We start from the raw sequence: 70,371 nt of genomic DNA, 5'->3' as shown, positions 1-70,371 counted from the left end.
ATGGAACCAAAAAAGAGCCCGCATCGCCAAGTCAATGCTAAGCCAAAAGAACAAAGCTGGAGGCATCACGCTACCTGACTTCAAACTATACTACAAGGCTACAGTAACCAAAACAGCGTGGTACTGGTATCACAACAGAGACACAGATCAATGGAACAGAACAGAGCCCTCAGAAATAATGCCGCATATCTACAACTATCTGATCTTTGACAAATCTGACAAAAACAAGAAATAGCGAAAGGATTCCCTATTTAATAAATGGTGCTGGGAAAACTGGCTAGCCATATGCGGAAAGCTGAAACTGGATCCCTTCCTTACACCTTATACAAAAATCAATTCAAGATGGATTAAAGACTTACATGTTCGACCTAAAACCATAAAAACCCTAGAAGAAAGCCTAGGCAATACCATTCATGACATAGGCATGGGCTAGGACTTCATGTCTAAAACACCAAAAGCAATGGCAACAAAAGCCAAAATCGACAAATGGGATCTCATTAAACTAAAGAGCTTCTGCACAGCAAAAGAAACTACCATCAGAGTGAACAGGCAGCCTACAGAATGGGAGAAAATTTTTGCAACCTACTCATCTGACAAAGGGCTAATATCCAGAATCTACAATGAACTCAAACAAATTTACAAGAAAAAAACAAACAACCCCATCAAAAAGTGGGCAAAGGACATGAACAGACACTTCTCAAAAGAAGACATTTATGCAGCCAAAAAACACATGCAAAAATGCTCCTCATCACTGGCCACAGAGAAATGCAAATCAAAACCACAATGAGATACCATCTCACGCCAGTTAGAATGACTATCATTAAAAAGTCAGGAAACAACAGGTGCTGGAGAGGATGTGGAGAAATACGAACACTTTTACACTGTGGGTGGGACTGTAAACTAGTTCAACCATTATGGAAGTCAGTGTGTCCATTCCTCAGGGATCTAGAACTAGAAATACCATTTGACCCAGCCATCCCATTATTGGGTATATACCCAAAGGACTATAAATCATGCTGCTATAAAGACACATGCACATGTATGTTTATTGCAGCACTATTCACAATAGCAAAGACTTGGAACCAACCCAAATGTCCAACAACGATAGACTGGATTAAGAAAATGTGGCACATATACACCATGGAATAGTATGCAGCCATAAAAAATGATGAGTTCATGTCTTTTGTAGGGACATGGATGAAACTGGAAAACATCATTCTCAGTAAAGTATCACAAGGACAAAAAACCAAACACCACATGTTCTCACTCATAGGTGGGAATTGAACAATGAGAACTCGTGGACACAGGAAGGGGAACATCACACACTGGGGACTGTTGTGGGGTGGGGGGAGGGGGGAGGAATAGCATTAGGAGATACACCTAATGCTAAAGGACGAGTTAATGGGTGCAGCACACCAACATGGCACATGTATACATATGTAGCAAACCTGCACGTTGTGCACATGTACCCTAAAACTTAAAGTATTATAATAATAAAATAAAATTTAAAAATTAAAAATAAATAAAATAAAAAAATAAAAAAGAATGTATTGAAAAAGGCCAAACAAAGCCTAACAAGTTGGGAGTAAATATCAAAAATATGGTTAAACAAAAATTGAAAGAGTAGAGTATACACCAGTTAGAAAACAGTCTTTTGTGTACACAGATTAAGCAAATTGTCAGTGCCTACATGGGGAAAAATATCTTCCCAAATGGAAATTGTCTTGTTAGTAACTCATTCTCTTGGCTTAAAACTTAGATCTCTGAGAAAATGTAAACCCATCCTGGAAGAGATAACCCAGCAAGATTTTCCCTTTAGTTACATCTCAATGCACATCCACTTATTTGGTTCTTTACAAAATGTCCGTCTTGATAGTAGAACGAGAGAATGTGGAGAGTATGAGATCACTGTAGACAAGGAAGAGAAGGCTGGATTGAGCTCAAACTGTGCTGCTTTTACAACTTGGACAAGGGCCTACCCTGGAAAAAGTGAAGAGATAGAAACTGGTGCATTACAGTTCAGCCATGAACATCAATCTTTGTTAAAGCAGAAAGCTTTGGCAAAGAATAAAATAATATTAAGCTAATGAGGGATGTTGAGAGAGATTCAGACATATGCTAGGCCTACTGACTTTATAGCAGGAGGTACAAAGGCTCACCTATAGATGCCCCAAAACCCAAGAGGAAGGGAAATAAATCCCTAGCTATAAAAAGAGAGGGAAGTAACGGCAGGATTTGTAACCAGATTACAAATGTTATATAGGGGAATGTTTCCTGCATTATTCAATATTTTATCTTTCTTCTAGTAAGATAAAATATAAGCCTATATGTGAAAAAATTTCAGGTTAAATACCCAGTCATTTAATGTTCCCCAAAATGTAAGCAAGTAGTTTTTCCAGAAGGACACCCTAGCCTCAATTTGTAACAACATCCTTAGTTTATCACATGGATAGTTTTCACAGCTGGAAGACATTAGGGTTGTCCAAGTCAACAGTTTTCCATAAGCCAGAAAGAAAAGAATTTTCAGTGTTTGTTAAGACATACGAAAATTGGAGTCTTAAATCTTGCTTAGAATTAAAGGGACTTAACATGAGAGGAAATGAGTAGGAAAAAATGTTAAAGTGTTATAAAAGGGTAATCACTGCTGGACCATGTTGGAAACAGAACCAAACAGAAAACTACTATAGGTTCATAGGTAACATGCAGCAAAAAGATGTTGGAAAGGCTAATGAATTTTATATTAGACCTAAAAGTTTCATTTTGTTTGTAGAGGATATTTGCCATTAGATCTTTCACTTCATTGCTGCCTGCTCTTCTGCTCACATGCTTACATTCAACAGTGCCTGAGGAATTACTGTATCCAGGGAAAATCCTCTACTAGATTGTGGGAGTCAGCCAGGTTTTATGTCAGCACTCTTTATTTTCTTCTCAGGGTTCTTTTTGTTCCTTTTCATTCCACTCCATTTTCACTTCCTTCCACCCTACCAGATCTAAGATTTGTTCCTGTGAAGCTGTACATTTTAAATGCATTTGTTCTTTCAAGAGTAACTCATCAGTACCTTTAAGGAGAACCCCAGTGACACGTACTTGGGAGAGTAAATAATCCAGACCTGGATCTTACCATTAAAAAGTTTATAATCAATGGAAATCACATTTCCTTGCATCAGTCTCTAAAATGCTAAACATGAATATGTCTATTTCTGGGGGAAATCTTTAAATAAACCATAAGCAGTCATGTTCAGTCCATGGACAATTCTGTTTACCAATATTATATTAAGACCTGAGATTAGTAGGTTGATGCAAAAGTAATTGCAGTTTTTGCTATTACTTTTATGGCAAAACCCACAATTACTATTGTATCAACCTGATACCATCTTAACTGTCCATGTTTCTTTATTCATTTTTGAAGTAGAAGTTGGAGCTGCTGCTTGTAAACTTTCTGAACAACCTTCAAACATAGAGACACTGAAACAGAACTCTTTAAAAACAAAAACCTTTAAATGGATATAATGGAGCTGGGTATTAATATGGCTGTCTGTACTAATGAATGAGTAAATACTTGATGGAAACCTGGTATTATGGTATGATTTTAATGTTTCATTTCAGTCACTGTAAAAAAAAAGGAAAACCTGGCCGGGCATGGTGGCTCAAGCCTGTAATCCCAGCACTTTGAGAGGCCGAGGCGGGTGGATCACCAGAGATCAGGAGTTCAGGACCAGCCTGGCTAACATGGTGAAACCCCGTTTCTAAAAATACAAAAAATTAGCCAGGCGTGGTAGCACGCACCTGTAATGCCAGCTACTCTGGAGGCTGAGGCAGGAGAATAGCTTGAACCTGGGGGCGGAGGTTACAGTGAGCCAAGATCATGCCATTACACTCCAGCTTGGGCAACAAGAGTGAAACTCCATCTCAGAAAAAAAGAAAAAGAAAAAAAAAAACTGACAAGTGAAATTTAGATGGTCTATTATTTGCACATGGCATTACAGATGGAAAGGCAAAAGGGTAAAATTAAACATTTTAATTTTATGGTTTTTCAGTCCCTGTTTAAAGATTTGCTGAGGTATGATTGCTAAAAGACTGTGGAGTGTTGAAAAATTATATTCTAGGGACTTAAGAATCACTTGAGAGAAGTACAGTTCTGATCAGAGCAAGTTTAGGAATTTTAAACAATTTCCATCCTTCAATAGAAAATGGTAAAATAAAACTCAGCACTCAATTATTCATGAAATCATTCAGCAAAAATTCATTGAGCACCTACTATGTGCCAAGTGTGGAGTTAAATTGAGTTTCATCTCTGATTTCTTTGAGTAATGTTTTGTAATTCTCTTTGTAGAGCTCTTTCCCCTGCTTGGTTAGCCGTATTCTTAGATATATTACTCTTTTTGTGGCTACTGTGAGTGGGATTGCATTCTTCATCTGGGTCTCAGCTTGGATGTTGTTTGTGTAAAGGAACGTTATTAATTTTTGCACATTAATTTTGTATCCTGACACTTTGCTGAAGTTGTTTATCAGTTCCAGGAGCTTTTGAGGGGAGGCTATGGTGTTTTCTAAGTATACAATAATATCATCTGAAAACAGGGATAGTTTGACTTCCTGTATTCCTATTTTGACACAAACAAATGGAAAAACATTTAATGCTGATAGATAGAAATAATCAATATTGTTAAAATGCCAATACTGTCCAAAGCAATTTAGAGATTCAATTCTATTCCTATCAAAGGAGACATTGACATTCTTCACAGAACTATAAAAAACTACTTTAAAATTCATATGGAACCATAAAAGAGCCTGAATAGCCAAGGCCATCTAAGCAAAAATAACAAAGGTGGAGGCAGCACATTACCTGACTTCAAACTATACTACGAGCAAACAGTAACCAAAACAGTATGGTACTGGTACAAAAACAGTTACATAGACCAATAAATAGAACAGAATAGAAATCAAAGAAATAATGCCACACACATACAACAAAATTGACAAAAACAAGCAATGGGGAAATGTCTCTCTATTCAATAAATGGTTCTGGGATAACTGGCTAGCCACATGCAGATGGTTGAAATAGGATTCCTTCCTTACACTATATACAAAATCACCTCAAGGTGGATTAAAGACTTAAATGTAAAACCCAAATATATAAAAACCCTGAAAGACAACCAGTCTGAACATAGAAACTGGCAAAGATTTCATGATGAAGATGCCAAGAGCAATTGCAACAAAAACAAAAATTAACCAGTGGGACCTGATTAAACTAAAGAGCTTCTGCACCACAAAATAAACTATCAACAGAGTCAACAGATACCCTACAGAATGGAATAAAATATTTGCAAACTATTCATCCAACAGAGATCTAATATCCAGCATCTGTAAGGAACTTAAACAAATATATGAGAAAAAAATAACTTCATGAAAAAATTGGCAAAATATCTAAACAAATACGTTTCAAAATAAGTCATACATGTGACCAAAAGGCATATGAAACATGCTCAACATCACTAATCATTAGATAAATGCAAATCAAAACCACAATGAGATATCATCTCACACCATTCAGAATGGCTATTAATAAAAGGTCAAAAAATAACAGATGCTGGCGATGTTGTGAAAAAAAAGAAAGCTTATACACTGCTGGTGGGAGTGTAAATTAGTTCAGCCACTGCGGAAAGCAGTTTGGCGATTTCTCAAAGACTTAAAATAGAATTATCATTTGATCCAGCTATCCCATTATTGGGTATAAGAATCATTCTGCCATAAAGACACATGGATATGTTGTTCGTTGTGACAGTATTCACAATAGCAAAGTCATGGAATCAACCTAAATATCAATAGTAGACTGGATAAAAAATGTGGTGCATATACACAATGGATTATTATGCTGCCATAAGAAACAATGAGATCATTTCCTTTGCAGCAACATGGATGGAGCTGGAGGCCATTATCCTTAGTGAGCTAACACAGGACAACCAAATACTGCATGTTCTCACTCATAAGTGGGAGCTAAACTTTGCATACATGTGGACACAAAGAAGGAAACAACAGATACCGGGGCCTATTTAAGGGTGGAGTTGGGGAAGACAGAGAGGATTGAAAACTACCTATTGACTACTATACTTATTGCCTGGGTGACAAAATAATCTGTACACTAAACCTCCATGGCACATAATTTACCTATATAACAAACTTGCACATCTAGCCCTAAACCTAAAATAAAGGTTAAAAATATAAATTGAGTTTCAAGCAAGGAACAAGGCAGGTTCCACATGTGGGTTTTCTGCCACTATTTCACTGCACTTTTGTTGAGAGAGCAGCAAAGCTTCTCTCCTGTCTCAAGATTCAGCTTCTACCCCTCCTGTTGTATTTTCCTCCTTCTTACTTAAATTATAGTGATTCATAAATATTTCACTGTAAAGGGGCTGAATGATTAAACATATCAGCTTCATCAGTATCAAAGGCCTTGTAATAATACCCCAAATAGCTCAAATTTAATGAGCATTGTATAATGCTTTATGTGTATTTGTTTCATTTAATCCTACAAAACCTTTATGAGTAAGGCACTGTTATTATCTTCCCATTTGGCAGATGAAGACATCAAGTCACAAAATGGATAAGTAACAGTAAAAGTAGCTGAGCCAGGACTGAACCTAGACAATCTGGCTCCAGAACCTGCATTTGTAATCACTAAGATACACCATGCTTCAAAATAGAAAATTATATCAGCATTAGAAAGCATAATAAAAATCACCTACTCTCTTCTCTCTCTTATCTCCAAATAGGGAGGATTCAACTGAAATGCTGCCCCCCGTACTCAGTCCCAGCAAGAAGTCATTATTTCCTTTTCTGATTTTCCATTGCCCCATTTATAGACCTCTCTAAAGGCACTTTGCACTTTCAACCTAGAGTATAGGGCTGCATGAAAACAAGGGCCAAGATGTCATATATCTGCTCTATTTATTTTCTACCTCAGCCACAATTAGCACATTGCCTTGAATATTATGGTTGTTCATTAAAGTCCTGTTAAGTGAATTTATTGGATAAAATGGGATAACATATAAATTGATCAATGGTAGTTATCTCTCTCTAGACCATATGATTTTTTCATCCCTCACAATGTCATGCACAAGTAGAAACTTAGTATTTCTTGAAACTGTTGAAAAGTCTCTAAATTCCTATACTCAAATGAGCACTCGCTCAGAAGTGGAAAAGCATACTGACTACTCTGTAAAATTTATCTGAAGGCCACCTCCATGTAGAGTCAACACTAAGCAGGGGTAGGAATCATGAAGCAATGAAATCTGGAAGTATATTCTTCATGTTAATATTTTCAGATGTTAACAGATCTCCCAAATCTGTTAAAACTTCAATAATAACAATAACAATAATATCAGCAAATATAATTTTAACAGTTGCCATGCATTTAATATCTTCTCTTTTTCAAATACTTACAATTCATCATCTTATTGAATCCTTATTACAACTCTGTGAGGTATTTTTATTTCCAATTTACAGATAAGGACAACCAGGCTCAGGGGTTTAAATGAGTGACTTAATGTCACCCAGCTCGTAACTGGCAGACCTGGGATTCAAACCAAGGTCTCTTTGATTCTAAAGCCTGGGCCCTTTCTACTTCATCTAATATATCTCTAAACAGACTCATGAGGCTGTTTATTCTCTTCTCTAACCTACTACCCAAATACAGATTTTGTAGACGCAGCACCAAATTTTATCTTTTTTTAAATTTGGAGACAGCATGGTTATATGTAAGATCTCAGACACAGGATCAGGCAGACCTGAGTTTGAATATAGGCTCCATCACTAATAAGCTATATATCGTTGGACAAGTGTATTAGTCCGTTCTCACACTGCTATAAAAAAATACCTGAAACTGAGTAATTTATAGGGAAAAGAGTTTTAATTGGCTCATGGTTCCTCAGGCTGTATAGGAGGCATGGTTGGGGAGGCCTCAGAAAACTTTCAGTCACGGTGAAAGGGGAAGCTGGCATGTCTTACATAGTCACAGCAGGAGAAAGAGAGAGAAGGGGAAGGTGCTACACACTTTTAAACAACCAGATGTCATGAGAACTCATTCACTCTCATGAGAACAACAAGGGGGAAATCCATGCATACCCGTGATTCAATCACCTCCCACCAGGCCTCTCCTCTAACATTGTGGATTACAATTTGACACGAGATTTAGGCTGGAACACAAATCCAAACCATATCAAAAAGTTACTTATCCTCTCTGAGTCTCAATTTTCTCATCTGTTAAAGGGGATTAAAACTAGTACCTCACTGGGCTATTGTGAGGAAAAATGAGACAATGCATATAAAGACCTCAGAAATAATAATTACTCAGCAAAAGTTACTAATCTTTGCTATTGCAAAAATAGCCTTGCCTATTTGTCATAATTATCCCACATATTGATAATCTGTCAACTTTTTTGATATGGAGGAAATAAAAGAACACTGGTAACTGTTGACTCTTTCAAGCCAAAGATGAAAGTGAAGATAATCAACTCTGGTGAATGGTAAAATGGAGACATCATTGCACCACTACTCACAATAGCAAAAACATAGGAGTCGAGCACACCTCATGCCTATAATCCCAGCACTTTGAGAGGCTGGGTTGGGAGGATTGCTTGAGCCCAGAAATTTGAGATCAGCCTGGGCAACTAAGTGAGGCCCTGTCTCTCTATTTAAAAAAATAAACTGTAAAACAGCATGAAATTGACCTAAATGCCCATCAGTGGTAGACTGGGTAAAGAAAATGTGGTACACATACATAGAATACTATGCAGCCATAAAAAAGAATGAAATGATGTGCTTTGCAGCAACATGGATGAAGCTGGAGGACATTATCCTAAAGAAACTAACACAGGAACAGAAAATGAAAGACCGTGTGTTGTCACTTATAAGTGGGAGCTAAACATTGAGTATATACAGACACAAAGAAGGGATCAACAGACACTGGGGCTTACTTGAGGGTGGAGGGTGAGGATGAAAATACTACTTATCAGTACTATGTTTATTCCCTGGGTGACAAAATTATCTGTGCACCAAACCCCCATAACATGTAATTTATCCATAAAACAAACCTGCACATGTATCCCTGAACCTAAAATAAAAGTTAAAAAAAGAAATTATTATGTCAAGAAGGTATCTTTATGTGTATGTTCATCACAGCACTGTTCACAATAGCCCAGATGTGGAATCAACCTAAATGTCCATCAATAAATGAATGGATAAAGAAAATAGTTTATGCACACAATGGAATACTATTAAGCCATTAAAAAGCATAAAATAATGTTTTTTGTAGCAACATGAATGGAACTGGAGGCCATTATCTTATTGAAACTCTGGATTCTTAGAGCACTAGCATAAGTATCAAATAAGTTATGTTCTAGTCCTGGCTCTCCAACTTACTAGCTGGGTTATTTTGTTAAACTCTTTAACCTTTCTGTGTCACAGACTCCTTCAACTAAAATATTCTTTTTAATTTAAAATGTTATGGGGTAAATAATATGTTACACTTAAATAGAATTTCTAATTTATAAAATGTATTTCCATTTTCTCTCATTTGTTCCTTATAACATCCCTGGGGGATGCTGGGGAGGTGTTTCTACTCTGTTTGAACAAATTAGAAAACTATGGCCCAGAAAAACTAGAGGATTTGCTTAAGGTTGAATGTTCTTTCCACCACACCATGTTGAATTTAAAACTGAGGCTTTATGGTCAATTTAATAATCTACTTTTTAAAATCCAGACATCCACGCTAACATCCGTGGAAGGAAACCAAATTCAACATGGCATGTTTTCATTTACCATTAGCAAAAATAATTACAAATCTTCATGGACAAATTTGGGCATGCCTTTATGAGTACAAATTTCTGAATCTAGTTGAAATGTCCCACCCAAACCACACAGTCTCAGCCCGTTATCTCATTGCGCAAATAAAGACTTGAATAAAAGGAGGTTAAAAACCTAAATGAAAGCAAAAATATGAGGTTAATCCTGTTGCTTAAGACCTAGCCAGAAATCAATAGTGGGTCTAGCATTAGGGAGTTACAGTCTAAATCCCACATATTTGACAAAATCCATCATTTTATTTCCAACCTATGTCAAGGCAGTTGGCTACAGGGAGTTCTTTCAGTTTTATAATTGCAGTAACTTTTAATTATGATAACAAGTTAAAGTATAAGGAGGCTCATTATTCTGCTTATAAGATAATCCTACTTTATTTTACTATATTGAGAACTCAGGGTAAAGTATGGTGATAACTATGAGCAAAGGCAAAGAAAAGCACTATCCAAACTTATCTGTTGTCCATTGAACAGCTAACTCAATTCATTTTCTTCCAAAATCAGCAGCAGAGCATTTTTGCTCTCCTATAACTATTGAAAATCATAGTTTCTATCAAAACTGAACCAATAGAAGGACATGGTGTTTCTCCAACTGTTTAATTTCACAAGGGGTACTTAGTATGCTGCAAACTTTTCCCTTTGAGGGTCAATGCAAATTTGTTCTCCTTTTGCTTCCTCTGAATATTGAAAAGTGAGCTCCAATGCTATAAAATTTTTCTTGAGTTCATGTTGTTGTGACAGGAGTGTGCATTTTTACAGGAGAGGAAATACATTCTCTAAGGAAAAACAAAAATGAATTTCTCCTTAAAGAAGAAACAAACAAGATCTGGGCATGTCATCAATTGATGACAACGACTTCTCTCTGGAAATACCTTGTTAACATTCTGTTAAAATCATAGGCACCTCCCAAGAGTCTAAACAGTTTCTGAATCTTTAGATAGTGTGATTTTTGTGACAACTCTTCCATCAAAATCAAAAAACAACTGAAATTTATTCTCCAATGTTCTTTCTTCTTCCCTCATTAATATATTTCTCTAACATCTCACATTTAGTTTGCACCTTTTTTGGAAGTGTCAAGAATGGGAAAGAGCTTTTAGAAAAGAAGAGAGAGAAAATTCACAGACATACTCAAATCACTCCAGTTCTGGGAATGCCTCAGATAATAAATCTCACACCTTGATATGTGTCAAATGTAATACAAAAATGGCTTCAAATAAGGGGTATCTTTGGCTGACTGGCATTGTAGTTTTCATAAATATTTTTGCTTTCATAAGTATAGAAGAAAGTTCAAAGATCTAAATTCTGAACTAATTTAGATTTGTAAGTCTTTGAAGTTCCATAGAAAAAGCTATAGATACAGATATGATAAAAATTGATATTCATTTCATTGACAAACCTAACTCCCTCATTCATAAGCAATGAGATCGTTTTAAGCTGTAACTCAATCCCAGACAAATCTGGCATTCACTTGCAAAGCCCATCATTGGCTTTTTGCAATCCCCATTCACATGGTTCCATTTATGCTGTTTTGTTGGTGGTGGTGGTGGTGTACTGTGTTTGCTTGTTTTTTTTTCTATGTGATCCTCTTCAGAGTTTTTTTTTATTATTTTATTTATTTATTTATTTATTTATTTATTGAGACGGAGTCTCACTCTGCCACCCAGGCTGGAGTGCAGTGGCTGTATCTCGGCTCACTGCAAGCTCCACCTCCTGGGCTCATGCCATTCTCCTGCCTCAGCCTCCCAAGTAGCTGGGATTTCAGGTGCCTGCCACCAGGCCCGGCTAATTTTTTGTATTTTTAGTAGAGACGGGGTTTCACCGTGTTAGCCAGGATGGTCTCGATCTCCTGACTTCATCATATGTCCTCCTGGGCCTCCCAAAATGCTGGGATTACAGCGTGAGCCACCGCGCCCGGCCTAGAGTTTTCTTAAAGTGCATAAAACAGAAAGAAAGATATTTGAGCATAGGAGATTTTTATTATTTTTTATTTTTAAAAAAATTGTTTGTTTTGGATTCAGGGAGTACATGTGCAAGTTTGTTACATGGGTATATTGTATGATGCTGAGGTTTGGGCTTCAATTGAACCTGTCACCCAAATACTGAATATAGTAACTAATAAGTAGTTTTTCAACCCTTGCTCCCCTCCCTCACTCCCCCCTTTTAGAGTCCTGAGTGTCTCTTGTTCCAATGTTTATGTCTGTATGTACCCAATGTTTAGCTCCCACTTATCAATGAGAACATGTGGTATTTGGTTTTATTTTTCTGCTATAATTTGCTTAAGGTAATTTCCTCCAGCTTCCATGTTGCTGCAAAAGACATTATTTCATTCTTTTTATGGCTGCATAGTACTCCATGGTGTATATGTGCTGCATTTTCTTTATCCAGTCCAGCATTGACAGACACCTAGGCTGACTCCAATTCTTTGCTATTGTGAATAGCACTGGAATAAACATGCAAATGCTGGTGTCTTTTTGGTAGAATGATTTATTTTCCTTTGGGTATATGCCCAGTAATCGAATAGTTGGGTCAAGTAGTAATTTTACTTTTTGTTCACAAAGGAGATTTTATTACAGATCAAATAAAAAGTTATCTTCATAAAGAATGAATATTAATTTATCTTAAGAACTTGAAAATTCAAACTCTTTTAAGTGCTAGATGATCACAAGTTCTCTATTTGACTCTAACCATTTCTTAAGTATAAGGCCCTTGGGGCTTAAGTACTGTTGAAGTTGCTGGAATCTAGTAAATTATGCTTTCTGTAAATTGTTTATTCATATTTTTGTGAAATATTCAGTATAGCTTTGCTATCACTACCGTAGTCTTCTACTATGTCCTAATTTTAATTAATGAAATATTTTTGCAGTACTAACAGAGAGATGTGTTTTCATATACAAGTAATTCTCCTCCATAACTACACAGGGATTTTCCTCTGAATTCATTCTTATGAGAGATAACTTACTTCATTTGCTTGAAAAGCTTTGTAATATTTTTATTGCTAAAGAAAGAACAGCTCTAAGCATTGTTTGGCTTTAAAGAATGAAAATGGTCTGGCACAGTGGCTCATGCCTGTAATCTCAACACTTTGGGAGGCCAAGGTTGGGGAATTGCTTGAGGCCAAGAGTTTAAGACCACCCCTGGCAACACAATGAGGCCCTATCTCTACAAAAGAAAAAGTTCAGCCAGTCGTGGTGATGTTATCTTATAGTCCCAGCTACTCAGGAGGCTGAGGTGGGAGGATTGTTTGAGCCCAGGAATTCGAGGATGCAGTGAGCTATGATTGTACCACTACACTCCAGCCTGGGTGACAGAGTGAGACCCTGTCTCAAAAATAAATAAATAAGAATGAATGAATAAAAGAAACCTTAAAAATCATCGAGTCCAACCTTCTCATTGCACTCATGATGGAAGTGAGGCCTAAAGAAGAGAAAGTATTTGCACATATGGGAGGCTAAAGCACAATGAATGTTTAAGAATGTTTTCATGAATGAACAAATGGATTAATTAATTGATTGATGGATGATAGATGGATGGTTGAGTGATGAATGGGTGCATAAACTGGTGGACCAATAAATAAAAGTCAGGACTGGAGCCTTATTGTCCTAGCACTCACTTCACTTCACTTCTACTATATAATAATACATCTTGAAGCAAATATATACATATATATATAGATATATATGTATATATTTAGGTATATATTTTAAAATAATAGTATTTGCAAAGTGATCTAGAAGAGAAACTATAAGTTTTCAACCTAGTCAGACCTGGGTTTGAATTTCAACTCTGCCACCTGATAGCTTTGTGACCTTCGGAACGTTAGTTTACTTGCTGAGTTCCATTTTTTTTTAATCTGAAAAATGGGGATAATGAAGCAATGATGAAATTGAATAAGATATCTGTATAAAGCATCTAGCAAGTGCATCCTACACAGTAGATGTTCAATAAGTGTTTGTCTCTATCTTTTTCTGTGACTCTTGCATTTTAATTTATAGCTTATGGAAATGCCAATGTTATTTCATCTAAATACCATGGAACTTCTTTACCATAGGTGACTCTAATCCAATGTTTCTCAAAGTGTGGTCCCTCAGACCAACAGCATCAGGAACACCTGAGAACTTTTAGATATGCAAATTCTTAGGTCCCATACTACACATACAGAGTCAGAATCTCTGGAGCTGGAGCCCATATATGTCTCTTTTATTAAATCCTTCAGTTTATTCTGATACACATTGAAAACTACTAATCTATATAATTGATATCTCTGGATCCACTGCTCAGTTTTCTAGAGCTACTTAAATGCATAAAGACTGTATGAGTTAGTTTTCACACTGCTATAAGGATACTACACAAGACTGGGTAATTTATAAAGGAAAATGGAACTTATAGTTCCACATGGCAGGGGAGGCCTCAGGAAACTTACAATTGTAGCAGAAGGGGAAGCAGGCACTTCTCACATGGCAGCAGGCAAGAGAAAGAGACAGAGAGAGAGAGAGAGAGAGAGAACACAACTTATAAAACCATCATATCTCATGAGAGCTCACTCACTATTATGAGAATAGCATGGGGGAAACTGCCCTCATGATCCAATCACCTCCCACCAGGTCTCTCCTTCGACACATGGGGATTATGGGGATTACAATTTGAGATGAGATTTGGGTGGGGACACAGAGCCAAACCATATCAAAGACCTTTGATTGTTTTTTCCTGAGGTCTCCTCTAAGCTATGACATTACATGTACATGCCATATTATGTCAACTCATGATCCAGGAGGTGACATTAATTGACCCCTGAGCTCCAGTGACAGCTTTCTAATTAAACATAAACTTCACCTTGTCCGTGCATTGTGAGAATGTCCTTGATTTATAATGATAACTCTAAACTGTCTCAACAGTTTTTCGAGGAAGCCACTATATGTCTTTGTTAAAAACCAAAACCTTCACATTTCTTTAAATCTTACTTTAAATTATGAATTATTCTTTATAATAGTAATTCAAGACTAGTGAATACTCATGCTGGTAATTCAGTGAAGAGTGTATTTTTGTTTGGGTTTATAAAGAGCAGAATTAAGCATGGGCAAACAAACTCTAGGTCCTTTGACATGATTAAAGAAAGTTTCGTAAGTTGACCCATACAACCTTACCCAAGAAACTCTGATCTGTGGACACAATGCCTAAGAAGGAACAAACATTTTTTTGGAGATGAAACTGCTTTTTCAACTTAAACCTTTAGAGTAATAACAATGCCATTATCTCCTTTGCCATTTCTTGACCCAGGAGCTGGAGAACCAAAGGGTTCATTGATCACTGTAAGAAAGATAGAAGAGATAGCTACTGAAAGGTTTTGAAGGATCAGCATAAAGTCCTTAGGCCAATTAAAAGTTAATCACCTGGACTTAGGCATTAGAGATTCAATTATACTGAAGTTTCAAACAATGTCAACTGTACTCTGAATATTATTATTTCAGCTGGGATAGCAAGCCAAAGGTAGCTTCCACAGACCAAGTCATTTGGGCCGTGAAGCTAAAACAACTGAAGTTCCATGTCAACAGTGAGAAGAAAATTCATTTTGCTTTTTTAATGCTATTTGCATTATGCTTCTATCATGTTCCAATCTAATACCTTCAAGAGCAAAAGGTAAAATTCTGCAAACTTCTCAAGGACTTTTTACCATGCATATAGTAGATAGTTGAGTTTTGAAGGAAGAAAATTGTAAAACTGGCATAGCAGGAGATGGGTAGGGAGAAAGGTGATGAGCAGACACAAACTCCTTCATCTGGTCTCATCAGCAGCTCTCTCACCCCTCTGTCCCACAAACACATTTGACACTGGGTAGCACTGATCCAATTCCTGGTACCTATATTGTAATGAAATTTTAAATTTCTGAATATATATAAATAAAGACTATAGTCAGTTGAGTCAAGACTGTAGAATACTGTCGGAAGGCAGACTGTGTAGTTAGAAATGTATAATACACATAATTTATAGAAAATGTTAGTACCTAAACAATTTTTTAAAAAAATATTGAGCATATCAAGCCCATGATGCCAACAAACATAATGTTGAAAATGGGTAACACATATATTTAAGCTTTAAAGAAAATTTAAAGAAAAATGGTAAGCAATCAATAATAATAGTGAGGAGGTTATGGCATATATTAGAAAAGTAGTGAGAAAATAACTAAGATTTAAGCTTAAGGAAAACTATTAAAATCCAGGCCTTAAGCAAGCGGAATACACATACACCATCCCATGACTGAAACAGAAAGAAATTGAATCCCTGAACAGACCAATAACAAGTTCTGAAATTGAGGCAGTAACAAATAACCTACCAACCAAAAAAAAAAAAAAAAGCCCAGGACCAGAGAGATTCACAGCTAATTCTACCAGATGTGCAAAGAAGACCTGGTACCATCTCTACAGAAACTATTCCAAAAATTGAAAAGGAGGGACTTCTCCCTAATTCACTTTCTGAGGCCAGACTCATCCTGATACAAAAACCTGACAGAGACACAACAATAAAAGAAAACTTTCAGCCAATATCCTGGACAAACATTCATGCAAAATCCTCAACAGTACACTGGCAAACCAAATCCAGCAGCACATCAAAAAGCTAATCCATCACGATTAAGTAGGTCTGGTCCCCAGAACGCAAGGTTGTTTCAACAGAAACAAATCAATAAATATGACTCATTAAATAAGCAGAACTAAACAAAAAAAAAACCATATGATTATCTCAGTAGATGCAGAAAAGACTTTTGAAAAAATATTCAACATTCCTTCAGTTTAAAAGTTCTCAATAAATATTGAAGGAACATACCTTAAAATAATTACAACCATATATGACAAGCCAACAGGCAACATCATACTGAATAGCTGAATAGCTGGAAGCATTTCTCTTGAATATAGGCACAAGACAAAAATGCCCTCTCTCACCACTCCTATTCAACATAGTATTGGAAGTTCTGGCCAGGAAAATCAGACAAAACAAATAAAGGACATTCAAATAGGAAAAGAGAAAGTCAAACTATCCTTGTTTGCAAAGGACATGATCCTATACCTAGAAAACCTGATAGTCTCAGCCCAAAAGCTTCTTAAACTGATAAACAACTTCAGAAAAGTCTCAGGATACAAAATCAATGTGCAAAAGTCACTAGCATTTCTATATCTCAAAAATAGTCAAGCCAAAAGCCAAACCAGGAAAGAACTCCTATTCACAATTGCCACAAAAAGAATAAAATACCTAGAAATACACCTAACCAGGGAGGTTAAAGGTCTCACAAGGAGAATTACAAACCACTGCTCAAAGAAATCAGAAATGACACAAACAAATTGAAACACATTCAATGCTCACAGATAGAAAGAATCAATATTGTTAAAATGGTCATACTACCCAAAGCAATTTATGGATTCAATGCTATTCCCATTAAACTACCATTGACATTCTTCACAAAACAAGAAAAAAACTATTTTAAAATTGATATGGAATCAACAAAGAGTCCGAATAGCCAAGGCAACCCTAAGCAAAAAGAATAAAGCTGGAGGCATGATGCTACCCAACTTCAACCTATACTACGGGGCTACAGTAATCAAAACAGCATGGTACTGGTACAAGAATAGACATATAAACCAATGGGACACAATAGATAACCCAGAAATAAAAGTGCACACCTACAACTATCTGATCTTTAACAAACTGAAAAAAAAACAAGCAATGGGGAAAGGAATTCATATTCAATAAATGGTGCTGAAATAACTTGCTAGCCATATCCAAAAGATTGAAGCTGGACCCCTTCCTTACATCACACACAAAAATTAACTCAAGATGTATTCAAGACTTAAATGTAAAACCAAAAACTATAAAAATCCTGGAAGACAACCTAGACATTACTATTCAGGATATATGAACAGACAAAGATTTCATAACAGAGACACCAAAAGCAATTGCAACAAAAGAAAAAATTGACAAATGGAATCTAATTAAACTAAAGAGCTTCTGCACAGCAAAAGACGCTATCAACAGAGTAAACAGACAGCCTACAGAATGGGAGAAAATATTTGCAAACTATGCATCCCACAAAAGTCTAATGTCCAGCATCTATAAGGAATTTAAACCAATTTACAAGAAAAAACAACCCCATAATAAAGTAGGCAATGGACATGAACAGACGCTTTTCAAAACAAGACATACATGAGGCCAATAATCACATGAAAAATCTCAACATCCCTGATCATTAGAGAAAAACAAATTGAAACCACAATGAGATATCATCTAAGACCAGTCAGAATGGCTACCACTAAAAAGTAAGAAAATAACAGATGCTGGCAAGGTTGTACAGAAAAGGGAATGCTTATACACTGTTGGTGGGAGTGTAAACTAGTTCAGCCATTGTGGAAGACAGTGTGGTGATTTCTTAAAGACCTAAAGACAGAAATACCATTTGAATCAGCAATTCCATTACTGGGTATGTAACCAAAGGAATATAAATCATTCCACTATAAAGACACATGCACATGTACGTTCATTACAGCACTATTTACAATAGCAATGACATAGAATCAACCTAAATGTCCATCAATGATAGACTGTATAAAGAAAATGTGGTACATATACACTATGGAATACTATGCAGCCATAAAAAAGAATGAAATTATGTCTTTTGCAGTGACATGGATGGAGCTGGAGACCATTATACTTATCAAACTAACACAGGAACAGAAAACCAAATACCACATGCTCTCACTTATGAGTAGGAGCTAAATGATGAGAACATATGGATGCATAAAGGAGAACAACACACACTGGGGCCTTTCTGAGGATGGAGGTTTGGAGGAGGGAGAGGTTCAGGAAAAATGACTGATGAGTACAAGGCCTAAAACCTGGATGATGAAATAATTTGTACAACAAGCCCCCTTGATGCAAATGTACCTATGTAACAAACCTGCACTTGTTCCCCTTAACTTAAAATAAAAGTTAAAAAAAGAATAGAGTAGCATATATATTTCTAACCTAAACTCATCAAAATTTTATAGTAAATAATGAAATACTGGTTATATTTAGACTGTACTTAATGAATCAGTTTTTGAGCTGTCAGGGACCCTAATAATCAAATTGGCAAATGATCTTAATTTGAAGCAAACACTGTACTTTATTTGAGAGAGAGAATTTGAATTTGTATCAGTTTCTAAACATACTTCCTTTTAGTAAGTTCAAATGTTTTATTTAATTTGATGAGGGTCTCTTTTTATTGTCCTAGGTTTTAAGTTACGACTAGATGTCTAGTTAATCTGTGACTCAGACTAAAATATATTTTATCTCTGCCTTTCTCAGAAAGCCAGAAATATCCAAAGTGAACTTACACAATGCGGTTGTATTCACTCACACAAATAATTAATGTTATCTGTAGAAGTTTGCAGAGCAAGGACTCTAAGCATAAGTCTTCCTCCAGATTTCCTGCAGACTACCTTTTCTTGGATATGTGTTTCACTGGAGAGAAAAAAGGTGAAAGAGAAAAGTGTTTTTTAATCGTTTTTTTTTTTTTAATTAAAAGGATCCAAATAGAACCCAACATATTGTTACACGTTTGAGTCTGTGTCTTGCCATAATGAAACAATATACCAAGGGGAGTTTGCATTTGGCCTGCTCATCTTGCTAAGGCACTGACTTAGAAGTCTAATTACAAGGATTTACTGTCAGTACCAATAGCATTAGCTATGACCCCACTGATTCTCCAGCCAAACCGATAAAGAATATATACATATCACCCACATTCCGAAGTATATGTGTGTATGTATGGATTTTCATCCACCAAGGAGACACTAGCTGGAATACATTGCACACATGCCAGACTATAGTATTGGGACAGAAATAGGTGGTCACAGAAGAGTGCCAGGATGACGAAGGTAGTCTAAATCTTATCACATGAGAAACAGTTAAAAGCTATTTCACCTGAAGATGAAGAAGACTTAAGGAGAATATCAGTGCAATTTTTATAAATTTGAAGGGCGATTTGTACTGAAAAATTAGAGCTTATTTTGTATGGCTGAAAGAGCAGGATAAAGACTAAGGAGAAAATTTTCATAAGGCAGATTTGAAGTCAACATGAGGAAGAACTCTCTGGCAATAGTAAAATGAGCTGTCTGAGTAAATGTTATCTGTTCCTGGAGAGACTTGAGTCTAGATTGGATGAGTGTTTGTTTGTCAGGGATGTTGGAGAGAATGTTAGTGTGAGAGCGGGTTAGATAACCCTTACAGCTTCCCAAAGTCGTTCACTCATTCATTCACTGTTTTCACAGATATTTACTAAGCCCCTACTAAGTTGCAGGCACCATTGTAAGCACTAAAAAAACAGTGGAGAGTAAGGCTTTTTTTTTTTTTTTTTTTTGGTCTAATGAGGTTACATTCTATGAATTCAAACAAAACAAATAAATATTTCGTGTAATGTCTGATAGTGAAATTGTTAGAAAGAAAATAACATCTGTGAATCACATGCTCCTCTGAAATGGAGATCTTTTGATTTAGAGACCAGCACTATGCCCACTAAACTTTTCTTTCCCCAAAGACTTCAGGCCTGGGCTTTGTCAGACCAAATTGGAAAAGAGAAACTAACACTGGTGATTCCCTTTAAAGCATATTACAGGATACTACAGGACGCTAAATTAATAGTGGGAGCTTCATAGTCAGCAAAAAAACATGTTTCTTGACTCCTAAACCAGTAAATTTCTCATTCTTCCTTCCAGAAAAGCATGGCTTTAGGAACCATAATGTAAACAAGGAAAGCAATATATGCTAGTTAATGCTCTTCAATCACCATTATAAATTATTGTTTCATAGACATTGTGTGGAACAAAGAACAAAACAGTTGAGGCCTGCTTGAGCATGCAGCTGAATGCTACTGTCATGTCAACCATAGACAAAATTGTTAAGTAAGCAGCTTTCGTTTTCTTTGGTGTAGAGATAAGAAAAGGTATCTTTGCCAGTCTCTTCATGTCATACCAACAGCACTCTTATGTGGCAGGTCTCTACATTCATTTTTCACATATGTACCTTAGAAACCATGTTCCAGGTTAGTGAAGGTCCACTATGAAGACAGGGGTAGCAAAATTGCAACCTACAAAATTGTATATAATACAATCAGATATATCTGTACTTGTGACAAATCTGTACTTGTGACGACCACCCACCTACCCCGATGCTCAGACAAGATAGAGGTGATTGAGACGTGAAAATGCAGACGAATGAGAGGACTTTCTCAGGGAGATAAATTATACCAACAGTAAACTGTAAAATGAATTAGAAACAGCCACCCTGCTCTGGCCTAATCAGCAAAAAGTAAAGCAGAGCCTAAGACCCCTGGTCATCCCTACTCCCCTGGGTATTGGATCGAAATGAAACATCACTTGATTCAGAAAACAAAACCAAGTCTAGTCAAGTCTAGAGAAGCATTGCCAAAAAATGCAATGGAGGGGAGCAGGGGATGGGTAGTAAAACAAATAGATAGATGAATGTTCAAAAAGACAAACAAACAAATACAAATGGCAATTTAAAAAGATAACAGTAAATTTCCCAATTCTGACTGAGATAGAGGAATAGGGGCCACATAGAGAGTATTGTCCTGCCTGCCAAACTCTTTGTAAGCATGCAAATTACCCTGAGAACAAGACACTTACAAGTGATGATTTCGGAGGAGGGAAAAGACTGGCCAAGACAAGACAAGGGCTCTTGTCTCCAAGGTGTGCAAGTTGTTTTCAACTCCTAGTTCCTGAGCACCTAGCCAGGGCAACAGCTGCTCACTATTGACTCCGTATTGGTATAGGACAGAAAGCTGGCCTTGGTCCAGGCATTTGACAGAGTCTTTGGTGATTACTCTCTACAGGGCTGGTCTTCAATTGTGCAATAAGCAAAATGTGATCATCTTTCCTCTCCCCTTCCTCGTTTCCTGTTCAAAGGCCTTTTACACCTCCTAGTGATTCCTACCTGTTAATCCAGTGCTTTCCCACTGAAGTGCCAGTGACTTCATAGAATGCCCCATCCAGGCGCCTGTCTGCAAGGACTTGATATAAGAGGCTATATCAATTTCCTAGGGATGCCGTAACAATTACCACAAAATATGTAGCTTCAAAAACAGAAATGTATTCTCTCAAAGTTCTGGAAGCGGAAAGAGTACAATCAAAGTGTCAGCAGGACCATGTTCCCTCTGAAAGCTCTAGGAAAGAAATTTTTTCCCTCTTCTAGCTTCCCGTGGCTCCTGGAATTTCTTGGCTTGTCCATGCATCACTCTAATCTCTGCCTTCATCTTCACATGGGCATCTTCTCTATGTGTGTGTCTTTGTCTTCACATGATCTTCCTATAAGGATACCAGTCTTTGAACTTAGGGCCCATCTTAATCCAGTATGGCCTTATCTTAACTAATTATATCTTCAAAGACCCTATTCCAAGTAAAGTCACATTCTGAGGCTCCAGGTGGACATGAATTTCAAGAGGGCACTATTCAACCCCAGACAGAGACAATGTTTAATGCAAAAGAATATATTTCCTTAGTAAAAGAGAGATATTAAATATAAAATGGCAAATTTCAGACAGTGGAACTGAGGCGAAGGTGACAGTTTAGGAGACAGGATAGACATCTGAAGACCCACAGATCCCTTCTAAAGTAGACACATATACCACCAGAGTTGATTTTATTTTTGAAAAAATTAGAATCAAACAAGTTTTAGTTATTCCGTAAATGTTAGAATTTTGGAAATACTGAAATTACATTATTCATTTTCACTCCGTCGTTAATGAACATTCTCTGATTACAGGGTTTTTCAAGGTACAAAATGCAGTGAAAAAGCTATTCTATGTCGTAACCTTAGAAGCTGTCGTATTTTGTGCAGTCGGGCTTTAAAATATTTTGCAAACAGATTTCAAGCAGAACTCCACTTGTAAAAAACCAACTCTTTTCAGGGGCAAAGTGAGGGACACTGAAGGCATCAGAGCAATAGGTCCTGGATATATTAATAGACTTGGGTTCAAACTCTCCTATGTGAATTGCACATTGCATTTAGAGCAAGATACTTAAAAAGCAAACTCTGCTAAGTTATATAAGACATACTGTTTCAGGGCTCTGACTCTACACATCTTTAATCAACAAGGAGGGATAACACTTTGCCCATAGTGACTGTTTTTAGAAGGCAATGGACTGTCATGGAAATACCTGGTCTTTGAAGTCAAGTGGGGCTGTCTCTAAACCTGTATCCATCTTTTGCTAGTTTTATCACTGAGGTTAAGTTCCTTGATTGTCCTAAGCCTCAGTTCACTTCCATGTATAATAGAAATAATGATACCTATCTCATGTGATGTTCTGAGGAGCAAATAAGACGTTTGCTTACACTTCTCCAAAGGTATTCAAGAGGGTCCTGACAAGTGTCATTGAGTCAGGTAGACCAGCCAACTTGTTAAAATACATACAATCTCAAGGCCCTACCTACAGAGATTCTGAATCAGTATGTTTTACCTTGGTCCTGGGAATTTGCTTTTAAGAAAATATCTCATATACCTAATGTAAATGACGAGTTAATGGGTGCAGCACACCAACATGGCACATGTATACATAAGTAACAAACCTGCATGTTGTGCACTTGTACCCTGGAACTTAAAGTATAATAAAAAAATTTAAAAAAGAAAATATCTCAGATTATTCTGATGCCACCCTTTGAGGACTAGCATTTGGAAACCCCTGGACACCATTGCTTTTTAAGCATTTTGCTCAAAATGCAATGTGCAATTCACAAACAGTACAATGCACAAATCTTCAGCGACTTTTAAGATATGTGTATACCTATGTGACTGCCACTCAGATCAACATATAGATTATTTCTGTCACCCACATTGAGAAAAGTTTCTTCTGCTCATTCCCAGTCAATATTCCCTCATCCCCAGAAGTAACTGCTCTTCTGACTTGCAGCACTATTGACTGGATCTTCCTGTTCTTTTTTTTTTTTTTTTTCCAATTTCAGCTTTTATTTTATTTTATGCATGTGCTGTTTTGTTCCATCGAAGTAATACGTGATGTTGAAGTTTGGAGTATGGATCCCATCACCCAAATAGCGATCATATATCCAACAGGTAGTTTTTCAACCCACACCTCCCACCTTTCTTTCCCTCTACCCTCTGTTAGTCTACAGTATGTATTGTTCCTATTTCTATGCTCATGTGTGCTCAATGTTTAACTCCTACTTATAAGTGAGAACATGGGGTATTTGGTTTTCTGCTACTGCCTTAATTCACTTAGGATTATGGCCTCCAGCTAGCTCCATCCATGTTGCCACAAAGGACAGAATTCCATTCTTTTTATGGTTGCATAGTATTCCATGGCTGTATGTACAACATTTTCCTTATCCAATCTACCATTGATGGGCACCGGGTTGGTTACATGTCTCTGCACTTGTGAACAGCACAGCAATGAACATACAAGTCCATGTGTCTTTTTGGTATAATCATCTATTTTCCTTTGGGTACACCCAGTAATGAGATTGCTAGGTCAAATGGTAGCTCTGTTTTAAGTATTTGAGAAATTGCCAAACTGTTATCCACAGTGGGTGGACTAATTTACATTCCCATCAATTGTATATAAGTATTTCCTTTTCTCCATAGTCTCGCTAGCATCTGTTGCTTTTTGACTTTTTAATAATAGCCATCCTGCCAGGTGTGAGACGGTATCTCATTGTGGTTTCCATTTACATTTTTCTGATGGTCAGTGATGCTGAGCATTTTTTCATATGTGTGTAGGTCACTTGTATGTCTTCTTTTGAGAAATGTGTGTTCATGTCCTTTGCCTATTTTTAATGGGGTTATTTGTTTTGTGCTGGTTGATTTGCTTAAGTTCCCTATAGATTCCAGATATGCCTTTGTCAGATGCATAGTTTGTGAATATTTTCTCCAATTCTCTAGGTTCTCTGTTTATTCTGTTGATAATTTACTTTCTTTGAAGAAGCTGTTTAGTTTAGTTAGGTTCTGCTTGTCTATTTTTGTTTTTGTTGCAATTGCTTTTCATTACTTAGTCAAAAATTATTTGCCAAGACCAATGTCAAGAAGAGTACTTACTAGATTGTCTTCTAGGATTTTTATAGTTGGAGGTCATACATTTAAATATTTGATCTATTTTGAGTTAATTTTTGTATATGCTGAAATATAAGGGTCTGACTTCAGTCTTCTGCATATTGCTAGCCAGTTATCCCAGCACCATTTATTAAATACAGAGTCCTTTCCCCATTGCTTGTTTTGTCAGGCTTTGATGGTTCTTGAACTTCAAATAATGATAACATTTACTCTTTTGTTTCTGGCTGCTTTCATTTGACATTGTGTCTTAAAGGGTCATCTATGCACTTATGTGTATCAGTAGCAACTACAGTAAGTTTTTACTACACATGGAAATATTAAATGTTCAAGCTAAAAGAGACTGTAAAGGTTATATATCAGGGATATTAGAGCTCCGGCTCAAATGTATACAAGGAACAAGGTAGAGAAAGCAAAAGAGTAAAGCAGGTAGTTTCAATGCAACTAGGGAGTGGTAGAACCATAGAAAACTAGAGTTGTTCCCCAGCTAAAGGAAGCAACCAGTATATACTAAGTTCCTGTTGGCTCTTGCTATGTGGGAACACGGACATAGTATGGCCAGATTTCCCAGCTTTTCAAGAAAAATTGGAAATATGGATTGTTTTGTGGAATCCCCTGAATTTTAATCAACTTTAAGATAAGTACAGACAGATCAATACATATCTGCAGGCTACATCGAGCCCATGGGTGATCAGTTTGCAATCTCTGACTAATTTAATGTCTCCACTTTTAGATAAGCATATAAGACTCAGAAAGAAAGGGGCTTATCCATGGTCACACAGAAATTTGAGAGCAGAGTTGAAAGCAGCTTAGCTTAATAGCTTAGAGCAGAGAATATGAAGACAGATTTCCTGAGATGAAGTCCCATCACTGCAATTTACCAGCTGTGTGACCTCTTGGCACATTATTTAGCCTTTCTGGGCCTCGGTTTTTTTCATCCATGAAATGGAAGGGGAAATGCTTACCTGACAGTGTTGTTGAGAGAACTGAATGAATTAATACATGTAAAGAGCTTAGGATAGTACCTAGTGCAAATTAAGTGCTATGGAAGTGTTAGCTTTGTTGTTGATGATGATAATATTGTTATTCCCACAGATAATGCATGGGGACAGTAATATTATTTGTCATTTCTGAGGAGTTAATTTCTTCAGGAAAGATTGCCAATATATGATACTAGGACATTTCTAAATTGTCAGGCTTGATGTAAAAAGAGCATTTAAATGGTTCGTTAATGCAAATTTTCAATTAATCAAAATATGTTCAAGTGATTGTTAGCTCAAAAATGAAAGGCAAAACTGCCAATAGAAGAAACATGTTCAAATTTGTGTCTCTAATATGTGAAAAATATACTTCCATTTGTGGAAAGTTGGACTTTAGTTCAAGCCAAAAAGAATTTGTATTAAATCTTAAGACATTTTGTACAGTTTGTCAGAGATATGGGTATTTTACTTGGTGACGTAAGAGCTGCAGGAAATATAAACAGTATAATTCTAATACAAATTTTTATTGTATAGTGCCTTGGAATTTTTAAAGTCTCTCTCACAAATATGAAAATCCTAGTTTGTTAGAAATAGAAAGCACTTAGGAGATCTCCCAACATCCCTCATTTTCTAGATGAGGAAACACACCCAGAGAGATTGCTACATGCCCAGAATCACACAGCTAGGCTGTGGCAGAACAAGAATTTGGCTCCTGTAACTAGTCAGAAAATACTAATACAGGAAATAATTAGGTACTAACTGAGAACTACAATCAATGTGGCTGCATTTGCAACATTAGCACAGAACAGATAGAGGGGGAGTGGTGGGCTAAAAATCTCTCAAAAGGTTGCTTGGAAGAGGCAGCTTCTGTGGTAGACCTAGAAAGGAACAAATTTCTAAAGGTCAAAAGCCAGTCAGAGGGCATATCCATGTAAAAAAGGTAGGGTGAATGTGCCATGTGGGTGGCACAATGTAGAGACTAACAAGACTAGTAGTGTATAGGTAAAAGTAAAGGGAAGCATTGCCAGAAAGGGAAGTTAGGGCTGCATTCTAGAGGGTTTTGAATACCAAATAAATAAACATGCACATGAGGCCACAGCCAGGTAGTAAGGCTCCTATTTTCCATAAAAGAAATGTGTATTCATATTTTTAAAATAATTCAACTGCTGCAGAAAAATGTAAATAAAAAGTAAAAGTCTCTTCAATTTCCATTACCCAGAGTCACCATGATTAACAGTTTCTGGTGAAACTTGCCAGAAATGTCTCTAAGTAGTTCTTTTAAAATCACAATCTTTATTTTTTATACTGTTATCTACTGCTGTGGCCCTGAGGTAGCACAGTGACTGCATTGCATTATACTTGGGTTATACAAATGCTGAAAGCAAAAAGTGCCCGTGAGTACTGCCTAGCCTGCTTAAAGAGAACTGGAAAAAAGAAATCACTAAGTTCTCTCTAAAACTTTAGAAAACCAAAATGTCTTTTCAGTTTTTGACAAATAATTCATCAGTGTAATCCTTCCCATTTGCACATGCTGATAGAGTCAACTCTGCTGGCATCCATAAAAAACATACAAATGTCCCAGGAATCTGATGTGACTCCTCACTAATGATATTTTCTGCTTCAGTCTTTCAGCCAAGAAATAATAAGAAACTAAGAAGGGGCCTCTCTTTCTGTCAGGGGTACACACAAAGAATGCAGTTTTAGATAATCCAGCTCTGCTAAAAAATCAAATAGGGTAGTGACAAGAACAAAATAATTGCAGAAATGGAGTGGAAGGAAAGGGGGAAATGGAATTTGGTTATGTAAATATTCTACAGGAAGAGATTGAGATAAAATAACTAAACCAAGAGGTCCATGCTGGGGTTAGCATGGGACAGCTATGCCTGTTTAATACCTGACTCAAAGGTGAAGGAAAATTTAATCATTCTGAACATGAGGGAAATCACAGCCAGGATTACAGTGTTAAGAAAACATACATTCAAATGCTCTAGGAAACATTAAAAGAGAAGATCACCTGATAGATCATATTAAAAATCTACCAGGTGTTCCTGGGTTTGAGGGAGTATTAATGGATGCTAGGATCTTAGTAAATTAATAAAATATTTAGAGCAGTTAGAAATTGCCAGAATCACATATTTCTTGACCATGTACATATAAAATATTTGCTTTTTATTGTCATCTTCCTGCTAAAACTCAACTTTCTCTTTGAGTATCTCTGTATTACATTTTATGTCTATGAACTTACACATTTCCTTCACATACCCTAGGTTTTATCCAAACTGAACCGTTGCTTCCCCCATTCACAAGCTGAAGTTCCTAACCTCTGTGCTTTTGTTCTCATGATTTCTTTCATTGGAGATTGTATTAGTCTGTTCTGATGCTGCTAATAAAGACATTCCAGAGACTGAATAATTTATAAAGAAAAGAGGTTTAATTGACTCACTGTTCCACGTGGCTGGGGGGTGCCTCACAATCATGGCAGAAAGCAAGAAGGAGCAAAGTCACATCTTACGTGGTGGCAGACAAGAGAGAACTTGTGCAGGGGAACTCCCCATTATAAAACCATCAGATCTCATGAGACTTATTCACCATCATGAGAATAGCACTGGAAAGACCCACCCCCATGATTCAGTTATCTCTGACTGGGTCCATCCCACAACATGTGGGAGTTATGGGAGCTATAATTCAAAATAAGATTTGGGTGGGGACACAGCCAAACTACATCATTCCACCCCAGCCCTTCTCAAATCTCATGTCCTCACATTTCAAAACCAATCATGACTTCCCAGCAGTCCCCCAAAGTCTTTACTCATTTCAGTATTAACTCAAAAGTCCATAGTCCAAAGTCTCATCTGAGACAAGGCAAGTTCCTTCCACCTGTGAGTCCATAAAATCAAAGCCAAGTTAGTTACTTTCTAGATACAGTGGGGGTACAGGCATCGGGTAGATATACCCATTCCAAATGGCAGAAATTGGCCAAAACAAAGGGGCTAGAGGCCCCATACAAGTTTGAAATCCAATAGGGCAGTCGTTAAACCATAAAGTTCCAAAATGGTCTCCTTTGACTCCATGTTTCACATCCAGGGCACACTGATGAGAGAGGTGGGCTCCCACAGCCTTGGGTAGCTCCACCCCTGTGACTTTGCATGGCACAGCTCCCCTCCTGGTTGCTTTCATGGCTTGGTGTTGAGGGTCTGTGGCTTTTCCAGGTGCACCATGAAAACTGTTGGTGGATCCACCATTGTGTGGTCTGAGGGATGGTGGCCCTCTTCTCCCAGCTCCACTAGGCAGTCCCCCAGTGGAAACTCTGTGTGGGGGCTCCCACCTCTTATTTCCTTTCCACATTGCCTTAGCAGAGGTTCTTCATGAGGGCTCTGCCCCTGCAGCAAACTTTTGCCTGGACATTCACATGTTTCTACACATCCTCTGAAATCTAAGCAGAGGTTTCCAAACCTCTATTCTTGACTTCTGTGTATCCACAGGCTCAGCACCATGTGGAAGCTGCCAAGAGTGAGGCTTGCACCCTCCAAAGCCACAGCCTGAGCTGTACCTTGGTCCCTTTTAACCAGGGCTGGAGAAGCTGGGAAGCAGGACACCAGATCCTTAGGCTGCATACAACAGAAGGGCCCTGGCCCAGCCCACAAAACCATGTTTTCCTTCCAGGCCTTGAGGCCTGTGATAGGAGGGCCTTTAGCAAAGGCCTCTAACATGTCCTGGAGATATTTTCCCTATTGTCTTGGTGATTAACATTCAGCTCCTTGTTACTTATGCAAATTTATGCAGCAGGCTTGAATTTCTTCCCAGAAAAATTGTTTTTTCTTTTCTATTGCATCACCAGGCTGCAAATTTTCCAAACTTTTATGCTCTACTTCCTCTTGAATGCTTTGCCGCTTAGAAATTTCTTCTACCAGACACCCTAAATTATCTCTCTCAAGTTCAAAGTTTCACAGATCTCTGGGGCAGGGGCAAAATTCCACCAGTTTGTTTGCTAAAACATAACAAGCGTCACCTTTAGTTCCCAAAAAGTTCCTCATCTCCATCTAAGACCACCACAGCCTGGACTTTAGTGTCCATATCACTATCAGCATTTTGGTCAGAGCCATTCAACAAGTCTCTAGGAAGTTCCAAACTTTCCCAAATCTTCCTGTCTTCTGGGCCCTCCAAGTCTCTAGAAAATTCCAAACATTCCCACATTTTCCTGTCTTCTTCTGAGCCTTCCAAACTATTCCAACCTCTGCCTGCTATGCAGTTCCAAAGTCGCTTCCACATTTTCAGGTATCTTTACAGCAGCAGAGTTGCTTTTTTTTTCTTCATCCATTCTAAATTCACCCTCATACTGGGATGATCAAATCTTACCCTTCTCTCAAATTCAAATTCAAAAGCTCAACTCAAAAGCCACCTCTTCTATTAAGCTTTCCAAAATTTCACTCCTCACTCCTCTCTACCACACCCCACCACATCCACAAGTTTTCCACCTTTGGAGGACTTTATCTCTCACATGACATTTAGCACTGAGAAATTTCTGCATATTAATAGGAAAATACATATTTTTCCTGTTCCACTGGCCTGTAAACTCCTTGAGAAAAAGCTCCAAGAGGATTCATCTTTGTATTCCTCACTCAGCATACGCATCACAAACACATACATCACACCCCCACACACACACATACACCCACACGTGCATATAGACAACCACAGTACAGTGACTTTAACCACCTGAATGCTCAATAAATATTTGAGGAAAGAAGGTGAGAAGGAAGAAATGTAGACTGACATTATGGAAAGCGAAATACAGATAGTCCCTGATTCATGATGGTTCAACATACGATTTTTTGACTTTACAATGGTACAAAAGCAATACGCATTCAGTAGAAACTGTACTTCCTATACTCACACAATCATTCTGCTTTTCACTTTCAGTGCAATGTTCAATAAATTACATGAGATATTCAACACTTTGTTATAAAACAGGCTTTGCATTAGATGATTTTGCCCAACTGTAGACTAATGTAAGTATTATGAGCACATTTGAGACAGGCTAGGCAAAGTTATGATGTTCAGTAGATTAGGTATGTTAAATGCATTTTCAACTTACGATATTTTCAACTTACAATGGCTTTACCAGGACATAACCCTATTGTAAGTCACAAGGTGAGGAGCATCTATATATTGGAGCAATCATATTATGTTGAGTTTATATGTAAAAAATTGAGAAGAGTTTTGCTCGAATGCACTAGATAAGCTGACATGAAAATCAATGACAATTCTTTCCACTGTCAATATGATTTTTATCATAAGCTACAACTCAGAAAATGCCTATTATTAAATACTAACATTATTTCTAATCCTCCCAGCAACTCAGTAATTACCCATTGTTATCTCCTATTTTCCAAGTGAGGAAAATGAGTTTCAGAGAATTTAAGCAACTTGGACAAGACCATACAACTAGCAAATAGCAGAGGTGGGAATTGAAACTAGTCCTGCCTTACTTCAAAGCTTGAGTTCTTTCCATTAGCACATTGTTAAAGCACTTTAACAACTAATATCTTATTTGTAGCACACAGAAAAATGGCCAATTTTGATATTCTTTCTCCTCAGCACCCCAGTCACTCCTACATCTTCCACTTCTACACTCTTACCGTCCTCTTCAGTCCCACTGAGGCTCTACCATATCACCCACTATGGACTAATTAAGAGCTGTAGAGGTAAGCTTAAGCACTTAAAAGGTAATGCTTCATTATTTTATCTAATTTTTAAAATGCTAAACTATAAAATTAAATTTTATCTTTCACTGACCAAAATGTACGTATGCTGAGGTTTTAAGCTCCTTTCTAGATTTCCTGATATTATCTTTCCTTCTCCTTGCCTTCTCCCCTACTCTCTTTCTCCCCATATCCCTCCCTCTCTTTTTCTCTCTCCCTTTCTCCTTCTCTCCATCTCTAGCCCCTCATCTCCCTGCTTCTCCCTCCATCTTGTCTTTCCCCATCTCTCCTGCTTTGCTGGTACCATCAGCTTAAACTTAGTCTGACTTCTGGGTGAGCCAGCATTGGTAGGCCTCGGAGAGTAAGAGGTCCAGGAAGTAGAGGAGAAGGACAGATCTCTACAATAAGTGCATCCCCAGAAGTGGAGTTATAGCAAAGTCCCCCATTCCCTGGTTAGGCTGTGATGGTAGTTTCCTCAGCCTTGGTGAGGAAAGTAAGGCACTCTGGTGCCTTCACAAGGATTTAGTGAAATCAGAGCATTAAAATCATTAAGCATATCTGCTGCTAACACTAGGGGCCATATTGGGTCAACTTTATAAGGAAATCAAATATAAGGCCACTGACAAGGTGTAATCTGAAGGACACCAAAATGATACCTCTGACCAAGGGTATCTCTCCTAACAGAAGAGTCTTGAATGGATTGCAGTCTTTCAAAATATCCTACAAAAATGCAAACACCCCCAAGAAAGATTTTTTAAAGCCTTATGAGTTAGTATTTCAGTAGGGCCTTACTTTCCCAGTGTGACAGCTGATCAAAGGGAAAAGCCTCCGAAGTATGGGATAAGAAATAAAGTGAGAAGGTTGTAAATTTCATAAAGGGAGATGAGTGACAAATTTTGACTCTTGTGTGGGATAGACTCTGTTTCCATACCATTACTAGGTCCTCTGGGTCCTGGCCTTATGAGTAAAGAGAATTTTTGGTCAGCCTTCTAACTTCCAGAGAAATTGGGAACTCCTGCTGCCCCAGTGCTATATTACGGGGTGTTGTTGACAATGAAAAGTTTCAATCTGTACTAATCACATTATGGGTTAAATTTAAGAAAGTGTTGCAAGCTATAATGTAACCATAGGAATAATATGTTAAATAAAACACACACCAGGATGGGACTGCCCCCGAGGGGTGACTGATCCTTGCGCCAGAGACCTGTAGGGTAAATTGTCCCATTGACTGTTTTTCAGAGTGAGAAAAGGGAGGGACGGAAGCTGGAGTTGCTTAAAGATGCAGCCCAGCAAGCTTAGGGAAGGAAGACCCTGGGAGAGACCTAAAACGTTTAGTTTGTATATTTGCCGACAAAAGAAAATTATGAGTCAGTGGAATGTACAAAGTAGAACTGCATTGCATTCAACCTTTTCTTTCCTTTTCTCCCTAAGCTAACAATCAACATATGTAGCTTATTAACATAACTGAGCCTGAATATTTCTTATTAGTGTGTAGTCTTTTTATATCTGTTAAATGAGCATATTTGTCTCTTAACTCCCTGAAATATTCATTTGCATAGTTAACAAAACCTCGTTTACTTAAAATATTTTCATGACCATTCTAAAGGATCCATACATTCCATCATATTGTGAATGTATGAAGAAGAATTACAGCGTAGGGGAAACATGATGAAAATTTGGATGTGATTACTTTCTTATTCTTACTTTCCTGTTCTCACTTGACAAATTCAGGATGCTAAAACCACTTTAGGCATTTTGACAAAAGTCTGTGTAGCTCCCTTTTCCACCCAGAAAAGAATAATTCTCTATGTTTAGGCAGTTTGAACTTGTACTTAAGGACGGTGAATTTGGTCTTTGCTGTTTAGTGTAGGGGGCTGGGGAAAGAAAGGTTTCTGTGTTTATACACTGAATAAATATTCCTGTAGGCAAGACACTTTTCAGTGCTTTAGTCCATGAACTTTTTAAACATCTATCTTGGCTGCTTCACAATTCCAATTTTAATCTTCTAACCTTCCTGCTCAGGTGCCTCCAGTCCTGATTCTAGAGTACTATTTAGAAACTAAACCGTCTATATCCCAGCAAGGAAGAAAAGATAAAAGTTCCCAAGTGGTGAAAAACCAATGCTGTAAAATCGATGCACCATAGATTTCTTGGTATGAGACCCCTTTCTCAGCCTCTACACAACTCTAGCATGTTTACCTATTCAGTTTCCCAATTCACAGGTGATTAAAAAGAATAAATTAAAATGAGATGACTGCTGCTACAGCTTATTATTATTATTAACCTTTATTGGGTGTTATTAGCTGCCATACACTGTGCCAAGCCTTTTTTCACACATTATTTCACTGAATTTTTGACAACCCTATAAAGTCAAATAATATTAATAACTTCATTTTACAGTTTCATAAACTAAGGTTTAAATTCTAACTATCAGAAGGATGAAGTAATTTGCCACATTTGTATAGGGTAAGTATAGACAGGCATATAGGTATAACATGAAGGGCTATGTTACAACTTGATTGCAAAACAGTATAAAAATATAAAGGAAAAGAAAATACAAGAAGGTGGGAAGCATAGCAATTTGGAAGTTTTTAATTTGAAGACAGACCACTTTATACCTCTCAGTAGCTTTCAGAGGGCAACATTGTGTTACAACAGGGTAAACTAGCTGGTTTGTGTAAGTATGAATCCAAACCATTAAAACTGGATTAAATTATATGCAAAATCATTTCTTAAGAATGGACGAAGAGGTATAACATATGCTATAAATATTTCTCTGATTTTTTTAAATTGAAATACTATTTGTTAAATTTCAACCTGATGTCCAGTATTGAACGTTCAAACTTATTGTTACAGAAATTGCTAAGCATTAGGAAAGAGTTTCAATTAATAGTTGTTCCCTAACTAAGCCCATTAGAAATTCAGGTGTTGGAAGTTCTCTTTTCTTTCTGGATAAAATAAATGTTAACTGTGTGTTTTGGCTTCTTGGAGGGCAGGAAGGCTTCAGTTATCTGAAAACTTCACATAAATAGAACACATCAGCCCTGATGATGGTGGTATTTTTATATGTGTGGTGTTTCTAGAAAAATAAAACTTTGAAAGGTAAGGAAAGAACAAACTCGATTTGCAGCAGATTTTGTTTTTACTTTCAAAGCTTCTGCATTCAGATTCAGGCAGCCCAGTCTGTCAATTTGCTATGTTTTGGGCCTATTCCATCACTAGGGTTTATCCCATTATGCTGACTAATGCAGAACTGACCATTTGTAAAGGAGACATGGGACTATGGTTGACATGATGCGTGATTTGAAATGGCCAAATGCAAACCTCAACCCCACTCCTTACTTGAATAAAAATAGTTGCCCCTAAGCCTTGCCTAAAATGGCCACATAGCCCATACCCAAGGCATAACTGTGATCTGGCATGAGAAGAGAAAGTGAGATTCTGAGCAGGGTCACTTCCCAAGAGGCCAGTCTTTAGTGGATGCCCTGAGTGTTACCTGCAGCACCTGATCAGTTCAGGGAAGCATGAGATCCTTGGTCCAGGACATCCAGAAAGAGCCAGAGACTCTGTAAGACTGCTACAAGTACCCACCAACACAGTTGGTCTCCCTGATATTTGTACCCTTTTATACCTTTTCTAGATCTGTCCATGGTAAATTTTCCAAGAAAACATTGCAAGGAAAAACCCTAGGGACTGAATAGGTAGTAAGCAAGGGAAGGGGCTGAGGGTTTGCAGACTGTTCTCTGAGTGAGAAGTAAACAAATGGCCCAATTTGGACAGAGTAAGAGTAGGTTACATGAGACAGACGTAAAAAATCTCATCCCAAACCACTGTGGTCATTCAAAAATGTTTGCAACTTTTCACAAGGGCAGTGGTATTACTCACAATTTCCTGGCCAAATATTCATTAAAGTAACCAAGGACTGAGTACATGAAGCTGCTTCACATCAGCACAGCATCCTACTTTCCCTGCAGCTCTGAACTGTGAGGTACTGTCAAAAAACTCTTCCACACTTTAAAAAGCTATGTTACAGAGGAGAGTTGGAATGTGTTCTGGGAGTGGGTGTGTTTGCTTGAGTTCAGTGTGTGCAGAAAAGGCAAGCCTCCACAGCCATTTACACACTTCCCTCCTCAGCGATGGGTACACAGACAGCCAAGCTCCTGGACTAAGTTTCTGAATGGTAACGTACATTTATAAAGATTATTTTCTTAACTATTTTGAGGCATTTTATAAATAATATGCATGTGTCTGCTGAGGGCATATATATATATTTAGTCAACTTTTGCTTGTTTCCTCCTGAGGCTGGTCTTGTGTGGTTACTTATGTGGTATGATTTCTGAGGTGTCAAAGAGCTCCCTCCTACTTCCTACCACCCTAGTCACCCAAAAATATCTCTTGGGTTGGCCCACCACAGAGCCTAAAATTCCCACATTGCTCAAACATTTGATTTAGTCACTGAAAGCAGTTGTTAAAATCCAAATGTTACATTGGGGTATTAGGCAAATATTCAAGATTAAAGACTATATAAAACAGAAAATAATATGGAAAAGTTGCTTTTGATATAATGTTAAGTTTCAAAGGATAAATGCAAAATGACATGCACAGTCTGGGACAGGTGCTGTTCTTAAAATGTCGTGGAGTCAGATCCAGCATATATACCCCAGCTCATGAACATAAGCCTATGGTAAAAGAAACCCAGAATTGTTGGGCAGATTTTGTTTGGATTTATGTTGAATGTGTGCTTTCCACAGTTTCTGATCCTCAGCTCCCACTCTCTTCGCAGTGTATCTGACACTTCCCCTTACTGAGCTCCGGAAGCTCCTTCTTGCCGAGCTCCGGAGGCTCCCAGTGACCTCTTGATATTCAGCCTTGGCGGGGCCCAAATACCCACCCCTTGGAAAACTCACTGAGCCTGACATCTGCCTGTAAGCAGCTTTCAGGAAAGATCTCACAAACGCCCACCCAATCTCTCTTGGTAGCAAATTGTCAAATCATACCCATTTCATCAAAAGATGGTGGAGGACTTAGCAGCCTCCTATATTGCTCTGAAATTGGAGAATGAAATTCTGCAGGCTCAAGTGCAGCAGCTGATGGAAGAAAATGCTGCTCTCCAGGCCCAGATCCCAGAGCTTCAGAAGACCCAAGCAGCCAAGGAGGATGATCTACTCCGAAAGTCCTCAGAGGCCAAGGAGCCCCAGAAGCTCCCAGAGCACATGAATCCCCCAACAGCCTGGGAGGCCCAAAAGACCCCAGAGTTCAAGGAACCCCAGAAGCCACTAGAGCCACCGGAGCTTCTACCCTGGGAAACCCCAGCAGCCTGGGAGCTCCAGGAGGCCCCAGCAGCCCCAGAGTCCCTGGAGCCTCCAGCAACCCAGGAGTCCCAGAAACCTCCAATGGCCCATGAGATCCCAGCAGTCTTGGAGGGCCAGGGGCCTGCAAACACCCAGGATGCCACATCAGCCCAAGAGCCCGAGAATTCAGAACCCCAGGATCCCCCAAATATTGAGAAGCCCCAGGAGGCATCAGAATACCAGGAGACTGCAGCACAGCTAGAGTTCCTTGAGCTTCCACCTCCCCAGGAGCCTCTGGAGCCTTCAAACGCCCAGGAATTCCTAGAACTCTCAGCAGCCCAGGAGTCCCTGGAGGGTCTAATAGTTGTGGAGACATTAGCAACTTCGGAGTTTCCACAGGCCCCTATTGGGTTAGAGGCTACAGATTTCCCCCTGCAATACACTTTAACCTTCAATAGAGATTCCCAGAAGCTTCCTGAGTTCCTGGTTCAACTGTATAGTTACATGAGAGTCAGAGGACACTTGTATCCCACTGAAGCAGCCCTGGTGAGCTTTGTTGGCAATTGCTTCTCAGGTAAGGCAGGATGGTGGTTCCAGCTCTTACTGGATATCCAAAGCCCCTTACTGGAGCAATGTGAAAGTTTCATACATGTGCTCCAGGATACTTTTGATAATCCAGAAAACATGAAAGATGCCAACCAGTGCATCCGTCAACTCTGCCAAGGGGAGGGTCATGTAACAACCCACTTCCACCTCATTGTTCAAGAGCTGAACTGGGATGAATGCACTCTCTGGATCCAATTTCAAGAAGGTCTTGCCAGTTCTATACGAGATGAACTGTCTCACACAAGCCCAGCCACCAACCTATCTGATCTCATCACTCAGTGCATCAGCCTAGAAGAGAAGCCTGATCCCAATCCATTAGAGAAAAGCTCCTCTGCAGAGGGAGATGGGCCTGAGAGTCCACCAGCTGAAAACCAACCTATGCAGGCTGCAATCAACTGCCCACACATCAGTGAAGCTGAATGGGTCCGTCAGCGCAAAGACCACTTATGCCTCTACTGTGGTTATCCTGGTCATTTTGCCAGAGATTTCCCTGTCAAGCCTCATCAAGCCCTGCAGGCAAGAAACATCAAGGCCTACCAGTAAGGGGGACCCCAGGTGGGCCAATCTACAAATATGCGTCACCCTCTCTTCCAATATCCATGTCTCATACACTATGGCTTACTGTTGAAATCCGACTGGGAAGACGACAATTCTTCGAGCAAGCAATGGTAGATTCAGGCTCCTACAGAAACAGCATTGATCATACTGTGGTTCTTTGAGAGAAGCTGCCCATCCGCAGTAATATCTTCCCTCTGATGCTGGAAACTGTCGACGGCCGTCCACTTATTAATGGGCCCATAACTAAGGAAACAACATCTGTCCAAGTTAAAATTGGAAACCATGTTGAAGAGCTCCAGTTTGACATTATTCATGCACCACGATACCCTCTGATTCTTGGAATCAATTGGCTTGAGACACATGACCCAAACATAGAATGGAGTACCCGCACTGTGTCCTTTCTATCACGTTATTGTCACTACTATTGCTTCAGACACAGGTGGAATAGAAGAAATCGTGATGAAATAATTACTGGGTAGATCCTGTGTCCTAGTGACTGTTCCTGGCAAACTGTCTTCTGTTACCTCAGCTGTCATCAGCATTTGCTACTCCCTGAATCTTCTACTGAACCTCTTGCTATGTACTAAGGCTACCTGTACAACGACTCTGCCTCTTAGATGATAGACTGAACCTGATGACTTTGAGCTGCTTTTTTTTTTTCACTAACTCTGCATGCCTCTATCTCAGAACCCTGCATTCTGCGGAACTGTTTTAATTACAATTATACTAACAATACGCATGAGAATAGATATTAGAAACTAATCATGAAAAAGCGTAGCTGTTAAACTGACTTGATTTTTTTCTTATCAATATTTTCTATATCACAAAAATTGCAACATCTTTTACATAAAGAAAATAAGTTTGTAAGTGATATTTTTTAAAAGAATCAATAAATATTAGCAATTTCTACTTGTGTTTGAATTATTTCTTGGCTTAGCTAGAGGAAGAGATAACGAACTAGTAAATTGGGAGGGAGAGAGGGAAATGGAAAATGTTCAATATTTAGGGAGGCTCCTAAACATTCCAGGTGTAGTGATAGGTCTGCAGATGATGGAGAAATGATGTAGAGGATAAGATGGAGAGAGTAGGGAATGGTTAGGGCTGAAAGTGAGTGAGGTATGTAGGGATTAGGGGAAAGGTAGAGGTAAGATTGAGAAGAGAGTTTGGGAGAGGTTGGGAGGAGGTTGAAGAGGGTTTAGAGGAGGGTTGGGCTGCTGAGAGGTAGAATCTCCAGGTGAGGTGTGAGGAGTGGTCTAAGCAGAACCTAATGCTTTTCCTCTGTGTTTTCAACTTTCCCTTGGGAGCCTCTCTCATTGAGGCTGCTAAAAGTGGACTCTTTCCCTTATTTAGACAAATGTAGACAAAATATCAAATGAATGATTATAACCCTAGAAGGTAATAGGGAAGGGGCTTACCATTCATTGGGCCACTAATATGTTGAGCTACAATGTCAGGCATTTAACACACATTAATCATCTCATTACTCCTCAGAACAATCCAGTGAAGTAGTTTGCTCCTGTTTTAGCAATGAGCAAACAGAATCCAAGCAAGGCTAATTCACTTGCCCAAAGCCACACAGCTAGTAAGTGATGAAGACCTGTTTGGCCTACAAAGCCTTTGCCCTTTCCCCTGCAGCCTGCCAACCTCTCTAATGCAGTGGTAAGAGCCAAACAAAATTATGGCAGCAGAGACCTAAGTGGGTCCCTTAAGTTTTCCCCTAAAAATGAGGGGAAAACTCAAAACAAAAACTTCTAAAGAGTTTGGCTAATAGTTCCATGTCCTATGCTTTGGTAGTACTTCCACTTCCCTGGTTCTCTTATTCTACTGCTAACCCAGTCATCACCCACCCAACTCCCTTTCTCATTTCTTGGAAATTTTTCTTTTGTATACCTAATGTCTCAGACCTCTTTCAGATTCCAAGGTGTTTTTAATGAGAGTTGAGAGTCCAGAACAGTTCTCTACAGGAACTGTACATTACATAGCAGCACCACCCCTTGGATTGTCTACCTAGCCACTTCCATAACCCATCCAAATCCTCTGCAGCCTTAAATTCCACCTCTTCTGTTCCTCACTGGTCTTCCCTTCCTTTCCTGAACAGTCAAATGTACTTCGGCACTGTAATTGCTTTGTGATACATGGGGGATCTTTCCCTAGGTACATGTCCTGTATTCCCCCACTTCCACCCACACACATACATACTTGGCTTGGGTGAAGGAACAGAATGATCTGCATCCCTACCCTGGACAGTTAAGTGTAACACAGTGTCTTATACATAAAAAGTTTGACATAGTGACTGATTCGATGACATTTTATTATCAGAGAAAGGGGCTTATTTGTATACTATATATAGGCTCTTCTTGCATTTTCTCCTACTTAGTTGCTCATCTTTATTCCTAAAACCAAACACTATTTGTCAATGTGGAATTAAAGAGAGAAAAAAAAAAAACTTTAAGCAACCATAAGGAAAAAATGTCTCTTATTGGTCAAATTACCCTGGACCTAGGAAGATCAACTGCGCTTGGTTTCCCTGGGACTAAGAGGAGTCATGGGACACAGGGCTTTCTGCACCAAAACTGGGGCAGTGCTAGGCAAACTGAGAAGGTTGGTCAACCTACCTGGACCCTACATTTTTCTATCTGGCTACAGAGGCTTATTTAATTAGAGTACAATTCTTTATTTCACAAATGGGAATAGTTATCTAATCACAGAATCACAGATGCTGTATGTTGAAAAAGACTCAATAAGCCCTCGTCTTAATTTTACAGATTAATGAGCTGAGGACCAGAGAAAGGAAAGTCACTTAACAAAGCTCAGTGTACCCCTACCTATTGTTTTTAAATCCTTTGCTCTCTTTTCACTGTGATCCACAATTCTAACCCAACAGTTAAAAATCAAGTCTGCGGCTACCATTCATTTAGGTACTGTGGACAGTACTTAAAGTATAACATGAGAGGTTTAAATGTGGTCAAGAACGAAAAAGTTAGCAGGCATTACACAGCTAGCATAGATAGCCAAATGCTAAGTTATGTGATGGCAACAAATATACTAAACTGAAACATACCAGCTAATGAGACTAATAAAAATTTCCATTTAGTGAGCACCTGCTCTTTGCCAGATATTGTGTTGGGCCATTTAGGTCTTTTCAACTGTCTGCAAAGTAGATATTGTTAGCCTCATTATACAAATCAAATGATTGAAGTCCACTGAAGTGAGGTTACTTGCCAGAGGTCACACTGCTAGGAATTGATGGATTCTAAAAACAAACTCTGATCTGTCTCATTCCAAAGCTGGAGTGTCATCCAACGTACCACACTGCTTCTCAGTATGAAAGACCTTTACTCTATTAACCACCTTAATAATATTGATTCACTAGACACGAGTACTAGTACCCTAGAAAAGATTTTAATTTATTAAATTAATCATTACTTTACTCACCCAACAAGCATTTATGGAATGCCTTCTATGCATCAGAGACAGGCAGGAGAGAAGAGGAGGGAAAAAAGAGAGACAAAAAAGGAAAAAATATAACTAAAGCATGGCTCATTGTTTTTGCTCTGACCACAATTTAAAAGGGGAAGCCGTTGGGTAGTGCAGCACTGTGACATACAAAGGAGAGAGCACTAATTCTGCTTGAACTGAAGTGGTGCATTTTGAGCTGGTTCCTGGAGAAACCTCATTGGAAGCAAGAGGAAGGGCAGGGCTTCCTAGGTTTAGTATGGTACAAACGAAAAATCAAGCTGGAGGGAAAAAGCAAGGTGTCTTCAGAAATGATAGCTCTATGTCACTGGAGAGTAAAGGGGTGTGTGTGTGTGTGTGTGTGTGTGCGCGCGCGTGTGTGTGTGTGTGTGTAGGGTGGAGGTGAGGAGATGAAGCTTTAGGTTAAAGACATTATCTATCTATTAATAGCTAAGGAGTTTCAACTTTATCCTGTGAGTGATTTAGACTAAGATATTTGTTTTTCTTTCTTTTTTTCTGTTGTAGATATGATTGTATTTTTCTCGCCTGCCATGAAATACTGCATACTTATTTCAACAAATTCATATGTATCAGGACTGTATAACATAAAAATTGAAGGTTGGCCCCTTTCTCTTTCCCCATCTCACAAACTCAGAGTAGGAAAGAAACATGATTAGTTTGTATTTTAATAATTTTATAAGAATATGGAAAATGATAAAAAAGTAAGTGATAAAATGTGCCTATTCTTTTTCCTTCTTAGATTTGATGAAGTTGAGTTCAAACCACCAAAATCAAAATATTAAAAGTAAATTAAGCTCAACTTTCATCAAGTATTTATTTTGAGGGCTTACTGTAAGCAAGGCACTGAAGTACACATAAACATATGCAGGACAACATTCCTACCATCAATAATTTTACAATCTAGTAATGGACAAAGGATCATGAATAATAAGAAACTACCATTTAATTTGGGCCTCATCAGTTTCAAACATTTTAAAGAGTCTCTAAATGAAGTTGTTTTTTAAAAATAAATATCTTATAATATTTGGCACAGATGAAAACAGTTCCCTCTTTAGCTAACTTTTCTAAGTTGACACTTTAAGAAGAAAATGATGTCTATGTATTTTTGTGCTCTCCCTTTCTGGTTTGCTTTTTTAAACAAATATTTTGTAATTTATGATATTAAAGTGTGCCTGGAATATTTATGGCCAGTCTGTAGAAGGATTTACATGTGTTTCAGTTCATAAAGTAACTGTATAAGTCTGTTTTTAAAAGGTTTTGTAGGAATAGATAATTTTTAAAATTCTTAATGCAGTAAATTTTGATATCTAACGTTCTACAAGATATCAAATATTGAACGACAAGAACAATATAGTGATCAAAGTACTAGGGATCAGGAGATTAAGATTAAACTCCTAGGTTTGCCACTTACTAGCTGTACAACCTACTTCATTTAATAAATGAGGATAATAATATTTGCTTTCTCTACCCAGCAAAGTTCACAAAAGCATCAAATGAGAAAACTCATGATAAAAAGCATTTTGAAAATTGACAATGCTGTATAAATAAGAGATATCATTATAATAACCAATCTTTGTTAAAGTGACCACAAGCATCTTGAAAATACCAAAATGCCTGTTTAAATTTATTTCAACTCCGCAGAAATCTATACCTAGTAAATACCTCCTATATGTCAGGTACTCTTTATTGTCAATCAAAGCAAGATTCAATTAAGATTTATATAACTATCGTATTGAGTAGTTTTTTAGTATTCCTACAGTCAAAGCCCTGGCACATATAACAGCACTCTCCCAGAATACTTTACGATCTAAAATGCCAATTTCTTATTGGGGCATGACAACTAGATGTTAACTTACTATAATTGGTCTGAGCTTGTTGTTTTGTTTTTTTTTTTAATCTATTTAGCACAACACAGAGAAAACATGTAAGCACAGACTAATCTGTGTGTTCCCATCAATAAAAATAACTTTAAAAATTAAAACTCACAGTTATCTTTTTCATTTATAGTTTCCTAAGTAAAAATAATCGAAAGTTAAAAGGTCAAACCATACTGGCCTCTAAATAAATCACAATGTCTGCAGGGAACAATTGCCATCATCATTTAACACGACTAACAGGATCTCACCTCGGTTACTATTTTGCCTCAAAGTGATTCAGATGTGTGAGAAAGTTTGGTGAAGGGTTTTAGTCTCGAGAATGTGGAACATATTCAAACTAGTTCTGTAGAGAAGTGGGGGAGGGTAACAAATGCCAACAGTAGTCAACTAAATGCATCTGACTTGGCTCAAGTGTGCTATTATGTATTCCAATACAGATGAAAATGGAATACAGCACAGAAACAGAACGGCCATGTGTGCACAAGACATCTGGCAACCTAAATTTCACATAAGTAAAAGAAAGCATGAAATTTTATAACCACAAAGAACAGAATGTCTGAAATGCTATAGCTCAGTTCACTGCTTTTCTTAGTCTTTCACATTGCATTTTTCCTGTCAGTTACACCACAGATACCACATAATAGGCTGCAAGTGAATCAACTGCACTACCAGTGAAGTTCTGATTATTAGAAGAAAAGCTGGTTGAACACCAGTAAATTAAAGGAATTCCCAAACAGCTAAATAGCAAATATTATCCTTAAAGTTTCTAATTAAAAATTGCAATAAGAAGCATTTCTCCTCACTGCTTTTCCATAAGGGGGGGAAAGAGTAGGTCAGAAAGCCTTACACTCATTTAATAACTGTGAAAAGCCTTTTTTGAACAATAAAGATACTATTTTACAGAGGCAGAATGGACAGACAGGCAAGAGCTAAGTAATTTTAATCAGATTACATGATGAAGTCCAGTGAAGAGCAGAGGAACAATCAGGATTCCTAGATTTTAGTTTTAGTTTTTAACTTGTCCTGTGACCTTGGATTAGTTAATTGATCTCTTTTCTGAAGCTCAGTTTCTTTACAGGAAAAATTATGATAGTAATGTCCATGCTGTTTACCTTTATAAAATATTGCAGAGAATAATTTATTCAGTGAACATTTGTTAAATTCCAATTATATGTCAGACACTGGGATAAGCTCAAATGAGATAACAAATATCAAAACGGCAATCCCAGATATAAGCGAGAATATTATTATTGCTCTAAAGGCTACCTAACACTCCAAAGGAATATGGCTTTTGCAGAGAGAATAAATAAACCGAGACTTCAACATGACATTTCCTTTTGTATTTTGTATTCTAAGAAATTTTGATTATTACCTCATAGCTGTCTAACCTATAAAAATTAACAGAATTACGTAAGATTTTTTCCTCCCTACCAGATGTTCAAGCTCTCAGGTTGGTTATCATTTAAAAGAATGCAGACGTGTACACTGCATAGCAACTATCATTGTTACTACTAGGTCTGTTCAGTCATTTTTTATTTTTGCCTACTCATAAATAAGAGAAAAGGGACCTAACAGGTAGTGAGCACCTATTGTTGGCCACACTCTGCTGGGTACTTTACCTATAAAATCTCATTTAATCCTAACAAACATTTAGCATGGTATATATTATTCTTCCCATTTTATAGATCCAGAAGCTCAGTCTTAGGGAGGTGAAAGTCACTCAAGAGGGATTGGTGAAATTCTAAGACAAATTCAAGTTTGTCTCTCTCAAATCCTATGCTTTTCCTAGCTCTTAGAAAGAATACTGGAGCTGGAATGGTCTATGTTTACAGATAGAAACACTGCAATCCAAAGAAGTCAGATTCTCCACACAGGCCACACAGCAAGTTAGTGGCAGAACCAAACCTAGAATGCATGTCTTTTGTTTTCCGGTCTAATGTATTTTCCCATTAAATTTCACTAAATTAATATCGTGTCAACTTAAACATATTAACCAAATATAAATAAGAAGTTAAGTAGTATTATCCTTAAAGTTTCTAATTAAAAATTGTTTTGCACAGAAACAAAATTTAAAAGGAAAACACAATTTGTATATATAAAGCAAATTTAAATGGAAAACAATATTTTATATATGAATGAAGCTTTTCATTTTTATTTATATTTCAGTTCAGCTAGTAGTTTCCTGCTTTTCTTTGTGTATATATATATATTTTTTTTCAATAAGGTTTTGGGGAACAGGTGGTGTTTGCTTACATGAATAAGTTCTTTAGTTGTGATTTCTGAGATTTTGGTGCACCCATCACCCAAACAATGTACACTGTGCCCAGTGGGTAGTCTTTTATCCTTCACCACCCTCTCACCCTTTCCCCTGAGTCCCCAAAGTCTATTGTGTCATTCTTATGCTTTTGTGTCCTTATAGCTTAGATCGCACTTGTAACTGAGAACATACGATGTTTGGTTTTCCATTCCTGAGTTACTTCCCATACAATAACGGTCTCTAACTCCATCAGGTTGCTGTGAATGTCATTGTTTCATTCTTTTTTATGGCTGAGTAGTATTTCATGGCATATATATATATATATATACACACACACACACATCACATTTTCTTTAACCACTTGTTGATTGATGGGCATTTAAACTGGTTCTATATTTTTGCAATTGCGAATTGTGCTGCTACAAACATGCATGTGCAAGTGTATTTTTCATATGATAACTTATTCTTCTCTGGTTAGATACCCAGTAGTGGGATTGCTGGTTCAAATTGTAGGTCTACATTTTGTTCTTTAAAGAATCTCCATATAGTTTTCCATACTGGTTGCACTAGTTTACATTCCCACTAGCCATGAAAAAGTGTTCCCTTTTCACCACATCCATGCCAGCATCTATTAATTTTTTTATTTTTAAAATATGCCCATTCATCCGGGAGTATAGTGATATTGCACTGTGGTTTTCATTTGCATTTCCCTGATCATTAGTGATGTTGAGCATTTTTTCGTGTTTGTTGGTCATTTGTATATCTTCTTTTGAGAATTTTCTGTTCATGTCCTTAATCCACTTTTTGATGGAATTGTTTGTTTTTTTTTTTTCTTGCTGATTTGTTTGAGTTCCTTGTTTATTCTGGATATTAGTCCTTTGTCGGATGCATAGTTTGTGAAGATTTTTCTTTTTCTGTGGGTTGTCTGTTTACTCTGCTGATGATTATTTCTTTTGCCAGGCAGAAGTTTTTAGTTTAAATCCGATATATTTATCTTTGTTTTTGTTGCATTTGCATTTGGGTTCTTGGTCATGAAGTCCTGCCTAAGCCAATGTCTAGAAGGGTTTTGCCAATGTTATCTTCTAGAATTTTTATGGTTTCAGGTCTTAGATTTAAGTCTTTGATTCATCTTGAGTTGATTTTTGTATAAGGTGAGAGATGAGGATCCAGTTTCATTCTCCTACATGTGGCTTGCCAATTATCCCAGCACCGTTTGTTGAATAGGGTGTCCTTTCCCCACTTTATGTTTTTGTTTGCTTTGTCATAGATCACTTGGCTGTAATTATTCGGCTTTATCTCTGGGGTATTTATTCCGTTCCATAGGTCTATATGCCCAATTTATACCAGTACCATGCTCTTTTGGTAACTATGGTCTTATAATATAGTTTGATGTCTCCAGCTTAATTTTTTTGCTTAGTCTTGTTTGACTATGCAGACCCTTTTTTGGTATCATATCAATTTGGGGATTGTTTTTTCTAGTTCTATGAATAATGATGGGGGTATTTTGATGGGAATTGCATTGAACGTGTAGATTGCTTTTAGCAGTGTGGTTATTTTCACAATATTGATTCTAACCATCCATGAGCATGGCCTGTGTTTCCATTTGTTTGTGTCATATATGATTTATTGCAGGAGTATTTTGTAGTTTTCTTTCTAGAGGTCTTTCACCTCTTTGGTTTCACATATTCCTAAGGTTTTGTTGTTGTTGTTGTTGTTGTTGTTGTTGTTTGCAGCTAGCATAAAAGGGGTTGAGTTCTTGATTCGATTCTCAGCTTGGTCATTGTTGGTGTATAGCAGGGCTACTGATTTCTGTATATTAATTTTGTGTCCTGAAATTTTGTTGAATTCATTTACCAGTTCTAGGAGCTTTTTGGAGGAGTCTTTAGGGTTTTCTAGGTATACAATCATGTCATCAGCAAACAGCAATAATGTGACTTCCTCTTTACCAATTTGGATGCCCTTATTTCTTTCTCTTGTCTGATTGCTCTGCCTAGAACTGCCAGTATTATGTTGAATAGAAGTGGTGAAAGTGGGCATCCTTGTCTTTTTCCATTTCTCAGGAAGAATGCTTTCAATTTTTCTCCACTCAGTATAATGTTGACTGTGGGTCTGTCATAGATGGCTTTTATTACCTTAAGGTATGTCCCTTCTATGCTAATTTTGCTGAGGGTTTTAATCATAAAAAAATGCAGGATTTTGCCAAATACTTTTTCTGCATCTATTGAGATGATCATGTGATTTTTGTTTTTAATTCTGTTAATGTTATATATCACATTTACTGACTTATAAATGTTAAACCATCGCTGCATCACTGTTATGAAACCCACTTAATAATGGCCGGATTATCGTTTTGCTATGCTGTTGAATTCAGTTAGCTAGTATTTTGCTGAGGATTTTTGCATATATATTCATCAGGGATATTGTTCTGTAGGTTTCTTTTTTGGTTATGTAGTTTCCTGGTTTGGGTATTAGAGTGATACTGGTTTCATAGAATGACTTAGGAAGGATTTCCTCTTCCTCTATCTTTTGGAATAGTGTCAATAGGATTGGCACAAATTCTTCTTTGAATATCTGAGAGAATTCAGCTGTGAATCTATCTGGTCCTCGACTTTTTTTCCCTGTTGATAACTTTTTAATTACCGTTTCAATCTCACTGCTTGTCATTGGTCTGTTCAGAGTTTCTACTTCTTCCTGGTTTAATCTAGGAGGGTTGGATATTTCCAGGAATTTATTCTTCTACTCTAGGTTTTCTGGTTTATGCACATAAAGGTGGTCATAGTAGCCTTGAAAGATCTTTTGTATTTCTGTGGTATTGGTTGTAATATCACCTGTTTCATTTCTAATTGAGTTTATTCGGATCCTCTCTTTTTTTCTTGGTTAATCTCTCTAATGGTGTCTCAATTTTATCTTTTCAAAGAACTAACTTTTATTTCATTTATCTTTTGTATTTTTTTGTTCAACTTCATTTAGTTCTGCTCTGATCTTTGTTATTTCTTTTCTTTGGCTGGGTTTGGGTTTGTTTGTTCTTGTTTCTCTAGTTCCTTGAGGTGTGACCTTAGACTGTCTATTTGTGCTCTTTCTGACGTTTTGATGTAGACATTTAATGCTATGAACTTTCTTCTTAGCACTGCCCCTGCTGTATCCCAGAGGCTTTAATAGCTTTTTCACTATTATGGTTCAGTTCAAATAATTTTTTAATTTCCATCTTGATTTCATTGTTGACCCAACAATCATTGAGGAGCAGGTTATTTAAGTTCCATGTGTTTGCACGGTTTTGAGAGTTACTTATGAAGTTGATTTCCAATTTTATTCCATTGTGATCTGAGAGAGTACTTGACATAATTTTGATTTTCTTATATTTATTGAGACTTGTTTTATAACCTATCATATGGTCAATCTTGAAGAATGGTCGATGTGTTGATGAATAGAATGTATATTCTGCAGTTATTGGGTAGAATGTTCTGTAAATATCTTTTGAGTCCATTTGTTCTAAGGTATAATTTAAGTCTATTGCTTGTTTGTTGACTTTCTGTCTTGATGACCTGTCCAGTGCTGTCAGGGGAGTATTGAAGCCCCCACTATTATTGTGTTGCTGTCTATCTCATTTCTTAGGTCTAGTAGTAATTGTTTGATAAATTTGTGAGTTCTAGTGTTAGGTGCATACACACACACACACACACACACACACACGATTGTGATTTTTTCTCTTGGACTAGTCTTTTTATCATTATATAATATCCCTGTTTGTTTTTTATTACTGCTGTTGCTTTAAAGTTTCTTTGGTCTGATGTAAGAATAGCTATTCCTGCTCACTTTTGGTGTCCATTTTCACGGAATATCTTTTTCCACTCCCTTAACATAGGGTTGTATGAGTCCTTATGTGTCAGTTGAGGAAGACAGCAGATACTTATTTTCTGAATTCTTATCCATTATGCTATTCTGTATCTTTTAAGTGGGGCATTTAGTTCATTTACATTCAGTGTTAGTATTGAAATGTGAGGTACTATTCTATTCATTGTGCTAGCTGTTATCTGAGTACCTTTTTTTCATTGTGTTGTGTTATAGGTCCTGTGAGATTTATGCTTTAAAAAGATTCTGTTTTGGTGTATTTTGAGGACTTTTTTTCAAGATTTAGAGCTCCTTTTAGGAGTTCTTGTAGAACTGGCTTGGAAGTGGCAAATCCTCTCAGGACTTATTTCTCTGAAAAAGACTATCTTTCCTTCATTTATGAAGTTTAGTTTCACTGGATGCAGAATTCTTGGCTGATTATTGTTTTCTTTAAGGAGGAAAAGGTAGGACCCAAATCCCTTCTTGCTTGTAGGGTTTGTGCTGAGCAATCTACTGATAAACTAATAGGTGTTCTTTTATAGGTTATTTGATGCTTTTGCCTCACAGCTCTTAGGACACTTTTCTTTGTCTTCGCTTTAGATAACCTGATGACTATGTGCCTAAGAGATGATCTTTTATGGAATAAACTTTCCAGGTGTTCTTTGAGCTTCTTATATTTGAATGTCTAGATATCTAGCAAAGCTGGGTAAATTTTCCTTGATTACTCCCTCAAATATGTTTTCCAAACTTTTAGATTTCTCTTCTTCCATGGGAACACCAATTATTCTCAGGTTTGATCATTTAACACAATCCCAAACTTCTTGGAGGCTTTGTTTACTTGTTTTTTATTCTTTTTTCTTTGTCTTTGTTGGATTGGGTTAATTCAAAAGCCTTGTTTTTGAGCTCTGAAGTTCTTTCTTCTACTTGTTCAATTCTATTTTTCAGACCTTCCAGTGCATTTTGCATTTCTCTAAGTGTGTCCTTCATTTCAAGAAGTTGTAATTGTTTTTTATTTATTTATCTACTTTACTGGAGATTTTTCCATTCATATCCTGTATCCTTTTTTTATTTCTTTAAACTGAACTTCATCTTTCTCTGGTGCCTCCTTGATTAGCTTAATTGACCCTCTGAACTCTTTTTCTGGCAATTCAGGGATTTCGTCTTAGTTTGGATCAATTGCTGGTGAGCTAGTGTGATTTTTTTGAGGGTGTTAAAGAATCTTATTTTGTCATCACATTACTACAATTACCAGAAATCTTTTTCTGTTTCCTTCTCATTTGGGTAGACTATGTCAAAGGAAAGATCTAGTGCTCGATGGCTGATGTTCAGGTTATTTTGTCCCACAGGGTGCTCCCTTGATGTGGTTCTCTCCTCTTTTCCCTTGATGTGGTTCTCTCCTCTCTACAGTGTGGCTTCCTAAGAGCCACAATGTAGTGATTATTATTTCTCTTCTTGATCTAGGCACGCAGTGGGGCTACCAGGTTCTGGGCTGGTACTGGGAAGTGTCTGTAAAGGGTCCTGAGACGTGATCTGTCTTCAGGTCTTTCAGCCATGGATACCAACACCTGCTCCAGTGGAGGTAGCAAGGGAGTGAAGTGACTCTATGAGGGTCCTTGGTTGTATTTTTATTAAGTGCACTGGTTTTATATTGGTTGGCCTCTAGCCAGGATGTGGCACTTCCAAGAGTGCATGAGCTATGGTAGTATAGGTACCAGGTGGTGGGCAGGCCATAGAGCTTCCAAAAGATTATGTCCTTTGTCTTCAGCTACCAGGCAGGTAGAGTAAGACCATCAGGTAGGGGGAGGTTAGGCATGTCTGAGCTCAGATTCTCCCTGGGTGGGGCTTGCTGTGGCTGCTGTGGGGGATGGGAGTGTGGTTCCCAGGCTAATGGGGTTGTGTTCCCAGGGGGATTATGGCTGCCCCTGCTGTGTCACACAGGTCAACAGGAAAGTAGGGGAAAGCTAGCAGCCACAGGCCTCATCCAGCTCCCATGCAGCCCACAGCCTGAAAGGCCACTCTCACTCTCACCATGCCCACCCTCACCAGTACACTGAGTTTATTTCCAGGCTGCCAGTGAGCAGGGCTGAGAACTTGCTCCAGACTACAAGCCTTCCAGCTGAGAAAGCAAGCAGATTCACAGTTCCTCAGCTGCCCCACAGAGCCTGCAGCAGCAATCCACCTCCTTCAAAGGGTCTGTGGATTCTCTCAGCTTTCCTGGTATTTCCTGCAGTAGTTCTTGGAGCAAAGTTCACAATGTGAGTCTCCACATGCTACTGGATTTGTCTGAGTGGGAGCTACAAGTTAGTCCTGCCTCCTATCCGCCATTTTTTTCCTCTTCTGCCTTTCTTAAAAGGTTTTATAAACTGATTTATTAGTTTTTTAAGTGAAATAAAAAGTATTGTCAGAAAATGCAATTTAAAGACATGCCACACAACATGCTCTGCCACTTAGACATAAAAGACAACTATACTACTTCCGACAAAAATAGAATAACATTCTTCAAGCAAACATAGAACATTCTCCAGAATAAACCATATGCTACGTCATAAAATATGAAACAATAAATTTAAAAATATTGAAATCATAATTCATGTGTTTTCTGGACATAATAAAATGAAATTAGAAATCAATAAGAGAAGAATATTAGGAAATTTCATAAACATGTGGAAATTAAGCAACATTCTCCTAAATAACCAATGCATCAAGAAGAAATCAAAAGGGAATTTAGGAAACTCTTTCAGGTGAAGAAAATGTAATACATATCATAACAAAACTTATGGAATGCAACAAAAATAGTCATTAGAGAGAAATTTATGGCTGGGATAACATATTATTTTTAAAAGGTCTCAAACCAATAAACTAACTTTCTGCCTTAAAAAACAAATCAAAGAAATGCAAACTAAACTCTAGCAGGCAGAAGGAATGACATAATAATTAGAGCAGAAATTAATTAACACAGAACAGAAAAACAATAGAGAAAATTAATAAATCCAAAATTTGGTTATTTGAAAAGATCAAATTAGCAATCTTTTAAATAGACTGAACAATAAAAAATAGCACTCAAATAATTAAAATCTGGAATGAGAGGGGGCATTACTATTGACTTTATAGCAATAAAAAGTATTGTAGAAGAATGAAAAATTGCCTGCCAATGATTAGATAACCTAGATGAAAAGCACAAATTCCTAGAAAGACATAAACTACTGGAACAGATTCAGGAAGATATTAAAAATTTGAATAGATTTCTACTACGACAAGTAGAGAGGTTGAATTGTGAATTTTAAAACTTACCACAAAGGAAAGCCAAGTACCAGATGGCTTCACTGCTGAATTCTACCCAAACATTTAAAGAAGAATTAAGACCAGACTACAAAAAGTCTTCTAAAAAGTTAGAGAAAAGGCAGCACTGTTCAACTCATTTTATGACAGTCTTAAACTCATATCCAAACCACATGAACATATAAAAAGAAAACTATAGACTAATATCCCTTATCAATATAGATGCAAAAATTTTCAGTAAAATACTAGTAACCCTAATCAGGCAACATATAAAAAGGATTATGCTACACAATTTAGTGAGACTTATCCCAGGAAGGCAGGACCATTTCAACATCTGAAAATCAATAAACATGCTACATTATACTAATAGAATAAAGAACAAACACTGCATAATTCTCTCAGTAGATAAAGAATTAGTATTTGACAAAATCCAACAACTCTTAATGATAAAACAGCCAACATGCTAAAAAGTACAAGGTAACTTCATCAAGATTATAAAAGACATCTATAAAAATTGCACAGTAATCATCACACTTACTGGTGAAAAACTAAATGATTTCCCTCTAAGAACAGGCAGCAGACAACAATATTTTCTCTCATCACTTCTATTCAACATCGTAGTGGAGGTTCGAGAAAGAGAAATGAGACAAGAAAGTAAAATAAAAGCATCCATATTAGAAAGGAAGAAGTAAAACTGGCTCTAGATGACATTATCTTTTGTATACAGAAAATCCTATGGAATGCAATAAATGTATTAGAATTAATAAATGAGCTCAACAAGGTTGGAGGATACACAGTCAATATAAAAAATCAGCTATAATTTTACACACTGGCAATAAATATTTCTAAAATTAAGAAAATGATCTTATATATATAATAGCAGGAAAAAATCTAGGAATAAATTTAATGAAATAAAAGCAAGATCTGTACGCTGAAAACTACAAACCATGGTTGAAAGATATTTTAAAATGCTGAAATAAATAAAAAGATATACCACATACATAGATCACAGCACTTAATATTGTTAAGATGAAAATATTCTCCAAACTGATCAATAAGTTCAACACAGTCTTATATAATAAAAGGATCCCAGATGTCTTCTTTGCAGAAATTAACAAACTTATTCTAAAATGTATATGGAAATGCAAGGGAGCCAGAACAGCCAAAATCATTTTGAAAAAGAAGAACAAATTTGAAGAACTTACAATTCATGATTTCAAATGTCAAGACGATATAGTCCCGGCATAGGATAAACATATAGATCAGTGAAACTGCATTGAGAACCCAGAAGTAAACCCTTATATTCATGGTAAATTGATTTAAACAAGAGTACCAACACAGTTGATTGGGGAAAGAAAAGTCTTCAACAAATGGTACTGGGACAATTGACTACCCACATGAAAAAGAATGAAGTTGGACCCCTACCCCAAACCATGCATAAAACTAACTCAAAATATATTGAAGACCTAAATATATGAGCTAAACTGTAAAACAGTTAGAAGAAAATATGAGTAAACTTTTATGATGATGAGTTAGGTGATGGTTTCTTTGAGATGACACCAAAAACATAAGGAACAAAGTCAAACAAAGGAGAAATTTGTCTGCATCAACATTGAACATTTTGTGTTTCAAAGGAAATCATTAAGAAAGTGAAAAAACAACCACAGGGTGAAAATGTAAAATGGTGCAGCCACTTTGGAAAACAGTTTGGCAGGACTTCACAAAGTTAAACATACAGTTACCATATGACCTAAAATTGAAAACATGTTTACATAATGACTTGTACTGAAACGTTTGTGGTAGCAGTATTTATAATAGCCAAAAAGTGGAAACAACCCAAATGTCCCTAACTAATGAATGGAGAAACAAAATATATAATCTATAAAATGGAAAATTATTCAGAAGCACCAAGATGACTGACTAGAAGCAACTAATGTGTGTTGCTCTCAGGGGGAGGAGGAAAGTAGCTAATAAATTCTAACTCTTCAAGTGGATTGTCCAGAAGGCCATATTGGGGTTCACCAAGTCAGCAATGTGACCGACAAAGAGCAGAGAAGAATGAGACAAGACAGCAACCCACCAATTTTGGTGCAGATACAGGGAAAACTCCCTACCATTGGGAAAGGGTGAGTGAGGGAGAGCCCCTTGGGACCCACACTTGTGCCATGGACCTTTGCAAGCCTGGGCACAGGAGATCTCCCCTAACACACCTGTGCCTCCAGAGTGACACAGAGAGATGTCTGAAGTCTAATCAGAGTCACCACTCACGCCTATATGGCACCCCACAGGCTTTGGATCCCTGAGCATCCCAGTGCCAACTGCTGTAGTTCCACCAACAAGGAAGGTTGTGCTCTCTTATGTGCCCCTTGGATAAGAACCACATTCACAGTGCTGAGGAGCAGATAAATTGTAGGCCCCACCACCACCGCACCTTATCAGACCAGGCTCATTAACCTGGGACACCAATGATGTTACCCCACCTCCCCACCCCCACACCTGGAGCCCTTCGGCTGGTCACAGCTCTCCATTGCTCTGGGATGGAGCGAAGAGCCGCAGAACAGCCCTGGGCCTCCAGCACACCGCAGTTGACATATGCAAAATCAGCCAGACTCTTCTCCCTTGACCTCATTCCCCTCCAGGCTAGGGAGGGAACAAAGAGCCTGATTGCTTTGCTGGCACCTCCAGCATGTCACCACTGCTCTACAGAGAGGAGGTCATACTGACTTTCCAGAGAATCCCTGCTCTCACTGCTCTTTGCCAGACAGTGCACCTTTACCACACCCTACTTGGCCTCGCAGCACAGCCATCCCACCACCAGTGATTGTCTTCATTGGTAGCGTCTCTGTGTTTCTCTGGGGTGGAGTTCCTGAAAACAAGTGAAAGCCCCTAAGCCATCACCACTGCTGAGGTCTCTGCCCTTGCTGCTCTCAAGCTGGGAAAGAAACAAAAAGCCTGAGCTCACCCTAAGGCTTTGTTGCACAGCTCAGGGGTGCTGAGCCCTGATCTGTGGCTGGCACTGGAGGAGAGGAGCCCATACTATGAGAGCACTGAGAAAGGAGAGTCACATGGGGTTGTGGGTTGCCACAGGAGTTGGACATGCCTCCCTCTACGGGGAGGGTCCAGAAAGTGGCCTATCTCCCTTCTTTGGCCTTTGCACAAGGGATCTCCATGCTGCATAATATCTAACAAAAGAAACCTGGGCACAGTGCCAGTGAGAGGAGGGGCATCCTTAAGTCTCAGGAGTAGACCTGGTGAAGGAGTCACCTTTCTCCAACTGCGCCACAGAGCGCAACTGTAAACATAAGGAAATATGAAAGGATCATGCCTCTAAATAAGATCCTATCTGCCAGCCATCACTCCTTAGCACAATCTATTGAATTGCACCACAAACTACAACACCAAAAATACTTAGTTAATATATGCTTCTGTAAAATCAAGGGCAAGAATTCAGCAACAAAGCAGCAAATAAAGATACTACACAGAGCCTTGGCCCTCTGAAAACATACAGAAATAAAGTCAACGGACTTTACTCAACTTACACCACACTTAAAAGAACACTGATCCCCCTAGATGAGAAAACAAATCAGTTCAAGAACTCTGACAATTCAAAAAGCCACAGTGTCCTCCTACCTTCAAACAAGTACACTAGCTCCCCAGGAATGTTTCATAACTTGTTGAAAATGACTAAAATGACAGTCAGAATTCAAAATCTGGATGGCAGGGAACTTCATCGAGATTCAGGAGAAAGTTGAAATCCAATCTAAGGAATCCAGAGATCCCAGTAAAACAATCCAAGAGAAGAAACACAAAGTAGCCATTTTAAGAAAAAAACAAACTGATTTTCTATAACTAAAAAACTCAGAGAATACTATAAACACCTCTACACTAATAAACTAGAAAATCGAGAAGAAATTGATAAATTCCTGGATGCTACACGTTCTCAAGTCTAAACCAGAAATAAGTTGATTCCCTGAATAGAACAATAACAAATTCTGAAATTGAGGCAGTAATTAATAGCCTAACAACAACAACAAAAAAAGCCCAGGACCAGATGGATTCACAGTCGAATTCTACCAGAGGTACAAAGAGGAGGTGGTATCATTCCTTCCGAAACTATTCCAAACAATAGAAAAAGAGGGACTCCTCCCTAACTCATTTTATGAGGCCAGTTTCATCCTGATACTAAAACCTGACAGAAACACAACAAAATTTCAGGCCAAAATCTCTGATGAACATCGATGCAAAAATCCTCAATAAAATACTAGCAAACCAAATCCAGCAGCATATCAAAAGTTTATCCACAAAGAACAAGCCAGTTTCATTTCTGGGATGCAAGGCTGGTTCAACATAGTAAATCAATAAATATAATCCATCACATAAACAGAACCAATGACAAAAACCACATAATCATCACAATAGATGCAGAAAACACCTTTGACAAAATTCAACATCCCTTCATGCTAGAAACTCTCAATAAACTAGGTATTGATGAAATGTATCACAAAATAATAAGGGCTATTTATGACAAACCCACAGACAATATCATAGTGAACAGGAAAAAGCTGGAAGCATTCCCTTTGGAAACTGGCACAAGACAAGGATGCCCTCTCTCACCACTCCTATTCAACATAGTATTGGAAGTTCTGGCAAGGGCAATCAGGCAAGAGAAAGAAATAAAGGGTATTCAAATAGGAAGACAGGAAGTCAAATTGTCTCTGTTTGCAGATTACATAATTGTATATTTAGAAAACCCAATTGTCACAGCCCAACATCTCCTTAAGCTGATAAGCAAATCATCAAAGTCTCAGGATACAAAATCAACGTGCAAAAATCACAAGCATTTTTACACACCAATAATAGAAAAACAGAGAGCCAAATCATGAGTGAATTCCCATTCACAATTGCTACTAAGAGAATAAAGTACCAAGGAATCCAACTTACAAGGGATGTGGAGGACCTCTTCCAGGAGAACAATAAACCACTGCTCAAAGAAATAAATGGAAAAACATTCCATACTCATGGATACAAAGAATGAATGTCGTAAAAATGGCAATACTGCCCAAAGTAATTCATAGATTCAATGCTATCCCCATCAAGCTAGCATCGACTTTATTCAAAGAATTAGAAAAAAACTACTTTAAATTTTATATGGAACCAAAAAAGCACCCACATAGCCAAGACAATCCTGAGTAAAAAAAAAAAAAGCTGGAGACATCACACTACCTTGACTTCAAACTATACTACAAAGCTACGGAAACAAAACAACATGGTACTGGTACCAAAACAGATATATAGACCAATGCAACAGAACAGAGCCCTCAGAAATAACACCACACACCTACAACCATCTGATCTTTGACAAAATTGACAAACACAAGAAATGGGGAAAGGATTCCCTATTTAATAAATGGTGTTTGGAAAACTGGCTAGCCATATGCAGAAAACTAAGACTAGACTCCTTCCTTACACTTTATATAAAAATTAACTCAAGATGGATTAAAGACTTAAGTATAAGGCCTAAAACCATAAAAATCCTAGAAGAAAATCTAGGCAATACCATTCAGGACATAGACATGGGCAAAGACTTCATGACTAAAACACCAAAAGCAATGGCAACAAAAGGCAAAATAGACAAATAGGATCTAATTAAACTAAAGAGCTTCTGCACAGCCAAAGAAACTATCATTAGAGTGAAACAGCGACCTACAGAATGGGAGAAAATTTTTGCAATCTATCCATCTGACAAAGGGCTAATATCTAGAATCTACAAGGAACTTGAACAAATTTACAAGAAAAAAAATCACATCAAAAAGTAGGTGAAGGATATGAACAGACACTTCTGAAAAGAAGACATGTATGCAGCCAACAAACATATGAAAAAAAAGCTCATCATCACTGGTCATTAGAGAAATGCAAATCAAAACCACAATGAAATGCCATCTCACGCCAGTTAGAATGGAAATCATAAAAAAGTCAGGAAACAATAGATGCTGGAGAGGATGTGGAGAAATAGGAAAGCTTTTACAGTGTTGGTGGGAGTCTAAGTTGGTTAAACCATTGTGGAAGACAGTGTGGCAATTCTTCTTTACAAGAATTTTTAATACAATCAGCACTACTAACAGCAGAATAGACCAAGCTGAGGAAAGAATCTCTGAGCTTGAAAACAGATTCTTCAAATCGATTAGTCAAAAATAAAGAAAAAATAATTTTAAAAAGTGAATAAAACATCCAAGAAATACAGGATTATGTAGATACCAAGTCTTTGAATTGTTGGCATTCTCGGGAGATAAAGAGAGAGAATAAACAACTTGGAAAATATATTTTGAGGATATGGTAAAACCAGCTAACAACACAATGACAGGATCAAAATCGCACATATCAATACTAACCTTGAATGTAAACAAGCTAAATGCCTCACTTAAAAAACACAGAGTGACAGGCTGAATAAAAAAAAAGACCAAATTATCTGTTGTCTCCCTGAGACGCATTTCATATGTTAGGGCACCAATAGGACCAAAGAAAAGAGATGGAGTAAGATCTACCAAACAAACAGAAAACAAAACAAAACAAAAAAGCAGGAGTTGCTATTCTTATATCACATAAAACAGATTTTAAGCTAATAAGAAGGATGAATAAGGACATTACATAATGACAAAGGATACAATCCAACTAGAAAACATAACTATACTAAATATATATGCATCCGACATTGGAACACCCAGATTCATAAAGCAGGCTCTTCTTATTCTACAAACAAAAACAGACAACCACACCACAATAGTAGGAAACATCAACAGCACATTAGACATATCATTAAGGCAGAAAACTAACAAATAAACTCTGAAATTAAACTCAACAATTTACCAATTGTACCTAATAAGCACCTGTGGAATTCTCCACAAAATAATCAGAATATATACATTCTTCTCATCTGCACACAAAACATATTCTAAGATAAATCACAAACTTAATCATAAAGCAAGTCTCAATAAATTTAAACAATTGAAATTATACCAAGCATACTCTCATGTCACAGTGCAATAAAAATAAAAATGAATATAAAGAAGATGTCTCAAAACTACAAAATTTTATGGAAATCAAACAACTTGCTCCTGAATGACTCCTAGGTGAACATTGAAATTAAGGCAGAAATTTTAAAATACATTGAAATTAATGAAAATAGGGACACAACATACCAAAATCTCTGAGACGCAGCTAAAGCAGTATTAAGATAAAAGTTTATAGCACTAACCACCTTCAACAAGAAGTTGAAAAGATCTCAAATTAATAATCTAACATTGCACCTAAAGAAGTAGAATAAAAAGAACAACTCAAAATCTAGCAGAAGAAAAGAAATAACAAAAATTAGAGAAGAACTGAATAAAACTGAGATGCAAAAATTTATTTAAAAGGCCAATGAAATCAAAAGTTGCTTCTTTAAATAATTAATAGACTGCTAGCTAGATTAACAAAGAAAAAAAAAACAGAAGATCCAAAAACGTGCAATCAGAAATGACAAAGATGACGTTACAGCTGAACCCAGAGAAACAGAAAAGATCCTCAGAGCATACTATAAACAACTCTATGCACACAAATTAGAAAATCTAGAGGAAATGAACAAATTCATGGAATCACACAATCTCCCGAGACTGAACTAGAAAGAGATTGAAACACTAACTTTACCAATATCAAATTCGGAAATTGATTTAGTTATTAAAAAAAACCCATCAAGTAAAAAAAGAAAGCCCTAGATGAATTTACAGCTGAATTCTACCAGATGTACAAAGAAAAACTAGTACCAATCCTACTGAAACTATTTCAATAAATTGAGGAGGCTCCTCCCTAACTCATTCTATGAAGCCAGTGTCAGCCTAATACTAAAATCAGGCAAAGGCGCAACCAAAAAAAAGAACTTTAAGACAATGTCCCTGATGAACATAGATGCAAAAGTCCTCAACAAAATATCAGCAAACCTAATCCAGCAGCATATCAAAAGCAAATCCACTATGATTGTGTAGACTTTATTCCTGGAAAAATATTCACAAACTGTGGATCTGTAAAAGGTCTACTATCCAGACTCTATAAGAAACTTAACACATCAACAAGCAAAAAACAAATAACTCCATCAAAAATGTGCTAAGAACATGAACAGACACTTCTTTAAAAAAAACACACTAGTGGCTAAAAACATGAAAAAATCCCCATTTTCACTTATCACCAGATAAATGCAAATTAAAACCATGATGAAGCTGGGCACAGTGGCTCACACCTGTAATGCCAGCACTTTGGGAGGCCGAGGCAGGTGGATCATGAGGTCAGGAGCTCAAGACCAACCTGGCCAAGATGGTGAAACCCCATCTCTACTAAAAACACAAAAATTAGCCATGCGTGGTGGTGGGCGCCTGTAATCCCAGCTACTCAGGAGGCTGAGGCAGGAGAATCGCTTGAACATGAGAGACAGAGGTTGCACTGAGCCAAGATAATGCCACTGGACTCCAGCCTGGATGATAAAGCGAGACTCCATTAAAAAAAAAAAAAAAGAAAAAAAAAAACCACGATGAGACACCAGTCAGAATGGCTTTTTATTAAAATATTATACTCTTTAGAAAGGCTTTTATTAAAAAGTCAAAAAACAACAGATGCTAGTAAGGCTGTGGAGAAAAGGGAATGTTTATACACAGTTGCCAGAATGTAAATTAGTTCAGCCATTCTGAAAAGCAGTTTGTAGATTTCTCCAAGAAATTAAGCTTCACATTAAAAACAAAACAAAACAAAAACAAAAAACCAAAAAATGCAAAAAACAAAAAAAGTCTCTGGATTTCTGCTGCAGCTTTATAATTTTATAATATAGCTAGTATAAAAACAGAATGTATAATTGGATTCTTCAAAATATAGAAATGACATTTATGTCTCAAAAAAATTAAAAGAGAGTTACTATTTGACCCACAATCTCATTACTGGGTATATGCACCTCTCCCCCCTGCAAAATAGATCATTATACCAAAAAGACACATACCTTTATATGTTCATCACTGCTATTAACAATAGCAAAAACATGGAATAAACCTAGGTGCTCATCAATGGTGGATCGAATAAGGGAAATGTACATGCTACACCATGGAATACTACGCAACCATTAAAAAGAATGAGATCAGGTCCTCTGCAGCAACATGGATGCAGCTGGAGGCCATTATCCTAAACAAATTAATGAAGGAACAGAAAACCAAATATTGCATGCTCTCACTTTTAAATGGGTGCTATACATTGGGTATTCATAGACATAACGATGGCAACAGTGGATACTGGAGACCACTACAGTGTTGGGGGAGGAAGAGGAGAGTGGGTTGCATACTATGCTCACTATACGAGTGTAATATACCAATGTAACAAATTTGCACATGCACATCCCTGTCTAAAATAAAGTTAAATTGAAAAAGAGAAATGCATTATTCTTGTTCCCACACATAAAAGTAAATTATTCAGTCTTATAAAGAAATAAAGTACTGATACATGCTACAATATGAATAAACTTTGAAAACATTATAAGTGAAAGAAGTCAGTCACAAGAGACCAAAAACTGTATTGTTTCATTGGTGATAAATGTCCAAAACAATAAAATAAATGAAGATATTAAAATAAACTAGTGATTGGGAAGCAGGGTAAGCAGAGATGTAGTGGAAATGAATGACTGCTAATGACTGTATGTGTATTATTCTATTCTCACACTGCTACTAAAGTCATACCTGAGACTGGGTAATTTATAAAGAACTTTAATTGACTCAGAGTTCAGCATGGCTGAAGAGGCCTCAGGAAATTTACAATCATGGCAGAAAGAGAAGCAAACATGTCCTTCTTCACACGGTGCCAGCAAGGAGAAAAGTGAGAGCTAAGCAAAAGGGAAAGCCCCTTATAAAACCATAAGATCTCATGAGAACTTACAATCATGAGAATAGCACACAGAAAACCACCCCAAAATTCAATTACCTCCCACCAGGTTCCTCCCACCACACATGGGGATTATGGGATTACAATTCAATTTGAGATTTGTGTGGAAATACATAGCCAAACCATATCATTCGACCCCTGCCCCTCCCAAAGCTCATGCGTTCACATTTCAAAACACCATGCCTTTCCAACAGTCCCCCAAAATCTCAACTCATTCCACCATTAACCTAAATGTCTAAGTAAGTCCAAATTCTCATCTGAGACAAGACAAAACCCTTCCACCTATAAGACTGCAAAATCAAAAGCAGGTTTGTTACGTCCTACATACAGTAGGGGTACAGGCATTGGGCAAAAATGCCACTGCAAATGGGAGAAATTGACCAAAACAAAGGGGCTAAAGGTCCTATGCAAGTCCAAAATCCAATAGGGCAGTCATTAAAACTTAAAGTTTTTAAATGATGTCCTTTGACTCCAGGTCTCACATCCAGGACACACTGATGCAAAAGGGGGGCTCCCATGGTCTTGGGCAGCTCCACCCTTGTGGCTTTGCTGGGTACAGCCCCCCCTCCTGGCTGCTTTCATGGCTGGCATTGAGTGTCTGAGGCTTTTCCAGGTACATGGTGCAAGCTGTTGGTGAATCTACCATTCTGTGGTCTGCAGGATGGTGGCCCTCTTCTCATGACTCCACTAGGCAGTGCCACAGGAAAGACTCTGTATGGGGGCTCCAACCCCACATTTCTTTTTCCCACTGCCCTAACAGAGGTTCTCCATGAGGGCTCCATCCTGGCAGCAAACTTCTGGCTGGACATCCAGGTCTTTCCATACAGCCTCTGAAAATTGGGTGGAGGTTACCAGAGCTCAATTTTTGACTTCTGTACAGCTGCAGGCCCGAAACTAAGTGGAAGCTGCCAAGGCTTGGGGCTTGAACCCTCTGAAGTAACAGCATGAGCTGGAAGAGCTGGGACACAGGGCATCAAGTCCAAAGGCTGAACACAGCAGGAGGTCCCTGGATCCAGGCCATGAAACCATTTATCCCCCTAGGCCTCCAGGTCTATGACAGGAGGGTCTGCAGCAAAAGCCTCTGACACTCCCTGGAGACATTTTCATCATTGTCTTGGTGATTAACCTTCGGCTCTTCATTACTTATGCAAAGTTCTTCAGCTGGCTTAAATTCTCCCCAGAAAAAGGAGTTTCCTTTTATATTTCATCAACAGGCTGCAAATTTTCCAAATTTTTATGCTCTGCTTCCCCTTGAATGCTTTGCCACTTAGAAATTTATTCTGCTAGATACCCTAAATCTTCCCTCTTAAGTTTAAAGTTTCACAGATCTCTAGAGCAGGGGCAAAATGCCACAAGTCTCTGCAAAACAAGAGTGATCTTTACTCCAGTTTTCAACAACTTTCTCATCTCCATCTGAGAGTATTTCAGGCTGCACTGAAATATGATATGGATAGTGTCCATATCACTATCAGAATTTTGGTCAAAGCCATTCAATAAGTATCCAGGAAGTTCCAAACTTTCCCACAGTTTCCTGTCTTCTTCTGAGTCCTCTACACTGTTCCAACCTCTGCCTTTTATACAGTTCCTAAGTTACTTTCACATTTTTTAATATTCAAATAGAAGCATACCACTCCCTCAGTACAAATTTACTTTATTAGTCTGTTTTCACACTGCTAATAAAGACATGCCAAGACTTGGTAATTTATAAAGAAAGAGGTTTAATTGACTCACAGTTCAGCATTGCTGGAGAGGCATCAGGAAACTTATAATCATGGTGAAATGGGAAACAAACATGTCCTTCTTCAAGTGACAGCAGAAAGGAGAAGAATGAGAGCCAAATAAATGGGGAAGCCCCTTATAAAACTATAAAATCTCACAAGAATTTCCTGACTATCATGAGAATACCATAGGGGAAACCACCACAATGATTCAGTTACCTCCCACCAGGTCCCTCCCACCACAGGAAGAGATTATGGGATTATAATTCAAGAGAGATTTGGGTGAGGACACAAAGCAAAACCATATCAGTATGAAATTTATTTTAGAGGTGTTGACAATTTTCTAAAATAATATAAAGGTTATGATTACACAGAATTCTTTTAATATTCTATAAACCATTGAACTCTATACTTTAAATTTAGAGTACATTTTATGGTATGTGAAATGTATCTGAATAATTATGGAGGAAAAAGCTTGAGAAAAATCATAACATTGATAATGCATTTGATGGCATTCATCCAAGTTCAACCATTTACCAGATGTGTATTTTTAAAAAGCTACTTAATTTTCTTGAGTCTCAGGTTCACTTTCTATGAAACACAAATAAGAAGTCCCTAGAGATCAATACAACAAGAAGAGCTAACTATCTTAAATATATATGCACCCAATACAAGAGCACCCAGATTCATAAAGCAAGTTCTTAGAGGCCTACAAAGAGACTTAGACTCCCACACAATAATAATGGGAGACTTTAACACCCCACTAGTCAATAATAGATCAATGAGACAGAAAATAAACAAGGATATTCAGGACTTGAACTCAGCTCTGGACCAAGCAGAACTAATAGACATTTACAGAACTCTCATCCCAAATCAACAAAATATGCATTCTCAGCACCACATCGCACTTACTCTAAAACTGACCACATAATCAGAGGTAAAACACTCCTCAGCAAAATCAAAAGAACAGAAATCATAACAAACAGTCTCTCAGATCACAGTGCAATAAAATTAGAATTTAGTTTAAGAAATTCATTCAAAACAGTGAAACTACATGGATATTGAACAACCTGCTCCTGAGTGACTACTGGGTAAATAATGAAAATAAGGCAAAAATAAATCACTTCTTTTAAACCAATGAGAACAAACACACACTGTATCAGAATCTCTGGGACACAGCTGAAACAGTGTTTACTGGGAAATTTATAGCACTAAGTGCCCACAGGAGAAAGCAGGAAAGATCTAAAATTGAAACCCTAACATCACAATTAAAAGAACTAGAGAAGCCAGAACAAACAAATTCAAAAGCTAGCAGAAGACAAGATATAACTAAGATCAAAGCAGAACCGAAGGAGATGGAGACAAGAAAAACCCTTCAAAAAATCAATGAACTCAGGATCTGGTTTTTTGAAAAGATTAACAAAATAGACCATTAGCCAGACTAATAAAGAAGAAAAGAGAGGGAAATCAAGTAGAAAAAATTAAAAATGTTAAAGGAGATCTCACCACTGATCCCACACAACTACAAACTACAATCAAAGAATACTATAACACCTCCACACAAATAAACCAGAAAATCTAGAAGAAATGGATAAATTCCTGGACACATACACCCACCCAAGACTAAAAGAGGAAGAAGTCAAATTCCTGAAGAGAACAAAAACAAGTTCTGAAGTTGAGGCAGTAATTAATAGCCTAACAACCAAGAAAAGCCCAGGACCAGATGGATTCAGAGCCGAATTCTACCAGAGGTACAAAGAGGAGGTGGTATCATTCCTTCTGAAACTACTTCAACCAATAGAAAAAGAGAGACTCCTCCTTAACTCATTTTACGAGACCAGCATCCTCCTGATATCAAAACCTGGCAGAGACACCACAACAACAAAACAAATTTCAGGCCAGTATCCCTGTTGAACATTGATGCAAAAATCCTCAATAAAATACTAGCAAACTGAACCCAGCAGCACGTCAAAAAGCTTATCCACCATGATCAAGTAGGCTTCATCCCTGGGATGCAAGGCTGGTTCAACATATGCAAATGAATAAACGTAATCCATCACATAAACAGAACCAATGACAAAAATCACGTGATTATCTCAATAGATGCAGAAAACACCTTCAATAAAATTCAACATCGCTTCATGCTAAAAACTCTCAATAATGTAGGTATTGATGGAACATATCTCAAAATAATAAGAGCTATTTATGACAAACCCACAGACAATATCATAGTGAATGAGCAAAAGCGGGAAGCATTCCCTTTGGAAAGTGGCACAAGACAAGGATACCCTTTCTCACCACTTCTATTCAACATAGTATTGGAAGTTCTGGCCAGGGCAATCAGGCAAGAGAAAGAAATAAAGGATATTCAAATAGGAAGACGGGAAGTCAAATTGTCTCTGTTTGCAGATTACATGATTGTGCATTTAGAAAACCCCATCATCTCAGTCCAAAATCTTGTTAAGCTGCTAAGCAACTTCAGCAAAGTCTCAGAAAACAAAATCAATGTGCAAAAATCAAAAGCATTCCTATACACCAATAATAGAAAAACAGCCAAATCATGAGTGAACTCCCATTCACAATTGCTACAAAGAGAATAAAATACCTAGGAATACAACTTACAAGGGATATGAAGGACCTCTTCAAGGAGAACTACAAATCACTGCTCAAGGAAATAACAGAGGACACAAACAAATGGAAAAACATTCCATGCTCATGGATAGGAAGAATCAGTATTGTGAAAATGGCCATAGTGTCCAAAGTAATGTATACATTCAATGCTCTCCCCAGCAAGCTACCATTGACTTTCTTCACAGAGTCAGAAAAAAAAATACTTTAAACTTCATATGGGACCAAAAAAGCACCCACATAGCCAAGACAATCCTAAGCAAAAAGAACAAAGCCGGAGGCATCACACTACCTGATTTCAAACTATACTACAAGAGTACAGTAAACAAAACAGCATGGTACTGGTACCAAAACAGATATATAGACCAATGGAATGGAACAGAGGCCTCAGAAGTAATGCCAGACATCTACAACCATCTAATCTTTGACAAGCCTAACAAAAACAAGCAATGGGGAAAGAATTCCCTATTTAATAAATGGTGTTTGGAGAACTGGCTAGTCATATGCGGAAAACTGAAACTGGACCCCCTTCCTTACACCTTATACAGAAATTAACTCAGGTGGATTAAAAACTTAAATGTAAGACCTAAAATCATGAAAACTCTAGAAGAAAACCTAGGAAATACCATTCAGGACATAGGTATGGGCAAAGACTTCATGACTAAAACACCAAAAGCAATGGCAACAAAAGCCAAAATAGACAAATGGGATCTAATTAAACTAAAGACCTTCTGCACAGCAAAAGAAACTACCATCAGAGTGAACTGACAGCCTACAGAATGGGGCGGGGGGGGAATTTTGCAATGTATTCATCTGACCAAGGGCTAATATCCAGAATCTACAAGGGACTTAAAAAAATTTATAAGAAAAAAACAAACAACCCCATCAAAAAGTGGGGAAGGATATAAACTAAAGAGCTTCTGCATGGCAAAAGAAACTATCATCAGAGTGAACAGGCAACCTACAGAATGGGAGAAAATTTTTGCAGTCTATCCAACTGACAAAGGGCTAATATCCAGAATATACAAAGAACTTAAACTAATTTACAAGAAAAAAACAAATAACCCCATCAAAAAGTGGGCGAATAATATGAACAGACACTTCTCAAAAGAAGACATTTATGCAGCCAGCAAATATATGAAAAAAAGCTCATCATCACTGGTAATTAGAGAAATGCAAATCAAAACCACAATGAGATACCATCTCCCACCTGTTAGAATGGTGATCATTAAAAAGTCAGGAAACAACAGATGCTGGTGAGGATGTGAAGAAATAGGAACGCTTTTACACTGTTGGTGGGAGTGTAAATTAGTTCAACCATTGTGCCAGACAGTGTGGTGATTACTCAAGGATCTAGAACCAGAAATACTATTTGACCCAGCAATCTCATTACTGGGTATATACCCAAAGGATTATATATCATTCTACTATAAAGACACATGCACATGTATGTTTATTACAGCACTATTCACAGTAGCAAAGACTTGGAACCAACCTGAATGCCCATCAATAATTAGAAAATGTTGCACATATATCACATAGTAGTATGAAGCCATATTAAAAGGATGAGTTCATGTCCTTTGCAGGGACATGGATGAAGCCAGAAACCACCATTCTCAGCAAACTAACACAAGAACAGAAAACCAAACACCACATGTTCTCACTCAGAAGTGGGAGTTGAACAATGAGAACACCTGGACCCAGGGAGGGAAACATCACACACTGGGGCCTGTCGAGGGGTGGGGGGCTAAGGGAGGGATAGCATTAGGATAAATACCTAATGTAGACGACGGGTTGATGGGTGCAGCAAACCACCATGGCACATGTATACCGATGTAACAAACCTGCACATTCTGCACACATATCCAAGAACTTAAAGTATAATTTTAAAAAATGTCCCTAGAGTTGTGACAACTAAACAAGGTGATGCATGTAAAGAACTAAGTATAATGACAGGCACATAGTAAATGCTAAGTAAATAACAGTTATCATCTGCAAGTTTCAATAACTTTGTACTAGTCCTAGCTCTTGAATACCCCAATGTGTTTCCAGTTTTTCCACAATAATCTCAAACAAGCAACATCACTTCTCCAATTATTTTCAAGGTTGGTTGGTAGATAGGCAGATGAGCATATATCTTAGTCATTTCATTTGTTTGCCTGCCTGCTTGTCTTCCTGATTTTTGGTGATGGGAGTGAGAGTTGACACATTAGCAAGAAGACTTGCAAAGCTAAGAAAATACAGGATCCACATCTTCAGATATTATCTAGAGTATGTTTCCACTTTCTGTTTCAGGGCCTGTACTAAGGCCTCACAGCCCTCTCAGGCAATGCTCAAAGAAGTTTAAGTGAGTTAAAACCACTGTGGGCAATCCTAAACTACCCCTATTTCCTCCATAAAGAACTTCAATAATGCTTTCCTAATACTGGCATTTCTTTCTGCCCTGTCTCATGCTCCCTGCTGTCTTATCTTTGCTTTTAGGCTCACCTCCCTAATAAATCACTGACTCTCAAGTCCTTATCTCAGGATCTGTCTTGTGGGGAACCCAAAGCAAGACAAGTAGGGGTCACAGTACTCTACACTGAGTACGTGTCATATCCCTCAGTTATGAGGGAGCAATTTATACAAGGAAGGCAATTGGGATTGTTTTTTTAAAATGCAGGAAGAGTTTATTTGTCTGCCTGAAACTCACTGAAGTTTCAGGCAGACAAATAAGATATGTGTGTTGGATTCAAATGCTAAGGGAAATAATTGTGAGGGAGTAGAAAGAGAGTGTTCAAGGTTTGAACTTTTTCAGTGTCCCAGTTCTGCCATTTATTTATTATGTGACCTATTTCAGTTTCACAGTTTCTTGGCCATCAATTGATAGGAAGTGCAATACCAGAAAAATAACACTAGATTTGGAGGCAGTAAACACAGGTTTTAATGAGTTCCAGCTTTGCATTTTCACAGCTGTGAAATCTCAAGAAAGTCCCTTAGTCTTTCCAAGCCTATTTCTTCATTTGTAAAATGAGGAAAGTTACACTTCCCTCAAGAGGCTGTTGAGAATACCAAATGAAACTAACAAAAAAAGTAAACATAATTTGTAATTTCCAAAGTATCATCCAAATGTGATATTTTTAAAATAATTTTGAAGCAAGTAGAATACATCACTCTTAACTGACAGGTAGCTGTGAAGACATTGTTTTTCTGTGTTTTAATTGAGGTACAATGGAGCCAAGTTTGTCGTATTAGGCCATTTTATACTTACTGAGAAGTATGTTCTCACACTTTA

The 70,371-nt window shown here is 37.6% G+C and overlaps 1 protein-coding gene across 1 annotated transcript; it reads left to right on the top strand.

Annotated features, from left to right (window-relative positions):
• The first annotated feature begins 35,745 nt into the window (after positions 1–35,745).
• On the top strand, positions 35,746–38,997 carry RTL3 (retrotransposon Gag like 3). The gene is made up of 2 exons (XM_032756386.2): positions 35,746–35,813; positions 36,417–38,997. The coding sequence occupies exon 2, from the start codon at positions 36,646–36,648 to the stop codon at positions 38,071–38,073; it is 1,428 nt and encodes a 475-aa protein (XP_032612277.1). The 5' UTR covers positions 35,746–35,813; positions 36,417–36,645; the 3' UTR covers positions 38,074–38,997.
• Positions 38,998–70,371: the final 31,374 nt, after the last annotated feature.

Source organism: Hylobates moloch, unplaced genomic scaffold (genome assembly GCF_009828535.3).
Source record: "Hylobates moloch isolate HMO894 unplaced genomic scaffold, HMol_V3 SCAFFOLD_7, whole genome shotgun sequence".
Classification (NCBI taxonomy): domain Eukaryota; kingdom Metazoa; phylum Chordata; class Mammalia; order Primates; family Hylobatidae; genus Hylobates; species Hylobates moloch.
Note: the sequence above shows the minus strand (reverse complement) of the source record. Positions and strands in the feature narration are given on the sequence as shown.

Coding starts and splice junctions, on each gene's coding strand:
- RTL3 (XM_032756386.2), top strand. CDS start 36,646: ATGGTGGAGGACTTAGCAGCCTCCTATATTGCTCTGAAATTGGAGAAT.